Source organism: Mytilus edulis, chromosome 2 (genome assembly GCF_963676685.1).
Source record: "Mytilus edulis chromosome 2, xbMytEdul2.2, whole genome shotgun sequence".
Classification (NCBI taxonomy): domain Eukaryota; kingdom Metazoa; phylum Mollusca; class Bivalvia; order Mytilida; family Mytilidae; genus Mytilus; species Mytilus edulis.
In genome coordinates this window covers 55,128,943-55,189,890 of record NC_092345.1, presented here as the reverse complement: position 1 = coordinate 55,189,890, position 60,948 = coordinate 55,128,943, and the positions used below count along the sequence as shown (strand labels likewise).

Genomic DNA, 60,948 nt, shown 5'->3' with positions numbered 1-60,948 from the left:
TATTGTCAGGTTGTGGTCTCTTCTGACATCTGCCCTGTTTCCATTTTCTTATCTATTCGATTACATAATTCATTATCAAGCTAACAAAGCAATTTCCCATAAAAAGTTATATTTCATTGGAACCTAACTCTTAAAAATAATTAATAAGCATTGATTTTCAAACTCCTCCGAGACATTTCTGATATAAACCTATGATATAAGTTTCATAAAATCTGGCAAGAATTGTACATTTGAGAGCACTAACAATGCAATTTTCTATAAAATTTATATTTCAAAGGGGTACAACTCTTTTGAAACAATAACATGAATAGTGGGCACTGATTTTCAAACTCATCTGAGACATTGCTAATATAAACCTGTTATAAGTTTTCTAAAAGACTTGCTAAATTTTACAGGTGAGAGTGCTAACAAGACCAGAGAGAAAGACAGTCGAAAGCCCAGTATTTCTGTGTCCCCAAGCAATGTGCTGCACGGGGGAAATCCCCCTACCACTGCATACTATGATATTATGAATAATTGTAAACAGGACCTACTGTTCAACAATAAAAGACTCAAGTTACTATACAAAATTCAAATCTTGAAAAACAAAATTAACAAGCCTTAACGAAAGTTGTTTTCCTTTAATAGATCAATTATTACAATATTTCTGAAATATTCTCCATTCGATGTTATATTCCCCTATGGGAAAATGTCAAATTATCGTACAACACTCCACACAATATATTGATGAATCATGTTTACACATCCTCAATTGGTGGTTTGCCCTCTCCTTTGCTGTAGTCTCTTCCACTTTTCAAGTACTGTTAAAAATAAAACACAGGTATGTAAAAAATTAAGATTCTATGCCAATCAGTTTTTGCTGATACTTCGCTTACGATACATCTATAATACTAAAATAACGAGGTCCAATTTGTCAGCTGTCATGGGGTAAAAACGACAAATCAAAGAATTCAACTTTAAATATAGCTCATATAGGACAATGGTGTATTAAAAAATTACACCACTCCAGACCCTTTTGTTGTCCACATAATTAATATTGCCAATAATTAACAAGTTCTGGATCGAATCTGATATCGATACCAATAGTATATTCACCTGTTACCTATTACCTTATCTTATGTTCCACATCTGACAGGCGCACCACCAAACAGTGTATTTAGGATTTTGCTATATACACGGGTCATAACCACAGGGTTGACACTACTTAATTCAATCATTGTCAAATTGTTCCCTATTGTAGTATTTTAATCAGTAAGACTTTCTAAGATAACAATAAGATTACTAAAAATCTGGACTTAAAATAAGGTGTATAAATGTAGGTACAGTTTTCAATTTTTTAGCGGGCATGACGTAAAACAGCGAATCAAAGAATTCAACTTCATTTATAACTTATATAGGACAATGCTGTTGATTAAAATATACTCCATTCCAGGACCTTTTGTTTTCCAAATAATTAATATATCCAATAATTGATAAGTTCCAGGTCGACGGATTCAAACAGAAAGATTTGAAAGTAGAGAAAATTGTGAATCTTATAAACGGTATGACTTATAATAAGATACTAAAATAAGGCTTACACATAGTTATATACTTTAATTCAGTCACGGACCTGCGAAATCACGGGTGTGTTCTAGTATAGCTGGACAAAACCTGGGGTCAGTCATTTCTGTTCTTTATAACCTTGGTTAATAGACTATTTTCATTTTACTGACTTTAGACTCCGAAGTTTAGATTTTTTTCGACAGGTTACCTGGCATTGCCTAGGACCAACTGGTACCAAGTAAAGTTAGAGCAAAGTAAAGAAGTAAAATCAAGCTTTCTTGGGGAAAAATATACTGCTTCATATTTTCTTTACATGACAAACTCATTGGAAAATAGTAAAATTTCTCCTCAAATTACACGGATAAAATGTTTGATTTTACTTATTATGACTGCTCTTAATTGACAGAGTACCAGGATGTTGTAGGTAACCTGTCGAAAAATAACATAAACCGCAGTCAAAAGTCTGTGATATGAAAATAGTCTATTGGATCATATATATTTGTTTTATTGATAAATTTAAAACAAGGAATTTGACTTGTATCACCACCTTTGTAATTTGTAATTAAGGGAGTTGTCTGTTTGTCCAACTATTTTTTAAATACCTTATATAAAGTTGAATGAATGCACCAATTTTTAGATCAATATCAAAAGATCCTAGAACTTTTGTAGTTTTCGTTAAAGACAAGAGTCCTAGTGTAGTTTTTGACTCTCCCAAAAATAACCAAATACTTGTTAACGACAACGTTCCTAATCATAATGCATTACGGTACATGTAATTGAAAAAGATTTCTTCTTAAGAAAGATTTCAATAATTAGCAATATAACCTATCAAAACTGATTAAGGAATTATTAGAACTAATTTCCATTCAAATACAAAAGAAACTGAGAAAGAAACAATACGGGAAAAGTCATTTAAAAAACGTGCATATTTATCCTTTTCCACACACTATACTTTTCTTGAATCCTATTTGAATAATCAAAATACATGTACTTACAAGAAACTGTTTGAATCCCCATTGATTATTTGATGAAACCTTTTCTCCTGCAGGTGAGAAGCTGTGTAAAAGAATTTTCAAGAAGTTAGTGCAGATAGGTCAATCATAAGTTATCTCCCCTCCCCCATATTACAATAATTAATAGTGATTATACGTTGAGTGTTTATGATTTTTCTGTATGAAATCTATGGAGAAGAGCCACTGATATTACTACTGTAGATTCATGTATTTTCATGGGTTGAGGAAATATGCATTTTAGTGGATATCTGATTTCCTGGTTTTGCCAAAGTCTGCATACAGGCATAAATAAAATTTGTAGGGATGTCAAAATATCTGAAGATTAATACTTGGATACTCAGTCGTGATACTCGCAAGTACCGGAGTACTCGGATGAATCTTAAACGTCTATTGAAAAGTTTAGATTTTAGGTGGGATGCGTCGTTTTTGTTATTACTTTCATTAACACTTATAATTAAACAAAAGACAAACCTACTACAAAATTAACTTGATCCTCTGTTATGTGTATCGGTCCTCTTTTTTAGTGTCAATTAAACAATAAATTACCGACCACGTTTCTACAAATAACCTATAGCTATCATAATAGCAATTATTGTTTGTGATGGTGTTCATGAACCATAAATATTTGCATAAAAAAGTCTGACAAAATAGACAAGGCCGTACCTAGACCTATAATGGTTTAATTTTATAAATTGTAACTTGGATGTAGATTTGTCTCATTGGCACTCATACCACATCTTCTGTGGTTTAAATAATTACTTAGAAACATGGTAAAACAGTGGACTACTTTTTTTTTAATTTAATATAATTACTTTAAATACTTATACATTGTATCTTGATTTTTGTGTTCCGTATGGTTAATACTTACTTTGTTTCTGGGTTCATTATACAACTTCTCAATGTAAAATATGTTCCAAGAAAAGCTGCAAAGGCATAACTTGCATACAAAGGTTTCAACTGAAAAAATACAAAAAAACAGATTGCACTCACTTGAAAAAAAAATTATATCAAAGTAAACATATCTTAATGAGAAGTATCTGCTATCAAATGCGTGTTGGACGTATTAGACATACTGTACAAATATTTTAAATATGAGGACTAAGTCCTTTATTTTCAGTAGAAAAATCCAATAAAAAAAATCAATCTACTACAATGTAACATGTGTAATCTGACACACTCAGTGATCGGGAAGGACGTGCGTCCTGCGCCTATAGCGCATATTGACAATAAATGGCGCATACAGTGACAAATGTAAGCGCCCACGTGGCGCACAATATTTTTCACTTCGTTTCGAAACGTTTATATATCGTCAAATGAATTTCCGATCGTGTTCCGTGCGCCATGTGTATGTACACAGCTGTGTAATGTTCCTCCAATAATAGGAGCACCTATATATTGTTGGGACGTCTCGGGTGTTTCCCTATGATAATAGAACCATGCGATGTAACATCTCGGGTGTTTTCCTATTGTAATAATAGAACCATGCGGTCTAACTGATAACCCGAAAAACGTAATTAAGCATCATTCATGATATATATTTTTTTGTAAACAACTTTACATTTGTGAAATTTGGCTAGTACAGACGAGATCTAACTCTAATAATAATCTCATATAGTTTAGCTTGTTATTATTTCGATTAAAGAACCCCAAAGACTTTTTAGGAATATAGTTTTTGTCTCCATAAAAGACGCTTTATTGTCCTGGTAATTTTTTGGTCTTTGGCTCGTTTTGACATTTTGTAAACATGACTTCAGCGATTTGTTGTTTTGTTCAATGAATTCATGGTACTCTATACTGTTATTCTTGTCACCGTGATGACGTTTTAATAATACAAGAAGTGCAGAGGAAATGCCTGAAATGTCGTCTGATATGGAACGTCTGGAATAAGTATGGTATCGACGAAGACCCAAATTTAATATACAAAAAAAAACCATGAACATGAACAAGGCAACAGTACCAGTTTAAACATTGTAAATAAAGGTTAACTTAATTATTGTTGGGGTTGGAAGAAGTTATTGTATATTCATTGAAATTGAAATTACAAAATCACAGGAACAAAGTACCAACACCTCTTTGCCAAAATATACTGATACTTTTTTTTTTTTTTTTTTTTTACACAAGTCAATTCAAATGGCCCACTCATTTGACAACATGGCCCATTATTTTTTTAAATGGCCCATTGAATTCATTTTTGAGGGGCCCTGGGCCCATAGTAAAAAAAACCTTCCAGATCACTGCACACTGGGGGACCAGAAAAATATGTTGGATTAAGCAGATTGTTCCCAATATTATGATCAAGAGGTGTCATTTGTCTCAAATAGTATTCTTTAAAATCAATATGAGCTCTATCAACCAAATTTAAATAAGTCATTAAGTTGAGAGTTTTCCGGTAATATGAAATTATTTTGTTTTTTTTGTTTTTAACCAGTATTCGCAAGTTTTTAGATGTTTGGCATACCACATATTTATATACACCTTTGAGCGTTCCTGATGAAGGTAAATCCAGAAAAGAGCTTCGGACACGAGAAATTATCAAAAGTGTTGCTTTCAATTTTATATTTCTATTTGTCTGCAATAATACAAAATCATGAACGAACAATCGACTGCGTTTTTTTAGTTTATAATCATTGTGCTGGTTCACAGTAGTGTACTAAACTACCTACGTAGTATAAATACAAGCGGATACCAGTTAATAATATTGTTTTTGAAAAGAAATCTGTAAAAAAAATTGTATGGGGCATCACATATTGTCAGTAAATATAAGAAAATCAAAATTAATAGTGCATATCAATATGTATTAGGTAAATGATGAGTTGAAAACATGAAATGGCACCATCTACAATTTTCAATAACAAAGATGGCGGACAATAAGAAATCATAACAAAATCGAAATTTTTTTATTTTTCTAGCTTATAGTACACCCGGGCATGCAATTTTTATGTTGACGTATGATACTATTGCGGATAAATCAGTTCTGAATTTGGGGAAAACAAGCTTTGTATTTCAATACATATCTGTCGTTTACGTTTGAATAGAGAATTTCTCAAAAATCATGAGGCAACATTGGGGAATTTTACTGAAAATCGAGGGAGACATAAACTTCTCCCGGGAGCTTCTCTAGAGCAGACCTGCCAACTTTTGAAAATCTCCATGTGGGATTTAGCGCTCGACCAGATTTTTAAGGGTTACAATTTTAGCAACTTTTCTGTGTGCATTTTTTCTCTCCTAAAAGTCTTAAGTTCTCTTCTTTTTTCTTTTGGTATAATAATGATGAGCTTGAATGCCCTCATTTTTTTTTATTTGCATGATTCTTGTACTATTAAATTATAAAATTGACAAAATAACTGAAGAATAGAGAAAAATGGCATTAAAAATAAAGGATTCAAAGTAGAGACCCACCCCCCTTTTTCCCCCTCTAAAGACCTTCTTATCTATGAACCTTGAATCAAAAGACCTAAAACTACATGCCCTAAAGTTAGAAGGATGAAGACAGATTTTGATTTACTCTTTATACTTATAGTCTTATAGTCTTATCAGAGAAAATGGATAAAATTTGAGTTATCTTTCTTTGTATTCAGAGGTGCTCTTACTGGCAGAGGCTTATTCAGTAACACAGTAGAAGAGAATACAAAATGGCGTTGATTTTCAAACAGACATTCGTCGTCTGGTTTCAAAAATTAAACGGATTTCAAGATAAACGATGTTTTCTTGAGAGTTCATTACAGTTCTCAACTTTCAATTAATTATGATTTTGTTGTGGAACTACGGCAAAGTTGCAAATTGTGCTGGTATGATATAAAATTGATTAAAATTGAAAGGCTGTTTGACCAAATTTGTGTATACAAATTAATTTTGAGAACTATTACGACCCATTAGGTAATCTGATTACATACAACCAGTAATTATGACACCTGTTGTGACTGTTAATTAGCGTAGGGTCGTTAACTTGTCATAATATGTCCCCAGGTAAAATTATAGATTTTTCAAATTGATTAGAAAGACTTTAACGGTAAACAACAATTTTTTCGGGTAAAGTTGGTGAAAATCGGGATTTTGACTAATTTTACAATCCCGATATCGGGATTCGGGTTGAGGGATAAAAATCGGGATGATACCGCGAAAATCAGGATAGTTGGCAGGTCTGGCTTCTCTAGAGCGAAGTGGGGAGACCTAGAGCGACTTTGTCGCCCACTTCGCCTGGTGTGGTGACCCCTGCATAACTTAAATTACGTCACAAGTAAAATCCCTGACAACACAACCAAAATCGGAAATGACGTTATGTACGGTGTTTCCATTTCTTTTTGTAACAGATTTTGAAGTTACAAAAAAATAATTCATACAGACTTCATACCCTTTCACAGACAGGTAATGCCTGCCTCATATTACATTGCACCTACTGGTCTGATTTGAATCAACATTTGTCTGTCTATATTATGTACACTATCAAAAATGTATGGTTGCTTCCTACCTTGTGATTTTTAAGGGTTCGTATGGATAGTAAACTCAGCAAATTGTAACATACTCACAGGCACTTGTTTCTATCCATACGAAGGTTGACTATCCATATAAATAGAAGAAGGTGGCTAACGAAATTTTTTTTAGGTCACGACAATCTCCGCTTGGGACGCTTTTTCTACCCTTCAACTTAATGCTAAAAATCCCTACCTTATATGAATCGATTCAGTGAATATTTTCCTTTAACACTAAACTAATTTCATAATCCCCACAGTGTTCCTCTTCACGGTAATCTACTCTCAATTCACTAAACCATGTCCAAAAGTTCAACTACCATCTTTCCAATGTATCTACTTCCGGTTAACATCGCAGTAAATTTATTTTGTTTTCATTGACTCAGTTTCTTTCCCCTAATTCTGATACGTTTTTTACCTCCAAAATAAAAGATCGATGAAATTCTTTAGAGTTACCATATACATTCGGAATTCTCTAGTATTATCGAATTCATTCAAATTAGTTTCTGACTTTCTGATTTTTTTAATAACAACAATAAATGTACTTATTTCGGTGAAATTTCATCTTTAAAAATATATTGATAATGAAAATAATAAACTGGTAATTTGACAGAATCATTTCGTTTTTAAAAAGATAGCATTCTGCCCACAACCGGAAGTAGATACATTGGAAAGATGGTAGTTGAACTTTTGGACATGGTTTAGTGAATTGAGAGTAGATTACCGTGAAGAGGAACACTGTGGGGATTATGAAATTAGTTTAGTGTTAAAGGAAAATATTCACTGAATCGATTCATATAAGGTAGGGATTTTTAGCATTAAGTTGAAGGGTAGAAAAAGCGTCCCAAGCGGAGACTGTCGTGACCTAAAAAAAATTTCGTTAGCCACCTTCTTCTATTTATATGGATAGTCGACCTTCGTATGGATAGAAACAAGTGCCTGTGAACATACTCCTGTGTAGTATGTATAGTGTTTATTGTTTTCAGTTCTTTTTTATTTGTTTTAAAGCTTTTATGTTTGCAATTGTTTGTTTGTAGACTATAAATAAAGCTGTATGTCTGTAGTGTAAATACTAGTACAGAACTGAATTTATAGGTCATACCGAATAATGGTGAAGAACCTTCCTCTTGCTTAGGGAATGTATAAAGGTCCCTTTAGTGTAATTTCCCCAGTTTCCTTCTCCAGATACATGTGGATGTCTCGGACCACCACCTCCCATGTTGAGGGCAAAGTGGGATATATATATTCAGAGTTTCTTAAATCGTGAAGAACGACGAGCACCACTAGAGGACACAGGAAGTTGTTTTGAAATCTCTACTCAAGAAGAAAGTAAAGAAAGGTAAGAATATAGTTTTGTCAAAAAAGTGACAAATTTATGATTTCTTTATTGATTTTAAGGATAGGATTGTGATCAGTTTGCAATTTTAAGGTTTTCAGGTGTAAAAACATTTTATTCAAGACTATATCAGTACATTATTTCGGACCAATTACTGTTCGGCCTATCGAACAGAGGAACGAAACAAGAAAACATTTTAATGTTGATTTTGAAAAAATAAATTCCGTGTGTAAAATCTAAACAAACTTAGTCGCGAGTAAATTATGTTATATTATCTCTTGTCTTCATCGGCTGAAAAACGTTGGATTCATTGGTAGCAAGGTCACAGGTGGAAATATTGGAAGTGGGCCGGTACGCAATGAATATGGTACGAAATTGTCTTAGACTTTTCTAAGTCATTAATGTTCTTATTAAAACTGAAAACTGACTTTTGCAAATACAAACTTTAAATACACTGATCACAGTCAATCGAACAGAATTTCGATTGTTTACCGGTTTTCGTTATTTTAAACTTCTTATAGCAAAGTCAAAGAAAGCAAAGACATACAAAAGCAAGGAGCATGGAGGAGACATTATCAGAAGATGTTGACCCAAGTGTCGAATTTCTATACAAAACAATGTGTACGTGCATTGCAGTTGGTTCAAACTGAGACTACTACTACTGTTATAGTACTAGTCTCAGGTTCAAACAATTTGATATTTATGGGGCTAGCTAGGATGAATAAAGAAGGACAGTAGTTTTGAGTAAAAAAATGTCATGTTGAGACGCTTAGCAGCATGATAATTTGTGTATTATAATATGAGAATAAACTAACATAAAGGAAATTAGTCCGAGATTACTCTGACGTCCAACGGCTGTTTTGCCAGACAAGCTGGGGCCATGGGACGTCAGAGCTCGTCCCATATTAAAAAATGGATATTTGCACACCCAAAATAGATACGCTGCTTCGTCGCTTCAGGTGCCGATTGGGGGCCTTGGAATTATATGAATCGGCATCAATCTGTTCATTTTTCATTTATCTCTTCATTTATGTAAGTTTCACCTACCTGCCAACCTTTATTTTTCCATATTTTAACAGTTTTCACAGAGACCCATCGATTTCTGCATTCTGACTTTCACTTTCAAATGGACGTCAAAGTTACGAGAGAGTTCATGGTCTCGAGACTCAAATATGCAAATATTTATATTTTTCACCTCCTTCATAGGAGATCGATGTTTAACATTTAGGAGCCAACCACGATTTTTCACCTCCTTTACAGGAGATCGGTATTAAGCATTTAGTTCCGACCACGGTAACAGTTGGAAGCTCTCGGACACTTAGATAACTTGCATCGTAAATGAACGAGGTTTTACATTATGGTCATTTGCACTGTTTTCTCGTAGTCACGTGGTAATATTTGAAAATGAAAGTCAAAATGCAGAAATCGATGGGTCTCTGTGAAAACTGTTAAAATATGGAAAAATAAAGGTTGGCAGGTAGGTGAAACTTACATAAATGAAGAGATAAATGAAAAATGAACAGATTGATGCCCGATTTATATAATTCCAAGGCCCTCAATCTGCACCTGAAGCGATGAAGCAGCGCATCTATTTTGGGTGGGCAAATATCCACTTTTTGATATGGGACGAGCTCTGACGTCCCACGGCCCCAGCTTGTCTGTCAAAACAGCCGTTGGACGTCAGAGTAATCTCGGACTAAAAGGAAATTGGCAGGATAAAAAAATAAGAAATGCAACACATCAAAGTCATTCTAGGCATCCCTAACACAGGCACTTGTTTCTATCCATTGGAAGACCCACTATCAACGTATATTTACGAGAAGGCAGGGATCTCCATGGCCTGTTTAACGATGGCGCCCCACCATCGTTCAAATGTCTTGCGCCATCGTCAAATGACTCGCGCCATCGTTAAATTGTCTTGCACCATCGTTAAATTGTCTTCCACCATCGTTCAAACCTTCATCGTTTTTTGTAGCCCGACGCCATTTTTATACGACCTTTCGTCGTATATTGCTATCACGTTGGCGTCGGCGTCGTCGTCGTCGTCCGAATACTTTTAGTTTTCGCACTCTAACTTTAGTAAAAGTGAATGGAAATCTATGAAATTTTAACACAAGGTTTATGACCACAAAAGGAAGGTCGGTATTGATTTTGGGAGTTTTGGTCCCAACATTTTAGGAATTAGGGGCCAAAAAGGGCCCAAATAAGCATTTTCTTGGTTTTCGCACTATAACTTTAGTTTAAGTTAATAGAAATCTATGAAATTTTGACACAAGGTTTATGACCACAAAAGAACGGTTGGGATTGATTTTGGGAGTTTTGGTTTCAACAGTTTAGGAATTAGGGGCCAAAAAAAGGCCCAAATAAGCATTATTCTTGGTTTTCGCACAATTACTTTAGTTTAAGTAAATAGAAATCAATGAAATTTAAACACAATGTTAATGACTACAAAAGGAAGGTTGGTATTGATTTTGGGAGTTTAGGTCCCAACAGTTTAGGAATAAGGGGCCAAAAAGGGACCCAAATAAGCATTTTTCTTGGTTTTCGCACCATAACGTTAGTATAAGTAAATAGAAATCTATGAAATTTAAACACAAGGTTTATGACCATAAAAGGAAGGTTGGTATTGATTTTGGGAGTTTTGGTCCCAACAGAATAAGGGGCCACAGGGTCCAAAATTAAACTTTGTTTGATTTCATCAAAATTGAATAATTTGGGTTCTTTGATATGCCGAATCTAACTGTCATGACTGTGTATGTAGATTCTTAACTTTTGGTCCCGTTTTCAAATTGGTCTACATTAAGGTCCAAAGGGTCCAAAATTAAACTTAGTTTGATTTTGACAAAAAATGAATCAGTTAGGTTCTTTGATATGCTGAATCTAAAAATGTACTTAGATTCTTGATTATTGGCCCAGTTTTCAAGTTGGTCCAAATCGGGGTCCAAAATTATACTTTGTTTGATTTCATCAAAAATTGAATAAATGGGGTTCTTTGATATACCAAATCTAACTGTGTATGTAGATTCTTCATTTTTGGTCCTGTTTTCAAATTGGTCTACACTAAAGTCCAAAGGGTCCAAAATTAAACTTAGTCTGATTTTAACAAAAATTGAAATCTTGGGGTTCTTTTATATGCTGAATCCAAAAATGTACTTAGATTTTTTATTATGGGCCCAGTTTTCAAGTTGGTCCAAATCAGGATCTAAAATTATTATATTAAGTATTGTGCAATAGCAAGTCTTTTCAATTGCACAGTATTGCGCAATGGCAAGAAATATCTAATTGCACAATATTGTGAAATAGCAATTTTTTTTTTAATTAGAGTTATCTTTCTTTGTCCAGAATAGTAAGAAAGAAATATCTAATTGCAAAATATTGTGCAATAGCAAGATTTTTTTTTAATTGGAGTTATCTTTCTTTGTCCAGAATCAACTTAAATCTTTGTTATATACAATATACAATGTATATTCACTTTTTACTACCAACTGATAAATTAAAATAATCTTTACCATTCAGTGATAACAAGCAGTTTTTTTACATCTTAATATTTTATAATGTATTTAAATGAGTAGTTATTGTTGCAAACTCCATTAGAAATTTTAATTGAGATTAGTTTTGGAATAAGGGAAAGGGGGATGTGATTAAAAAAATTGGGTTCAATTTTTCTCATTTGAAATTTCATAAATAAAAAAGAAAATTTCTTCAAACATTTTTTTGAGAGGATTAATATTCAACAGCATAGTGAATTGCTCTAAGAGAAAACAAAAATTTTAAGTTCATTAGAACACATTCATTCTGTGTCAGAAACCTATGCTGTGTCAACTATTTAATCACAATCCAAATTTAGAGCTGAATCCAGCTTGAATGTTGTGTCCATACTTTCCCCAACCGTTCAGGGTTCAACCTCTGCGGTCGTATAAAGCTACGCCCTGCGGAGCATCTGGTTTAATAATCAAATGCATGTAATTGGGCTTTTTATGTTATAATCCAATACAGTTCTAACGCCTGAGAAATATCCAGATTAAGATCACTTATACATGAGCTTGTACAGGTAGATCAACAAACCATACAGGAGAATACTATCTGAGGATAGACGATCCATTTGTCGAATTAATCAACTAAGTTTCAGCAAATGATTATGATAATTTAGATTAAATAAATGAACTAATAATCCAGTTACAAAGAAAACAGTTTAACAAGTCGAACCCGTGCTTTATTTTGACTTACGCAATCAGCATCCCTAATTTTTAAGAAGTACAAAATAAGACGCAAAACAGTAAATATTACTTCATCGCAAATAACTCGAGTACTGCTGTAACGATATTTTAGAATTACTTTAAAAGTATAAAAGTAAAAACTTAAATATTTCCTGTAAAGAAATATCGTATCGTAATTCCGAATTCATTTCGTATATTACAATCAAATTGATACATCCGCGTTTCCGGTTTCTATTCAGACTCGAAAGATGCATGTTGTACAGCATCAATTTGCCAGATAAAGTCATTAAAAACCTTTTCATTTGTCAACGTTTGCTTTACAAATCTCTTAAACCTTTTACATAACCCGTACGAATCGTTTTGTTGTTGCTGCAAATCAGCCATACCGGTAATGGGTTCTGAATTTGACAGTGTCCATGAAAAATAAGCTCCACATCATATGATTTTTAACCCCCATAACAATTACCAAAAATACAAGAAATCTACATGGGGACCTTCATGACAGCTTTTGGTCATTCTCCACTGAGGGGGGACCATGAAGACTTGGCGTTTGAATGGTTAAAAACGGCAATAAATGAAAATATTGATACTTCTAATTCTATAATGAAAATTCAGATAAATATAATTTAGATAAGCAATGAATTAGCATGTTCACCATTCCTTGTATGGAGGGATAAAATACTTCCGATCGCGCTACACTGTACAGCGTAGACATGGTTTGTAATGGTGAAAGATCCTCCATCGTTCAATTTTCATCCATGGAGATCCCTGGAAGGTACCCAACTACTTTTTTCACCTCTCCGCTTAAAACCCTTATTTCTCTGTCAATTCAGTCTCAAATTTTTTGTTCCATACACCATTCGATTCATGAAAAGTTTTTCTTTCAGGTGATATGCATTGTATTTTCCCTTAGAGTACCCCTTACCCCCAGTACACAAGATTTGTCAATAAATTTTCATGTGATCGTTTTTAGTCCTTCTTGAAAGTTTAAAAAATGTCGTGTCCGTGCATTTACTCATGAAGCAGTAAACCAAACCTTTTAAAATTTTAATATGTTGTTACTGACAACAAAATGTAGGTCAAGTTCAATAATGACAATTTTGACTTTTACCGTTCAGGAGTTACGGTTCTTGAAAGTTTAAAAAATGTTGTGTCCGTGCATTTACTCCAGGCCTGGGGCCATTACATTGCAATGTAATGCATTACATTACAATTACTTTGCGATTCTTCCATTACAATTACAATTACAATTACATTTTTTCTCACATGTAATGCATTACATTACAATTACTTTGCCTGTGTAATGCATTATATTACACATTACTTTTTCAATATAAAAACAAAAAGCACTTCAAAAACAGAGGTATATGTACATATGTATACAGTGTTAGGGACACAGACTTCAAATACTGGTTAATTAATATGTCCATTGCACTTTATCATCATAAGTGGTTTAAATGTGATGCCATTAAGAGAACAGCGATCAGTTCTGTACACCTTTCCGGCAATACTTAAAAGCCTTTCTGCAGGAGCTTATGTGTGGGAAATGGCTAAATACTTGATAGCTGTATTAACCAAAGAAGAAAGGCACACTGAATTTGACTTTCATTATTCCAGTGCATTGATTGAAATTTCTTCACATGGCTCAGACAAGTAGATGTCAACATCATGTACTGGACCTTACCTGTGTCTATACCCTTTGATTGAGTAGTAGGAGGCATGAAACTGGAAAAAGTCACTTTTAAGTTTCTTAGGTGGTGGTAAAAAAATAAATAAATTATCATATAATTTGGTTTCTAACATTGATCACTTAATCATTAAGACATCATTAAGGATTTCAAAGGGATATAATAAATGTGTCATTAAAGGATTATCTTGTGAAATGCCTAAGGGTTCTGTGAGGACAAACATAAGTTGAGAAGATTTGATTGCAATAAAAACATTGTGATATTAATTAGGTGAAATAACAACACAGACAGGACCCAAACCCCAGTTTGTTTTAAAAATGTTGTTTGATATATTCAATATTTCATTGAAATACTTGTAAGGTGTGTATAGAATTATGAATCTTCATCTTCATATTTTTTTCATTGATCTATATAGTTTTGTTTGATAAATTTTTTGATAAGATTTTTCAAAGACCACCTAACACCAAAATATTCCCATATCATATTAAACAAATATCAGAAACTAAGATCAAAGACTTGATATTTTTATCATTTTATATTTCTTACCTTAATGTGTGTTTTAAAGATTGATGTAATTTATCTAATACAGTTATTAACTGTGACAAAAATTTTATTCCATACTTTCTTTTGTTTTTGTTAATATTTTATTTTTATATGTATCTATTTTACCAATTTGTAATGAAAAGTAATGTACTGTAATGGAGGCATTACATCAATTTTTAACTAAAGTAATCATTACATTACATGTAATTGTAATGCAGAAAATGTGCATTACAAATTACTTTGCATTACATCCCAAAAAAGTAATATTACAACGCATTACAATTACAAATTACCATTACCCCAGGCCTGATTTACTCATGAACCGTTCAACCAAACCTTTTAAAATTTCCTATTAGGTGTTTTGGTCCTTGTAATATTGATAAATGCCAGAACACAAATAAATGTTAAATAATCCGGTTTACTGTCATTTTGACAGCTCTTGTTTGGTAATTGTGTGCATGCTGAAATGTCAGAAATTGGTTGAATTGTCTTTGTAACTGGGTGCTGAAATGTCTTGGTGCCCAAATGATGTTTGACAGACCACCATGGAGGTCATTTGAGTTTCCCCATAAATGACCATATTGCATTTCTTCTAGATTTCAAATAGTTCAATGTAAACAATCACCACAATTACTTGTACACTTTAATTTAAACTGTAACTGTACTGCTTCTTGGGGCGTCTTGATTGACAAATAAAAATTGTTGTTGTTGTTGTCTAGACAATAAATGCAATGTCACAAAATCACACCGGCTGTATCTCATAAAGATTTCTTCAGTGTACAATGTACATACATGGTCTTGTTTAAGTATTACTAGTGGGACAAATAAGATCAAAGGAGTAGGTCTGGTAAGGGCCAATTTTGGCCTCAAATTTCAGGTTCATCTGATGAGAGATTTTGGACACTTTTTAAACACTTAAGTGTCTATTTCGGTTAATTTCATTAGTTTATGTGAAAGATTTTAACTGATTAAGTCATTAAAAATGATCTGATTGAAGCTTTATTATGAAAAATCTATCAAATATGCCAAAAAAACGTAACTTTTCAGATGTTTTTTTGTCAAAAATGAACTTGGCCGCATTCATGCTCATCCTCAACCTTTATATGTATATATATATATATTATGCATTATCATCAAATACAACTTCTATTTCAATAGTAAGAATGAACACAAATGCAGCCACTTTCATTTAAGACAGAAACTGTCTAAAATTTAACTAAAATGCTAAAATTGTGAAGATTTCAGTTATTTAGCATAATTAATGATGCTAGTACTCAATATATGTGCATTGTATTGTCAAAAAGAGCCCATATTTATGTAGCAGAAGCATTCTACTTTTAACTTTTAAGTTTACATTTTAACAATTTTGTAAAACTGCTATATTTTGGGGCCAAAAAGGGGTCTTACTGGACGTACTTCTTTTATTGAAACATTTATGAACTCTTTCTTAAAAAAAGGACTATTTTGATTTTGGGGGTCATTTATTCATTTTTATATTTTTTTTACTTCTATGTCATTTGGTATCTGGTTGAGAGTTGTTTTATTTGCAATCATACCACATCTTCTTTTTATGAATGATAAACTTACAATTTTATCTAAAAATGCATGACCCCAATTTTTTTACACATAGTTTCACCCCAGCTCTGTTTTTTTTATTGACATAAAAGTAGAAAATGTTTTTTTTTTATGTGCTCATACATTTGTACCACATCTTCTTACTTATATGTTTCATTTCCCTTTATATTGTAGTAGAAAGAGATCCAAAGAAGAGAAAAGTAAAACCAGTAGAAAAACATTTAATTCAAGTAGACTTTGGTTTAGATGATAGCGATGATGACAGTGATTTTGAAGTAGGAGACCATAAAGCAGGTAATTATTTAGGTGGTATTAAAGTTTAGCAAATAAGGTAGGTTACAGTACACACAATTCAATTCAAAATCATTCTTGAGTGTGATATTTCGCAGTAATTGATATTTGATGATTTATTCCAATTTTTCAATTGATATCATATGAAAGTGTTATTGTTTTAAATCACCAAGAATTGCCCTTTTTTTTGTGATAATTTGTTTGTCTTGATTTTTTTATGTATACATGTATACACTTGTTTGATGTAGTTTTTTTGCAATTTGACACAGCTAAATATTTTTTGTCATATTTGAATTAAAAATTTAAATGATTAAAAATTTAAATGAAGTGGATGCAAGCAATTATAGGCTAGCATATTACCTTTAACAATGAGAAAACCCTATACTGCCATGACTATATATATGTTCCGGACCATATGAGTATTTGGACCATACATGTATGGTCATGACCGTATGGGTATATACTCATATGGTCGGGGTAATTACTTGTAATACTTAACACTTCATATAAACCCTCCTCACGTCATTTAAAAAAACAAAGGTCATTTTATTACATGTATTATAGATCTATTAAAAGTTAATAACAAGATTAACTAAAATAAAATAAGCAGTTTAACATAGTAAATTTAATCACTAGTCAAAACGATAGGTGACAAATTTTATACCTATGGTCATTACCGATATGTTATTACGAATAATGACAAAATGTAGACCTGGGAAGATAACTTCTAAAAATATCTGTTACAAAATAAGTCAACTGTTTTAATTTAATATAAACTGACGTAAAAGTTGACATGCAGGATATAGAGTGTAATAGTCTGCTTACTTTTGGTACTTTATATAATTAGCATTAGCAGTTTAGAATTTTGTTACTTATACATGTTTTTGTTTTTAAAAAATGAATGACGTCACCGGCAAGGACCGTAGTTTATTTAAGTTATCTGGGGATATGATGTGCTTTGGTCATGTTACGGTATTGGAAATCTAGAGCTTTTAAAAAAAATGGTCGGACCACATGAGTATACGCATATGGTCATGACCATACGCGTATGGTCCAAATACTCCATTGTACTCATATGGTCCAGATCATATAATATACACAGATACAGGTATAGTCGGGTATTAAAAGTTCCTGACATAAAACATGTGAAACAATTCAATTGAGAAAACTTACAGCCTATTAATTAATTAAATAATAAAAAATTCAACCAAAACAAATATGACAGAATAGGTCATGTTTAATGACAATATAAAAAAGAAGATGTGGTATGATTGCCAATGAGACAACTGTCCACAAGAGACCAAAATGACACAGACATTAACAACTATAGGTCACTGTATGGCCTTCAACAATGAGCAAAGCCCATCCCACATAGTCAGCTATTAAAGGCCCCGATATGACAATGTAAAACAATTCAAACGAGAAAACTAACGGCCTAATTTATGTACAAAAAATGAACGAAAAACAAATGTGTAACACATAAACAAACGACAACCACTGAATAACAGCCTACAGGCTCCTGACTTGGGACAGGCACATACATAAATAATGTGGAGGGGTTACCGGTAAACATGTTAGCAGGATCCCAACTCTCCCCCTAACCTGGAACAGTGGTAATACAGTACAACATAAGAACGAACTATAAAAGGCAGTTGAAAAAGGCTTAACTCATCAGATGGACAAAAATGAATAGTTTGTTTGGAATTATCTTTTTCTTTAGCTTCTTGCTTGCAAATTTTGTAATTATGTAGTTGTTAATGATAAATGTCATCCTCTTGTAGCACCATATTTGTGCCCAAGTTGTAATAAATTGCCTTATCTTGTCTTATAAACCTTGATTATTTTTCTGCTTTTACTATTTGAACTTACTATATTTGAACTGATGTTTTCTATGCTAATCTATTTATAGATTCAGAAGAATCTGATGGAGAAGGTGGAGAAAATGATAAAGATTCAGAAGCTGATAAAGATGATTATTCATCATCTCAGTCATCAGACAGTGATAAAGACGAAGAATCTAAAATTGATGAAGAAGAGAATGAGGATGCAGGAGATAATTCCATAGATTCAGATTATGTAAGACTTCAAGAAAATGAATTCCCCTCCCCAATACAATCAAATCTGGAAAAGCCCTAAACATGATGCCTGACAATGTATGCAAGTCAGTAATTACAGACAAAAAAGTCTGATTTTAATATATCTTTTTTTGTTATAGATTTTAACATTATTATTGTAATTAATTTTTAAAGCGTTTAAAAAAAAAACCCAGCAATTGCAAAAAATATTGTAGACTACAGTAAGCTGTATCAATCTCCATGAACCGGATACATATCAATTGAACAAATAATAAAAGATAATGAACTTGCATTGGTGCAAATTTGCCTAAATTTGATTGGATTGTTTAGTTTTGATTTGATTTCATCTATCTTAATAGGAATAAAAATTATGAATTATCTTTTAAGTTCAATAATAGAAAATTGATGTATGGAGTCAAAGTTAAGTTGTTTGAACTCATATTGATCATATTTCTTATGTGTTTATTATCTGTAAAAGACAAATTCCAGACAATATCATTTTAATACTACACATATATATGAGAAAGACTGCAAGCCTCATCTTTCATTCTAGAGAATCAGTTAATAATTGAAGGAGGGCATTGATACCTTTGTATGTGTAAGACTAAAGTACTTTATCTTGTAGATACCAAATGCCAATTCAACAAGACCAAAGAATTTGAAACTGACCATATGCTGTGTTTGTCTAGGTGATGTAAGGTAAAGATTATTTTTATATTTTCATTTATTAACCATACATAAAGAAAGAAAAACATTCATTTTTTTTCCTTGAGGTAAAATAATTGAAGTTTAAAGGCTTAGAATATGCTTACACTTTCATGTCTACATTTATTGTAGGAATATTTAATTGATATATATATCAAATGTTTATATCAGCAACATCTCTTATGACATAGAAAATAAATGCCATTCAACCATCTTTACTGGAGTAATGTCCATATGAAATGAAAGTAATATGAAAATTTACATTTCCATATCAAACCTATAATACTCTTAGAATTTTTATGAAACATCAAAAGTTCATATCAGCAATGTTTTGGAAAAGTTTTAAGGACACAGCACATTGAATATTTTTATGGGAATTATGTTCCTTGCATATATACATGATATAGATTATATGAAAAATTCCATGGTAAGTGCTCTCAAGCCTGTGTTACTCATTAGATTTTAATGAAATTCATGTCAAAGGGTACTGTCAGCAATGTGTCAGATGAGTTTTAAAATCAATGCTGTTTTTTTTTACATAAAAATATAGTGTGTCCTTTTAACTGGTAAGGACTACTGACTTTATCTATAAATTGATATGAAAGGTTTATATGGGCAATACATTTTTTTGAAATAAAAAGAAAAGGAGTATGGATTTAAAATAATTGCCGGAGTTATTGTCCTTGCCCTTAGACAGATAAAATGTGTTGAAATGCTGATCTTTTATTAGAATAAAACAAAGTCATATATTTCCAGTGTAGAAGATGATGAAATTGTTGAGTGTGACAACTGTGGAGTATCTGTTCATGAAGGTAATATATAATAAAATGATTTTTTATGGCTGTTAATTTCCCAATTTAGAAAAGACTTATCTTTGAATCTTTGAAACTTTGTAAGTCATGTTTTAAAAAAGTATTACAACTTTAGTACAGTGATATCATGATTACTGTGGATTCATTATTATTCGGTGGATACCAATTTCCGTGGATTTGGTAGGTGGAGGTGAGCCACGAAATTAAATGTTCAATGAATAACAGATTTTCTATAGGCTTGTATTACCAATGTTATTCAACTGATCGGGCGGAGCTTACATTTTAATTTGCATAAGGACAGTCTATTTGAAGATGTGTGTGATAAGGATAACTACCGTTATAATTATAACTGATTTCTAATCACCTATCAGTGTCATCAAAGGAATTCACAAAAGACTGACTGGACACTTCAATGATGAGTTTATTCTAAAACACCTATCTATAGATGGACTGGTTTATTATGAGCGAAACGGTTAAACTACGCCCAGTCAAGTGAAATAAATTGAGTAATATGCAGGTTTCAGTAAAACCACGAAATCAAATACTGTAAACCAATTTATTTTCGCAGATACTTTATTTTGCGTTTGACCCTTTCTAGTCCACTTCGCAGCTATTTGATTCACGATTTTCCAGCTTACTTGGTGTGATTTAATAAGAAAACAACCGAGTTTTACATATTTGAGGTGATTTATTTCACTTTTTTTTTTCTATTCGTGAAAGTGGCAAAAATAAATCGCTCGCAAAAATAAGTTGGTTTACAGTATCCACAAACATGTAAGATTTCCTCAATCCACGAAAATTGTTACCCACGTAAATAAATAAATCAACAGTACCAATAATGACATTCTTGGGGACGACATCAAAAGTTCAATGAAGGATAAAAAACTTAATTCACATAGTTTTTTCACTGACCCCCCCCCCCCCCCTCCCACCCCCCTCTTAACTTAATTTGGGAAAAATTGATTGACCCATATGGATATATGTAAAAATTAATGTCGGATAATCAAATCTTGCAGCCGTTCAACCCCCCACCCCTAAACTATTTGAATTAAGTTTTTTTATCTTACATTGATCTTTTGATGTCGTCCCTTTATAGGAGATTGCTTCATCAACCATCTTTGTTGTAAAGTATTGTACTGGTAACAATGAAGCCTGCTTTATTATCAAACTTTTAACTTCATACAAATGTTTAAATGTTCACATTTCTTTGGATTTAGTATGATACATGTATTTTTACATTTAAAAAATCATGTAGGATGTTAAAATATGTAACTGAATTGTGTGTTTGGCTGTTGAAAGTTTTGATTCAAATTACAATACATAATTTTATTGTACATGCTAGGAATACTGATTGTGATTGCCTAACATAAGAAATGTTGAAATTTATAGAATTCCTTTCAGCAAAAATTTGAAATTGTTGCATGTTGATTAAATCATCTCATATCTAACATGATTATAATCATACATTTTAACAGGATGAAAGACAGTATTCATATACATGAAAAATATCTTTCATAAATTAATGCTTATTTCAAAATCTTTTTTGCAAATTGTTTGACCTAGATATGCGCTTTTGTTGCCATCCAATTTTAAAGGTTTACAAATATTTTTTTTTCTTTGCAATGTCATACAGTAGTAACCAAATGAATTGTTTCAGGGTGCTATGGTATCAGCGAGAATCAGTCAACATGTAGTACAGTGTCATCTGCTAGTACAGAACCATGGTTTTGTGATGCATGTAAAGCGGGATGTAATCCAGTTAGTATATAGAACATGTTTTTTTTTCAAGGCTAACAAGTTTGCTGCTTAAAATCTTATTATGATTCCCATACCAGCAACCCAAAGAGCACTATAGGCTTGCGTTCAACATGTCTTGTCACAAGTCAGTCTGTCTGAGAATTTTTTTAAAGATATAGTTTGCCATATATAAAAAGTTACAGATCAAATGTAGGTTTTATTTTGACTTAGAGATTTTTGATGAATTTCAGGATCTAGTACATAAAAAATTACTTGAAAATATTAGGTTTGTTCACATTTTTAATCCCTGAATAAATTGATATTTTAAATCTAGTTTAAAGTCATAATCTATAATGCCTGAATAAAGTAATATAGGTTTTTGAAGGTTAAGCACACTCAAGTTGAATTTTGATGATTTTCTTAAAGATTTTTACATGGCCATAAATTAAATCAGTTTTATAGGTTTTCATTCATAACTTTAGTTTTTATTTCTTTATTATGATATGATTGATATAGTTGAAATGTTAACATGGGCTTTAGAATACATTTTTGTTTGCAGACATGTGAACTCTGTCCAAACCTTGGAGGTATTTTCAAGGAAACAGATGCCGGAAAGTAAGTTTTATAGAAAAGCTGTTTACTTGTACAAATTGAAAAAAAAAGTATAAAAATATAGTATATATGCCAAAAACATAAATAACAGCGCCTGGTGATGTTTCATAGCCTGACCGGTTTCGGTCCAAAAAGGACCTTCTTCAGAGGCATAATGGTGGATTAATGATTGCACCCTATTTATATAGATATGGTAACCAGCGGTTCAGAGAAAAAAAAAGAATGACTAGATACTTTAACATAACATTCTTCATAGTAACACTTCATGATTATGAAAACTGATCATCTTCTGCTTAATAAGCATATGGCAAGCTTATTTTTATACAGGGCTTTATTAAATGTGCTTATTGATTGAAAAGGAAATATTTAGTTAGATAGGTAAGGCCAACAAAATACATGTTTATTAAGGGTTTTTGTGTGAAACAACTATGTAGTCAGTACTTATTAGCTGAGAAATCATAGCTCATAGGTCCTTATGATATTTTTTGACATAAAGATCTATGAGCTAGCTTATGGTTCCCCAGCTAAGTACTTATTGGTTGGATTTTTTACAATTTAAGCTTGAAGTCCTGTTCCAGTATTATACCTACTGTTTTACCAAATAGTTAGCTTTCTCTAATTGAACAAAGTAACCATGCATGCTTAACATGTTTTTTTACCGTTCTGTTTTATATAATTGATAAAACAATTAGCTGTTACAACAACTGATATGTTGATCAAAAGAGTGGGGAATATGACCTCATAAAATTAAAGGTGATTCTCCAAATTTTGGATCAGGGGCCTTGGTGGCTGAGTGGTCTAAGTAAGTAGTTACTACTGTAATCACTAGCCAGTCAACATTGAGGTTATGAGTTTGAAACCAGCTCGTGCAGGTGTACTTGACTCCAATCTTAATTGACTAGGATTGTCAGTTTTCCTATTAAAGGTTGGTGGTTTTCTCCTGGCACTCCGGCTTCTTCCACCAATAAAAACTGGCCGCTATGAAAGAGTCTAAATGAAGTCCTTAAAAGTGGCAATAAAACACCAAAAACAAATCAAATCAAAATTTGGGATCAGTCTGTAAACTCTCAACACATGACTTTTTTTTTTATCCTTATCTTTTCAAAAAAGACATTTTTTAAAAGTCAAATGTGTTGAAGAGTAAACAAAGCTCAAAGTAAAAATATAAAGCATCAGTACATGTTATTATTCTTAACTTTCACAATTGTAAACATTACTCACTGTTATGTGATCTACAAAAAGAAAAATATAATTTTCAATATGTGAATGCTTGTGAAATTAAGAGGAGTTATGATATTATTTTGCCCTTGAAATTATCTAAAAAGTGCAACACTCCAAGCCTTTCAAAACTATGTCACTTGAGAATGAGAAATATGATAAGATCTGTACTCTAAGTTCAAAAATTTCACTTTTATGATATCACTTATGATGTCACTATGATGTGAAAATCTGCCATAACAGACAATTAGAAGACTAAGAAGAATTATTGTATTTCAGATGGGTCCACCTTGTATGTGCTTTATACTCTGGGCATGGCCTTTGGTGATGTTGATAAACTCAGTGTTATTTTATTTCAGATGGGTTCACCTTGTATGCGCTTTATATACTCCTGGCGTTGCCTTTGGTGATGTGGATAAACTCAGTCCTGTAACTTTGTTTGAGATGTCCTATTCCAGATGGGGTGCAAGGGTATTTATCAAAGGAAAATCAGTTTTAAAAAAAAAAATCTTAAAAAATCTTAAATGGTTATGTTCCTGATCAAAAGCATGCTTTTTCTATCAGAAAAAATGAACAGATACATTAAATTCATTTTTTTTTGTGGGTACTGATTTTGTTGATTGATGAAAAAATGTATCTCCATGAATATATGATTTACTTGATTTGCCAAAGATTTAAATTTTATACAAGGCTATATAGAAAATTTATACTCTTTTGAAGTTCAAAATTAATTGTTTTCCTTTACCCATGAAATCCACGAAAATTAGTTTCTCATGAATAGTAAAGAATCGTCAGTAATAAAATTCTTTTTTTTCTTCCTTAAAAGGACTGCACCCTTTGTGAAGACCCAAGATTCAGTAGAACAGGTGTTTGTATAAGCTGTGATGCAGGAATGTGTAGGACATATTTTCATGTCACATGGTAAGTGATGCAGGAATGTGTAGGACATATTTTCATGTCACATGGTAAGTGATGTAGGAATGTGTAGGACATATTTTCATGTCACATTTTAAGTGATGCAGAAATGTGTAGGACATATTTTCATGTCACATGGTAAGTGATGCAGGAATGTGTAGGACATATTTTTATGTCACATGGTAAGTGATGTAGGAATGTGTAGGACATATTTTCATGTCACATTTTAAGTGATGCAGGAATGTGTAGGACATATTTCCATGTCACATGGTAAGTGATGCAGGAATGTGTAGGACATATTTTCATGTCACATGGTAAGTGATGCAGGAATGTGTAGGACATATTTTCATGTCACATGGTAAGTGATGTAGGAATGTGTAGGACATATTTTCATGTCACATGGTAAGTGATGCAGGAATGTGTAGGACATATTTTCATGTCACATGGTAAGTGATGCAGGAATGTGTAGGACATATTTTCATGTCTCATGGTAAGTGATGCAGGAATGTGTAGGACATATTTTCATATCACATAGTAAGACAGAAAATATTTTATAGAAAAGAAAGGATAAGGAGTATCCATGCATGACACAAATTCAGTACATGTACAGCAAAAACCCATAAAAGAAAAAACAGTGCTTTTATTGCTGATCTTCATCTCAAAGTCATAGTGAGGCCTTCAACACAGATCAACACCTCCTATCACCTCACTGCAAGTTTGAGACAGCCCTATCATAGGTTGAAGGCTATCTTTTAAAGTACAGCCTATTTCCAAATTTTATAATTTCAGAATAGATATATACATGTTGATTTGTGTTATTTTCTATTTATTGAAATCATGCAAATCATTTTCTTGCCAACCAACTGCAAATAGTACAAATGTAAATCTATTCTTATTGTCTTTTTTTCAGTGCTCAGAAAGAAGGATTATTGTCAGAGGCTGCACCAGATGAATGTATGGTAAGTAACAATTTTTGTATACATAGTCTTTAAGGTGGAACATTATACAACACAGGGAGATAACTCAGTAAAAATCAGCTGACCCTTTTAATGTTTTTTTTAAGAAAATATTAAGCTTCTCAATTATCAAAATTGGTGTTATTCAAACTGCTATTTGTCCAAAAACATATCGCTATAATAAATTCAATGAAATTTAATCCTTAATTTCATGTTTCAAAAAATCTAGAAAACTGTATACCCTAGTAACTTGTATTAATTTGTTTGCATTAGAATTTTTTTTTTTTTTCCTCATAAAAAAACTGGCAAGCTTAAACCTTGCTTTCATGTAGTTTTCTAGTCTATGTATTTTTATGAATTTATATATGCCTCTAGGATATAGCAGACCCTTTCTTTGCTTACTGTAAAATGCATGCAGAAAAACACATGGCACGAGCTAAGAGAAGAAACTGGTTGGCAATACAGTCACATATAAAGAAACATGCTACAGTAAACAAAATTGAAGATGAAAAAGAAAAGGTTAGGATTTAATATAGAAAATAAATAATAACTAGCAGTATGTTATCAATTACATTGCATTGCATTTCTTTGTCAACAATTACCTTCCACAGTATAAATATAAAGAAAAAGAGTTAAACAGAAACTGAACAGAGCAAGATGAACAATATGGAAGTTCTCAGTCCTTTTTTCAGTAATCAATCAAATTGTTGCTATGGGGTATGAGGTCTCTTTCAACCTCCTGGATGAGACAAGGTCCCTTTACCTGCTTTTTTGTTTTTTCTTTTATGCCCCATTTATTGGCATTATGTTTTCTGGTCTGTGCATCTGTCCATCCGTTCATTCGTTCGTTTGTTCGTTTGTCTGTCTGTCCCACTTCAGGTTAACGTTTTTGGTTATGGTAGCTTTTGATGAAGTTGAAGTCCAATCAACTTAAAACTTAGTACACATGTTCCATATGATATGTTCTTATTATTGTAATGCCAAATTAGAGTTTTTACCAAATTTTCATGGTCCACTGAACTTTGAAAATGATAGTGCGGATGGGGCATCTGTGTACTAGGGACACATTTTTGTTTTAAATGTTATTGAATTCATTTGAATGTAAAACCAGAGAAGAAAAAAGAAAGCAAGTCATAGAAATCTCAGATACCCTTGGGTTATTTTTACCTTGGCTGACTGGTGCATACCTTGTCAAAAATTGGACATTTTGTCCTTTGATGTCTTGAGATATCCTGGTCTTGCACTCTTTCCAGTTTTAAATTATTAATTCTAATTAATTAATCACCATACAATCTTCCATTGTTAAAAGTGCATGCACCTCTTGGTGACAAACTGAAATTGCATATGTACAGTGTAAGCAATTAATGGAGGATTTCACACAAGGACAAATGAAAACATATGAAGTTAATAATAGTTAGTAATAGTACAACATTTATAAATAATCCATCAAAATACTTCAGTAACAACTAACAAATATATATGAAGATTAATAATTTAGTTTTAGTTTATTTTATATTTTTGTCAAATGAAAAAAAGACATTAACATCATATTCAGTCTCTGTAGTAAGTCTATCTATTAACATATTATGCATTAACTTTCGTCTGTTTTAGTCGAGTCTTCTAAATATTTAGTTTGATATCATGATTATACTTCAGGCTAGATTTGAGAGAAAATTAAACAGACATAGACAGAAGTTTCACTTAGCAATGGGAAAGAGACCTCCAGCATGGGGTAAATATTATGTTACAAAATAACATTGTCACACACATAATGAGAATTACTTTTGGAGTGATGGAGAATAACTAGAAATATTCTTTTCCATTTAGATAAAAAAAAAAAAATGATCAAAATATCAAATATTGTGGATTTTTTTTTTTTTGTGGGTAACAATTTTTTGTGGATTTAGGAGAACTTGCAATTTTTTTGTGGATATTTAAATTCGTAGTTATAGAAAAGTTTGCAAAAATTCCTTAAGAAAATTTTAATTGTTGAACATTTAAATTTGTGATTCCACTGTTCCCATGAAATCCATGAAAGTTGGTATCCAAGAACATTAGGGGCCAGCTGAAGGACGCCTCCGGGTGCGAAAATTTCTTGTTGCATTGAAGACCTGTTGGCGACCTTCTGCTGTTGTCTGCTCTATGGTCGGGTTATTGTCTCTTTGGCACATTCCCCATTAATCCACATTATATCGACATAGAAAGTACAAATTTGAATATACAGTTTAAGAGCCTGATGCAGTGTTGATGATATTAACTATTTTACCAAATTAACCAGCTTAATACATTCTCAATGGTGAACTGTCTTATTTAATATAAAATAAAGGACTTTGTAGGTAAAAATTCCCTTATCATTTAGGAACTATGTATCAAATTTCTACCTAGAAAAAGATATTAGAGGAAATATCTTATTTAAGTCTGATTTTAATACATAGACAGACACTTATTGAATATAAACTAGGCAAAAATTACATTGATGTTTTTAATTTCAGTACCTACCCAAAAGTTAGTAAGATATTTGACATCAAGTCCTTCGTGTGTGAGGAAAATGTTAAAGAAAGCAGAATTAATGGGTGTTATTACACAGGTTTGTTTTTATTTTTTTATGAGACAGAAATGCAAGAATGAATCTCCAATAATTATCTTATATTTCGTCTGAAATCTGTCGTAGCAATTTTACGTAAAAAGAAATTCAGACATTTGTCTTACTGTTGTTAGTCATTTGTTTAAAAACTTTAGACTCAAAGCTTATATTGTTGTTTTTTCAATAGTACCTCAGAATCAATAGATAAAGTATTTGGCATATAGTCATATCATAAGATGGTGCAGATAAGTTTTGAGTTTCTTTCAAGGTGATATAGTTTTTTGCAGCATCGGGGTCCTTAGACATAGAAAATTGCTGGAGAATATAAGTTCTGTGCTATTTGTCAAAATATGAGTTTTGAGTTATATTTCAATTGAGAATATTTTGCAGGAATCAAAGTTGTATTCCTTTGACATAGAAAATTTGTCGTAGATGCAAGCATTTGAAATATTATATTCTTTTGAAATATTTGTTGTTGTTGTTAAACTTATAGATGACTTTATTTTATTTACAGACCACACATGTATCTGACGAGAAGCAGGAAGTAAGAAAGAAATCCCATGTACCAGCAGCATTATCTGTAGAATTTGTCAGCTACTTCTTAGGTATATAATTGTAATAAAACTGTACTGGATCTGAAGAATAATAGGATTACAGCTTTTCTATAAAAGCATGCAAAACAATACTTTGATCAACTTACTTGCTATGTTTGCTTGAATGTTTGCAAACAATAGGTAGGTGAAGTTTCAATCTGTTTTTATATATACTGGAATTTGATTGGACAATTAAAATTGACATGAAATGAATTAATGTTTATTGTCCAATCAAATTCCAGTATATAGTAAACATACTGAAACTAACTACATACCTGTTGTTTACAAACATCCAAACAAACATATCAAGCATGTTGATCACAGGTTTGCTTTGCATGCTTTTATAAAAGAACTAACTATTTATTTTATTGTCATATAATTGATATACCAATGTTTAATAAGGAAAAAGTGTTATCAGAAGACTATTTTAGCATTATTCATCGTTATCCGAATAGGGTAAATATTTATTCTTGTAACTAGCTGGGTGTGTTCTTGCTTGACATTAAATCAGATACAGAAATAAAGTTTTTGTAGAAATTTGGTTTAAAAAAAAATTAAATCCATCAAATTAGTTTTATAAGCAGGCAAACACATATATCACTAGGTCAGTAATTCATTATTGCAATTGAAAATCCTAAACTTGATAACACTTTGTTTTATAGAAAGAAATAACAAAATAGACAGCATGAAAGCCAGTATAAAAGATACAATATTACAGAACAAAAAACTACAAGAACAAGAAAAGATACTGAGGAGACAGTATGATCAGGTATATGACAAGAAGGGAGGAAAGAATCAAAAATCGAATGCAACATTGTTTGTAACGTTTATTGTATCCACCTCAGGGACTCAACCAAAACGATTCGTAAGGCGTTGGTTCACCACACGGAGTTTAGTTTATTTTATTTGAATAACATCCCTTATTTTCATGGCATCTATAAACAATTGATGCTATGAAAACGTACGAGCAAGCACAAATGACGTATGACAGATTTTGAATGTATGATTTGACGTTGTTTTCTGACAGTTTCATAAGAATGGAGATAACAATATTGTATTTTTAAGCTCCCACAGCATCAAATGGTGATTTGATGGTAGCAAAAACTGATTAAATGTCTCCGCTTATGCGTCACTAGTTAACTTTATTTGTGACCATCAAATCACCAATTGATGCCATTGGATCTTAAAGTACAATACAATTATCTCTGTATTAAACCAATACATTCTGATGTAACAACTGGTAGAATATCTTGATATACTATATAGATAAGAAGATGTGGTATGAGTGACAATGAGAAAACTCTTCATCCAAGCTACAATTATATGAATAGGGGTACAGGATAAATAAAAAAGACCAGAAGTTGTAACATTGAATAATGATCACATTTTCGGACTAAGAAATAATAGGCAAAGCAGTTAAAGAACTCTGCACATTTTATACCCCACTTATTGTGCACCACTTAGGGGCATTATGTTTTTTGGTCTGACCGTCTGTTTGTTCATCTGTTCATTCCTTTGTCTGTCTGTCCCGTTTATGGTTAAAGTTTTTGGTCAAGGTAGTACACAAGTTCCCTATCAAAGAATCTTTCTAATTCAAATCCCAAAAAAAGAGATTTGACTCCAATTTCACGATCCCCTGAATGTAGAAAATAATAGTGTGAGTTGAGCAACCTTTTACTATGACTATGAACACATTCTTGTCTTTAACTAGTTAAGGGTAGAAATTCATTATTGAAGGTCATACAGTGGCCTATAGTTGTTTTCATTCTTGTCTTTTGATCACTGGTGAATACTTTTTGAATTTGTAATCATACCCACATCTCTCTCTCTCTATTTATATTAAAAAAAGTTTTGGTTTTAGTTATTTGAAGATGCAGAAGAGTTGAGAGAATCAGGAAGGAAAATGAGGAAGGAAGGAGAAAGCTTATGGAATATTCTCAATGATATTGGTAAAAAGGTGAGATTTTTCAATATTATCTAGCTTGAATAGAATTTTTTAAATGTATCTGATATGTTAAATAAGTTCATATGATATATTACGAAAATGTAATCAGTTCCTACTGAATTGGAACTCTGAAAGAATTTCTCTTTTTGCTTATCTGAATTTTTTTTTTATTGATCCTCGTATAGTATTATGGAAAAAGTTTTATTTTCATTAAACCTAACCAATATCAGCTCTCATGCCTTTAGCTATGTAAAATTGAGAAAGGAAATGGGGAATGTGTCAAAGCGACAACAACCCGACCATAGAGCTAAGTGCCACCAATGGGTCTTCAATGTAGCGAGAAAATCCCGCACCCGTAGGTGTCCTTCAGTAGTTGACTTTGGTAAATCAAGTTGATACTGAACATGATGCTTATGCTTTAATGTACCCTCTATTGTTCTTTATTGGAAATTGAACATGTTCAGAATTTCAACTTCTTTTTACTCTTTCTAGAATTTACCACTACCAGATGTGTTCAAAGTAAAGAAGTCACCAGTAAAGTTGATAATGACCACCAGAAGAGAAAATACAAGTAACATGGGGAGTAAATTGTTACACTCACCTAATCTGTTAATACACCAGTAAGTTGTTACACTCACCTAACCTGTTAATACACCAGTAAGTTGTTACACTCACCTAATCTGTTAATACACCAGTAAGTTGTTACACTCACCTAACCTGTTAATACACTAGTAACTTGTTACACACCAAACCTGTTAATACACCAGTAAGTTGTTACACTCACCTAACCTGTTAATACACCAGGAAGTTGTTACACACACACCTAACCTGTTAATACACCAGGAAGTTGTTACACACACACACCTAACATGTTAATACACCAGTAAGTTGTTACACACACATAACCTGTTAATACACCAGTAAGTTGTTACACTCACCTAACCTGTCAATACACCAGTAAGTTTGTTACACTCACCTAACCTGTTAATACACCAGTAAGTTGTTACACTCACACCTAACCTGTTAATACACCAGTAAGTTGTTACACTCACACCTAACCTGTTAATACACCAGTAAGTTGTTACACTCACACCTAACCTGTTAATACATCAGTAAGTTGTTACACTCACCTAACCTGTTAATACACCAGTAAGTTGTTACACTCACCTAATCTGTTAATACACCAGGAAGTCGTTACACTCACACCTAACCTGTTAATACACCAGTAATCTGTTAATTCATTTGTAAATAATAACATTTAACTAATCTTTTTGTACACAAGTTACTTGTTAATCACCTTACTTGTTAGTGCACTAGGTATTTGTTACCCACTTTACCTGTTAAGAGGGTGGTAATTGGGGTACTTTTATGATGAATAACGGTAAAAATTCATGCCAAATAATGTTAACAGTAATTTTTGGTGCATGACCGTAAAATGTACACTTTCTTTTAGACGATAAAAAAATCGACTGATTTTGACGAATCACATTAAATTATTACCTATAATGGTGGTAACGATAATTATTTGAGACCTCTGACGAATCATGATAAGGATATTTTGACGATTCACTGTAAAATTTTAACCAATTTGAAGCTAATGGTAGCTGAATATGACCAATTGACACCTGAGGGCATTACCACCCTCTGCTAAGACACCAGAAGTAAGTTCATTTTGTAAGGCCTGGAGATCTTGATCTGATATTTTATACATTAGTGTATAATGATGAATTTTCTGAATACGTTTGGATTTTGTTACGGTTGACTTTCTTTTGGCAGAATATCAGCTCACTATTGCAATAAGTCTGCATGCAGGGGCAATTATGGTGTACAGACACATCTAGTTTTATAAAGTTCTGGAACAGATAAAACTATGATTACATATTTGGATGTTTTAATCTTGAATAGTTGAATTAAATTAGATTGAACAAACATATAGAATTGTTCTATGATTTATAACCTTTTTGTACTGTGTTTGTAGCTGTGCTGTATGTAAGAAGTCAACAGATACCCACATGATGGTGAAGTGTGATAGCTGTAAACTGTATTACCATTTGGAATGTTTAGATCCACCACTCACAAGGATGCCAAAGAAAACAAAACTTATGGGATGGTAATACTTTGTAAAATTTAATACTGTTTCTTCATGGATATTTTTTTTTATTGACTTGGAAAATGGATGTCAATGAAGCAAATAACTGTATTATAAAGAAATTTTGATAAATAAATATGTAACACAAATATTTTCATCTTCGCTAGCCAAGGGTTCCGATCCACTCCCATTCTCTTCACCCTTCGCAGATTGAGATAATATTTCGGAGACACAAGGTAAGGATTTTTATTGGTTGCAGTAGAAACTCGCTGCATCCAATCAAAAAGCGCATATAACATGATCACGTGTAGATTTAGAAAGTGTTTGTAAACAATTGCCACGTGTTTATCGTGCAACAAGTCTGTAAATTACTAAACAAACGACTATATTTAGTGAAAACTTGAATGTTTTTAATCAACTAATAGAAGTTCCTGTGTATGTTTCATGCACAAATACATTAATGTTGACATATATTTTCGTTTCCGGTTTTACCAAATGTGTAGAATCTAGACGCTATCGTGTTTTTACTTCCAAATTGAAGAGTTCAAGTGCTATCATTGGTCAAGAATAATGTATTCAGAATGAGTGTGACTTTAATCTTCCGATAGATGGCGTAACATTGATAACACAAATGTTAGCTCAATCTGCCAAGGGTGAAGAGAACAGGAGTTGATCGTAACCCTTGGCTAGCGAAGATGCAATATTTTAAATCTTTTAATAAGAGAATCACCCATAATACAAGAATGCCAAAGAAAACAGAACTCATGTGATGGTAATACTTTTTTGATTTTTTTTTTTGGCTTACAATGGGGAAATAAAAGTTACTGAATCGAATGACTATTTTAAAGAAACCTTAATGAACAATATGTAACGCCATTATTCATTATTGGAAATCCCCTAAAAAGGGAAATATAATGACCCGTAAAGAGTAACTTGGCAAGATACTTTCTGTTTCCAGGCCAATAAGTATAAAAAAAAAAAATATATGGTAACTTTTATGCCAATTTCTCTCTTACAGAATTAATTTGAAATTAAATGCACCCGATTTCGTATTCTTTAAATTCAATCTGAAGCTCCGGAAAATATGGTAATCAAACATACAACTCTCGAGATACAACCATTTTTACAGAAAACTGGCCATTCCCGATAGTTTGATGAACGATACATAGTTCAAATTCAACATATAGACTAGCGATATTTATACTTTGTCCTTTACTCTCGGCGACCGAAACATTTTACAGCATTCCTGACGCGATTGGAAGCAGTACCTCTGGCCAAGGGAAGCCAGTCGAAATGGTACGGAATTGCTGATAAAATGTCGTCTATTTTGGGGAAGAAAGTTAAATGAACATTCAGACCACACAACCTATACAGTCTATACACAGCCTGACAACTTATTGTATTATTCTTTCCACGATGCAAGAGGACAAACACATGTTGGCAGAATAATTTTAACAAACATTTTCACAACAAAAACATTTTATTTTAATTTCTTTTTATAGTTTACTTCCATACTTACAATGAACTTTCACTTTCACTTTCAGTTGCTATTAATAACGTTACTTACCATTGTGACGTTTAAATTTTAACAACCTGATTTTGTTCTTCAGCATGATATTATGTATTGTTTTTATCCTGATGACGGTGCCCTAGGCACCGAAACATGTCCATCAATAAATTTTCTGCAGCAGTCCCTAAAGTGTTGTTGTTATAAGACTCTCTACATTTTATGCCAATTGTAACAATTGGTCATGAAAACGAAGTATTATCCAATTTATTCAGTATTATTTTTACTGTCAAATAAATGGTTGTTATGAAAGTTCAAAATAAACGACATTTACATTAGAGCTAGAATTTCATTGTGGTCATTCTGTGCTTTGTTAAGGTATACCGGTTGTTGAATTACCATTAAAACAAATAACGTTGAACAATATAGAGATGAGAACAAGCAATGCATTGGTTACCAAAATTAAACAAATGCCAAGATAAAGTACAAACTAGCAAAGACCTAGAGAAAATAAAATCTTTAGAAAGCTTATTTTATGGATTAATCTGATAACAAATTATTTTATGAATATTAAGGCAATGTTCAGAATGTGACAAGTCCAGTAGTGATGAACAGGATGTCCCTGCTGAAGAATTAGAAGCCCCTAGAAAACTTAGAGAAAAAATAAAAGAACCAAACAAATGGGGAAATGATTTACAGTTTGAATTTGCTAAGGTATGTGTTAAATATGAGAAATGTATTGTGAAAAGAAACCTTTGTCAAGAAGAAATTCTGTAGGACACAATCCTCTAGTCAATGTCTTATATTTAAATAAAACCATTAGATTCTGACTTATGTGGATTAACAAACAACTGTTTTATTTTATTTTTTTATTTTAGATTTATGGATGAATATGAAATGTTGTCAACTTGTAGTAAAAAATACAAAGTTTTGAAATATGTATTTTGATCAAATAATTTTTTTTTATTCAAAAACATTCAGACAAATTTGTTTTGTCTAGTTTATAATTTTACCTGATTTTTAGCAGGTAAATACGGCAAGATAAAGTAGGCTTTTGTTGTTTTCAAATTAGAAATTACCATCCTAGATTTTGCCAAAATGATAACAAAGAATAAGATTTGTCATATAGTTGATCAATGATGAAGTAAACTGATACAAAGGATATGGAGTGGATGTACAAGAGATGACCAATCCATAAAATACTAGAAATCAATCGTTTTTAAAGGGACAGTTTTTTCATAACTGTTCTAATCAGCACACTATGGATTATAATACAGTCAGGAGATGACTTCCCTCTATGGTCTATGGACCTTATTTAATTTTTCTACGAAAACATTTAAGAAAATTACTATTTTATGGACTTAAGTGATGAATGCTATATGTACATGACCCTATAAATCAAATCAAATCAAAAATGTTTATTTCCTAATCAAAGTGCCCTTATAGGCATATCAATTACAAACAAATAAATCATAATAGACAAAACATAAATACATGTTTAGAAACAATATGAAATTAAACATTATAATATGATTCATATAAAAACAAAAGAACAGTATATATATATATACGACATTGTCAGTTCGGCAAAAGAAAGATAACTCTTCACCAAATATTACATGACCCTATAGTATGATTGTTCTAAAGACTGTCCTGTATCTACAAATGGTTAATGAGGTGCTCAAAATCTAATCATATGAATACTACTGGTCTCTTACACCACAGATGTAAAATAATTTATTTAAAATTCTTTGATGAAATCTTATATCATCTTTAAATGGTTATGATACTGTGGATTCATTTATTTTTGTGGGTACCAATTTCATTGATTGAGGAATATTTTAATATTCGTGACTATTTAATTTCATGGATTTGCAAAAAGACTGCATTCATTCCCAAAGAAAATTAGTAATTCATTGAACACTTGAATTCATTGTTTCCTAGTGACCATGAAATGCATAAAAATTGGTATCCAACAAATAATAATGAGTCCACAGTAGATATAATAATCCTATATCCTGTAACAAATGTATAAATGATGCAAATATTTTCAGTTAACAAAATATAAAATGAAGAAGAAAAAAACAAAGAAGATAAAGAAGGAGAAAGTTGAGGTTGAAAGTACAGATAGCCAGGATAAAATCATTAATAGTCCAGAAAAAATGATAGTTGATATGACTAAAAACTTAAAGGTAAACTTGTAGTAGCTAATTACTGTAAATTCAGAAATTATTGTGATGTTTTATTATTGGAGAAATGTGACAGGGTTATAGTTGCAATAATTTGTACTCGCATTTTGAAATTTTTATATGAATGAAACAGGGGTTTTCTCAATATTCCAAAAATTAAAATTGCATTTTAATCTAAAAGGACAAAATCGTGATAATAATATGCACGCAATACTTTCTGAATTTTCAGTATCTTGTTACAAAGTACATGTAATGGTTTTTACATGTCTAATAACAAATAATGACTTGAAGACAAGATATGGATGTTTTATATGCAGGGTAATATTACTGAAATGGAGGCTTACCTTACTTTTCTCTAGGGAAAGAACATACCTTGACAAGGTTGAATTGTCATATTCCTCTTTCACACACATATATATATATATATATATATATACTGACTCAGACGTACTTATGAATATAATTATTTTCTGTGACTGTATCTTACATTAATTTGTAGGATCCTTTACTATAGATAATTTAGCTGATCTGTAACAATAACATCTTCATGCCTTATATATCATGTACTGTAGTACGCCGCTAGATTAAAACTGACGTGGAAAGGTAACACATGCCCACCGAAAGCTCTTTTTTTAGAGAGCCCAGGTGGTCGTGTGGTCTAGCGGGACGGCTGCATTGCAGGCGATTTGGTGTCACGATATCACAGTAGCATGGGTTCGAATCCCGGCGAGGGAAGAACCAAAAATTTGCGAAAGCAAATTTACAGATCTAACATTGTTGGGTTGATGTTTAGACGAGTTGTATATATATATATATATATATATATATATATATATAAAGATCACTATAATAAATGTTCTTGTGTATAGAAATATATATAGATTACTAAAAAATCCAACATTTCCGGTATGAATAGTTTTAATTCACTAGTACTTTCATGTTTAAATAACAATCTTCAGGTGAAACTATACATGATTAACGTAACTATGTAACAGTAGGTATGTAACGTCATAGTTGTCGTTGAGTATATAAAGGGAGATAAATCGTATTACACTTAGTCTATATATAGAAGTATGGAGCGTCATTATTACACAATAGAAAATGCATAGTTTGCATTCAATCGTGATTTAAATTTTGAAATAAAATGTTTTTCCTTTACTTCTCGTGTAATGTCACAACCCATATTCATTTTATAAGATGGGAATATTTTAAAAAATCCCCCTCCACATTCGTCTAAATGTTTGCTTAGGGGGATTTTTCTGTATTGTGGCTGCCTTATATGTTGTCTATGAATGCGCACTCTTTCTGTTACACTGTTCCCTGTTTGGCGGATATAAATTTCCTGGCAACCATTACATTTAATGCAATAAATTAAGTTCTCGGATTTACAGGTAATGTCTTCGTTGGTAAAAAGTGATAGACCATTAGGTCTATATATATATATATATATATATATATCATGAACTGGCATTAAATATTAAGTTATGTATTTATTTATCTTTTTTTCTAATTTGGCTGAAGTGTTTTATTTTGGTTAAAAAATCAATTAGGGAATAAAGAAGAATCCTTTTCTTCACATACCTAAAACTAAGATTTTTTAATTCAGCATCATATTGTCTTATTCATACTTTCTTTATTTTATATGGATCTTTTTGTTTTAAGAAAAAGAGACCAATAGAACACATTAGACCATCAAAGAAATTAAAGGAAGAAACAATAGAACTAGAATGTGTGGTTTGTTGTAAACCTGGTACTGCTTCTGATACTGTCAGGTATGTTACAGATAAAACCATATATAGTATGTACAAATATACTATTACATAGTTCTATAGTTGGCACAGTAAAATAAGCACAAATTCTTATTACTGTAAATGCATTGCAAAGTTTTTATTATTACGAAAAATGTGACAGGGTTATAATCGCAATAATTAAAACTCCTAATTTTAATTTTTTTATTTGAAGTAAAGGATTTTCCCCAATATTGCAAAAATTGAAATCACATTTTAGTCTATAACGACAAAATCACAATAAAAAAAGCGCACAATAATTTCTAAATTTATGGATGTACTTAGGTGAGGTAAGGTGAAAATTAATAAATTCAAAATTCAAAATTGATACTATAAGCTGCTAGAGAATTTGCTGAGGATAAAAATAAGCTAAAAATATTGATAGGTCATGGACCTCCTTTTCGAGATATTTGAGATTTAAAATATGGCAGGAAGAGGCTGTCTTGGACTTTTACCTTATATTTGTACAAGTATTATATGGGTTTTAAAACAAAAGAAAGAAAATCAAGAATCTTCTAAAATTTTGGTAAATGACCTTTCATGAGTTATTAAGTCTTATATGAAAAAAGAAATGGGTGTTAACGGGCAAAATATTTTACCCTGTATTGTATGGAAAAACACAAAGAAGTCCGAACATTTGACATGAATTCCAAAACCTCACCTAAGTACATCCTTATGGTAGCTTGGATTTACAATTAACTGTTTTGTTTATTCCTGTTATATTTTTATGCCCTGCACCATAGGCAACTGATGCATTTAGTGTTACCTTTTAACTGTCCGTCCATTCTTCCCATTTTCAATACTACAATTTAGCTTTAGTTTGCCTCATGCAAATTTTTATGAAACTTAAACACAATGCTAAGAACCATACATAACACGCAAACAGAGTTCAAATTTGGGTTGTGAGTCATTTACCATTCTATACTATTTATACTCATTTTAACCCTGAAAATTGCAAAGTTTGAGTGGGGGCATTTGTGTCCTAATACACATTCTTCTTTTACTTGTGATAAAAAGTTCATCTAGTTTGTCTATAACCATGTTGGTTGTATTGGTTGAATAAAGCATGAGTTGTCTTTGCTATAAATAATGAAATAGCCAGACAGAATTCAAAGATATCTGTAATGGGGTCTTGTTGGTAGTGACTCTGCAGCTTTCGCTAATCTAACAAAAGATGATTATTAGTGTACACCAATTTGAAGCATACTTATTACCTGGTAAAAAAATGACATTATATACGGCAGATTTTTTTAAGGACATTATCTCCCCCTTTGGCACATTTTCTTCTCTGGAGGAATCTGCTCTTTTCAGTCCTATGGCAATAAGACTAATTAATTGGCATATTGCCCCTTTAATATACCTAAGTAATTTCTAATACATATAATGAATCACTGTTGAATAATTATTAGATTGTTTCAGGACAGTAAAGAGCGTAAACAAGTTTGTGGCAGTAAAAATCATCATTCTTTAGAAAACACTACCAATACTCACAGAAACAATATGATGCAAACATGTTTTTCCATTGACAAAGAATGAATAATTCAGGGATAGGCTATAAATATTCATAGCTTTATGAGCAAGATTTTGTATTGATAAATTTTGTATTAATAAATCCATTATTAGGTGTGATGAGTGCAGATTATCGTATCACTTTGGATGTTTGGATCCTCCTATGAAGAAGACACCTAAACAGAGAGGATACTCGTGGCATTGTGAAGCATGTGATCCTACAGATGACTCTGTAAGTGAAATATTGTAATAAAAGTAATTAAACAGAGAGGATACTCGTGGCATTGTGAAGCATGTGCTCCTACAGAGGATTCTGTAAGTGAAATATTGGTAATAAAAGTAATTAAACAGAGAGGATACTCGTGGCATTGTGAAGCATGTGCTCCTACAGATGATTCTGTAAGTGAAATATTAGTAATAAAAGTAATTAAACAGAGAGGATACTCATGGCATTGTGAAGCATGTGATCCTACTGATGACTGTAAGTGAAATATTGTAATAAAAGTAATTAAACAGAAAGGATACTCATGGCATTGTGAAGCATGTGATCCTACTGATGACTGTAAGTGAAATATTGTAATAAAAGTAATTAAACAGAGAGGATACTCGTGGCATTGTGAAGCATGTGATCCTACAGATGACTCTGTAAGTGAAATATTGGTAATAAAAGTAATTAAACAGAGAGGATACTCGTGGCATTGTGAAGCATGTGCTCCTACAGAGGATTCTGTAAGTGAAATATTGGTAATAAAAGTAATTAAACAGAGAGGATACTCGTGGCATTGTGAAGCATGTGATCCTACTGATGACTGTAAGTGAAATATTGTAATAAAAGTAATTAAACAGAGAGGATACTCATGGCATTGTGAAGCATGTGATCCTACTGATGACTGTAAGTGAAATATTGTAATAAAAGTAATTAAACAGAGAGGATACTCATGGCATTGTGAAGCATGTGATCCTACTGATGACTGTAAGTGAAATATTGTAATAAAAGTAATTAAACAGAGAGGATACTCATGGCATTGTGAAGCATGTGATCCTACTGATGACTGTAAGTGAAATATTGTAATAAAAGTAATTAAACAGAGAGGATACTCATGGCATTGTGAAGCAGGTAATCCTACTGATGACTGTAAGTGAAATATTGTAATAAAAGTAATTAAACAGAGAGGATACTCGTGGCATTGTGAAGCATGTGATCCTACTGATGACTGTAAGTGAAATATTGTAATAAAAGTAATTAAACAGAGAGGATACTCATGGCATTGTGAAGCATGTGATCCTACTGATGACTGTAAGTGAAATATTGTAATAAAAGTAATTAAACAGAGAGGATACTCATGGCATTGTGAAGCAGGTAATCCTACAGATGACTCTGTAAGTGAAATATGCTAATAAAAGTAATTAAACAGAGAGGATACTCATGGCATTGTGAAGCATGTGATCCTACAGATGAATCTGTAAGTGAAATTTGATAATAAAAGTAATTATTACATTGCTTTTAAATAAATTACTGTGATTTCCTAGTGAAACATAAAAAGACAATTTCACTCCCCTGATGTCATATAACAGTTGGTGTTGTCAAGACGTATGATGATGATGCATTAAATCATCTGTGAATGCGTAGAAAAAGATATAGTTCCTTACATTTTCTAGTTTAATTCCATTAAAAGCCCACTGTCAGTGTAATATTATAAAAAGAATAACTAGTCAAAGAATTCAAATATCAAAAAAATATTCAACTTGGTGACCAAACAACACTGATAATTAATTAATGTACTCTGTCCATTTGTAAATTAATCTGTTGTTCAGTCACTCTAATATTTTTTTCTATTGAATCCTTCTATTAGTTATTCTATGATTAACCACTGTATTGATGAATGTCACTATTTGCCATTGATATGGTTCCATTATTTAACCCATAATTCTATTTCCTTTGTTTGATTGTTCAATTATTCTTCTCCTCCAAGACAAGAAAATTTTGAACAAATAAAAAACATCATCTTGTATATTTTGACCCAAATAATCTGATGTCTTTAATTTCTTGCTCAAGTTATTAGTCATCCTGTTGGTAGCTACACAGTGCACTGCATCATTTTATATATTTGATTTAGATTGGCAATAAGGAAGATTGTGAACGTGAATAACTGTTTCTACTAAACCATATTTTGTGTAATATTATAAAAAGAATAACTAGTCAAAGAATTCAAATATCAAAAAAATATTCAACTTGGTGACCAAACAACACTGATAATTAATTAATGTACTCTGTCCATTTGTAAATTAATCTGTTGTTCAGTCACTCTAATATTTTTTTCTATTGAATCCTTCTATTAGTTATTCTATGATTAACCACTGTATTGATGAATGTCACTATTTGCCATTGATATGGTTCCATTATTTAACCCATAATTCTATTTCCTTTGTTTGATTGTTCAATTATTCTTCTCCTCCAAGACAAGAAAATTTTGAACAAATAAAAAACATCATCTTGTATATTTTGACCCAAATAATCTGATGTCTTTAATTTCTTGCTCAAGTTATTAGTCATCCTGTTGGTAGCTACACAGTGCACTGCATCATTTTATATATTTGATTTAGATTGGCAATAAGGAAGATTGTGAACGTGAATAACTGTTTCTACTAAACCATATTTTGTGCCCGTTCACAGTCAGATTATCAGGACCATGTGTTGTTCTTTGATTTCATCTTTGTATTATCTCTCATATTTCCTGTTTTTAACTTTTTGTTTTTTTTTTACGCATATAAGCATAAAAAGCAACATCATGTCCACTTTTAAAACTGCATTAATTTATCCTTCAAAATTGACACAAGAATGTATTCCTTTACCTGAAATGATATTAGCATGTTTTTTCTCACTCTTAAAAACCTGTTAGTGTTATTGCATTAATTTCAGGGAGGGGTGTACAGGCGCGGATCCAGAGGGGGGGGGGGGGGTTCCGGGGTTGGAACCCCCCCTTTTTTTTGGACGATCAATGCATTTGAATGGGGACATGTAATTGGAACCCCCCCTTTGTCCTGGGTTAGGAACCCCCCCCCCCCTTTTTAAAATGGCTGGATCCGCCCCTGGGTGTATCAAAATTTATCTGGTGAGGGTGGGAAGCACCCACATACTTCACATGCTTTTAATTCTGAAACAGCCTGGAGTTACCTCCCATGTTATAAATTGCAAAAATGGCATAATTTTATTTCTTGAATCTTACAATTAATAAATAGATTGTTAAGATTTTCCCCCTATTTTTTATATTTATATTATTATATTTTTTTTAACAGGATGAAGATGAGGCTGAAGCTGAAGAAGGCAATGAGTAATGGTCATAATATTAATATCCATAAACTTTACACACATTATACAGGAGTATATCATGTAATTGAAATACAAAAATTAAAATGCCTATCAAGAATGCTTTATATTTAATTGTCAGCATCATATTGATAAGGCAATATGCCATTAAACTTGGTACCCAATACCTGTAAACTGACCCAATTTTTTCGTGTACAATCAAGAATTTACCAAATCAACTGAGTTTTGTTAATGACCTGGAATTTCAGAATTTCTAACCTGTTTTCTACCTCAATGAAACAGTTGATGTCTCATTAGAAAAAGTTACCACTGAATAACTGCCAAATTTGATGTTCTATAAGAGTCAATTTGAACCTAATGCAGACTTTAAGATTGTTTAAAAAAAAAATAGATGGAAAATTAAGCTGAAAAGGAATGAATGATTTATGACCTGATATTTTCCACCCAATGCAGAACATGCATATTCACTCTCAGAAGTGAGCAGGAAAGGTAAACATTATTATTTGACGTTTTAAATATTATTGCCTTTTTACAGTCTGAAAAATGGTAAAAAAGGAGACATATGGCTGGATTGGTAATGCACCTCTATAGTTGTAGCCTTTATAAACAACTAAATCTGGACCTCTTTTTAATGTTATGAATTGACTGTATGTAGAAGAGACACTATTGATCAATATTGCATACAAAACTGGAGTTGATCATGTATCAAAGGGGCAGATCTTAGACTATTCGATGGCTTTCACAGTCAAGCAATACCTTCCTTCCCTTCCTCCTCATGTGGCCAAATTTTACAAGACTTATAATAAAATAAAACATGTGCTTGGGAAACCAATTTTCATGGATTTTATGGAGATAAGTAAACCAATAAAAAAAAATCCTCAATCCAGGAATGTAAATTAATCCACAGTTAACATACAAAAATATAAAAAGCTTATTATCTTTATTTATACAAGATCTTATATAAAAATAATCATAATTATATACATGATAAAACTTGTCAAGATTACATAATACATGTATGATTAAAATGGCACAAGATGATTTATTTCTTACATATAAGTTTTGTAGAAGACTTTGCAAAACGGTTTGAATAAAAATTAACAAAATAATATCAATGATTAGTGTGAACAAGAGGCAATTAAGTTATTTTTTTTCTGACAAAAGTACATTTGAAAAAAGTTTGAAATTAAACCTTATATTTTCATTTTAGATAAAGTACACAGTCACCAAACAATAACAGAGGATATTTTTAAAAAATTGGTTTTAATATTTTATCCCCCTTACTTAATGGTCTTGTATTATATATTTTCGGATACAATCAATGTGGTTAAAGTGTCTTTATATGAACATGTATGTCAGAATGCTTCCAATTAACTAATGGAAATGATATGAAATTTATACACATGAATATATACAATGTCCTGATATCAATATTTGAATTTTTTAAAATGTTTATGATGAAATTGTGAAAATGATGCCGGTTGCTATTGATAACAATCCACCAATCAAACTGAAGGCAAAGCTCCATGATAAGTTGACAGAAGCTGCTTGCATTCTTCTTGGTTTCTGTACATCTTTTAGTGATCCAAATACAATGCAGGCAACAATGATAAGTACACCTGAAAATACATGTCAGGTTACAATGTAAATAAAACATTAATTAATCATTTTGCCACGTAAATGAGATAGCATCTTCTAAAGCTGCAATGGACATGTCCCATTAATATACAGGTGACATGTATTTTGTCAAACTTTTTACAATGTATTGGACTGCAAAAAAAGCCTGCAGTAGCTCATATTACACTTTATGACTTATTAAATGATAAATCAGTGTTTCTAGTGTTAAGTTTATAAGTGAAAAATAGTTTACACATCAATTAGCGCAGTCAAATTTACATTTATATAGAATAAAATAGATGTGCTGCTTCGTCGCTTCTATAATTTGCTAACTAACGGCTTTGGAATTATATAAATCTGGTATCAATTTGTTCTCATGTTCACATGATAATCTTTGAAAATAAAAGTAACAATGTCTGAATCCATGGGTCACTGTGAAAACTGCCTAATTATGAGAAATTAAAGGGTGACAGGTAGGTGAAGCTTACATAAATTTAGAGATAAATGACAAAATGAACAAATTGATACCCGATTTATATAATTCCAAGGCTGTAAGTTGGAACCAGAAGCGACGAAGCAGTGCATCTATTTTGGAAGGGCAAATATCCACTTCTTAATATGGGACAAGCTCTGACGTCCCACGGCCTCAGCCTGTCTGGCAAAACAGCCGTTGGACATCAGAGAAATTTCGGACTAGGTGATGCCATGAAACATGTTTATACATTACATACTTTTTGTTTGCCAGAACTCACCATTGAAATAAGACTTAAACTATACTTTTGGCATTGGCTTTATAATGATAATACCATATAGCGGATTATTTTCGCAGGTGTAAAATTTCATAATTTTCATCAAATAAGGTATACATGAACGAAATATTTTGCGGTCATTATTTTGGCAAATTCAAAACTTTTATACCTTTGCATGTAAAATTGAGAATGGAAATGGGGAATGTGTCAAAGAGACAACAACCCGACCATAGAACAGACAACAGCAGAAGGTCGCCAACAGGTCTTCAATGGACTTTTGTGTGCACTTTTAAATTGGTAATTTTGTTCTATCCATGAAAATTTACACCCCGTGAAAATAACCCGCTATAAGGTATTGCCTACATTGATTATTAGCATGTAGAGAACATTTACAAGCAAGTTATTAAAGCTCATCCAAAGTTCCAAACACATTTAAAGGAGAAAAGTAGTGACGAGTTTAACAGTTCAACAGACAGAGTACCAGGCTTATCTTAAATAGTTTATAATGATGATAAAAGGAAAGTGTTGTACATTGTGTATGTGTTTTCAAAAATTTGTAAGACCACTGAAAATGTTGTTAAGACTGCCAAAAAGATTTTTGGTATATGAGTCGTACATGTATATGTTTTGGTATATGATTATTGTTTATTACCTAATGTAAAGGGGACAAAACTAACACCCATGACCCCAAGTTCTTATTCACATGTATCTCTTAATGTCTGTATTACATGTACTTCCATTTCACTTAAATTGTCCTTACTGAACAAGCACAGTACTAATAGTCATTTGTGCAATAGTGTTTGACAGGGGTTATACATTTGTATATCTTTGCTTGAGGCAAGTTTTAATTTTTGTGTAGAACACTAAAAGAATTCATTTTACTTACCACTGAGGAAACCTAAAACAAGGGCCAGAACTCTTAGATTCTTTTTATGATCTTCATTGATGAATTTAGCAAACAGGTACAATAAAGCAAATGCAATCATTATCATCATTGCACAGAAAGCCAGCACTTCTGTTGTCTGTACATAACGAAACCAATCTGAAATTTTTTAAATATGTAACTTAAAAGCTAGCAATGTTTACATTATAAATAATATATTATATAATAGGTGGGCAAATTTATAAATAATATATTATATAATAGGTGGGCAAGTTAACAGAGTCTGAAACCATAAAGATATCATAAAATGTAGCACCCTTATAAAGAAAAAAATATAGAGAGAGACAACCAATAAGTTTGTATCCCTTTGTTGTATTTAAAATTCATGTACAGAGTGAGACTTTTTACATGTTTCACTCCAAAAGTTGCCTTTTCTTTTCCAAAAAGAGCTGATTTTTTTTCATCTTCGCTAGCCAAGGGTTACAATCCACTCCCGCTCTCTTCACCCTTGGCGGATTGAGATAAAATTTTGAAGACACAAGGTAAGTATTTTTATTGGTTGCAGTATAAACTCGCTGCATCCAATCAAAAAGCGCCTATACCATGATCATGTGTAGATGAAGAAATTGTTTGTAAACAATTGCCACGTGTTTATTGTGCAACAAGTCTTTACATCACTAAACATACGACTAAATTTAGTGATAACTTGAATGTTTTTAATCAACTAATAGAAGTCCCTGTGTATGATTCATGCACAAATGCATGAATGTTGACGCATATTTTCATTTCCGGCTTTACCAAGTGTGTAGAATCGAGACGCTACCGTGTTTTTACCTCCAAATTGAAAAATTCAAGTGCTATCATTGGTCAAGAATAATGTATTTGAAATGGGCTTGACTTTTATTTTCCGATAGATGGCGCAACATTGATATCACAAATGTTAGCTCTATCTGCCAAGGGTGAAGAGAGCAGGAATGGATCGTAACCCTTGGCTAGCGAAGATGATTTTTTTTATGTCCGATGTAAGAATACGTTTCCTTGACAGACTTCAATTCAATTTTTCTTGTAACTACATGTACATGTATTGTTTGAATTCAAAAGTCCTTCCAGTTCTTGTAAATTCCAAATTGAAAATAATTCGAACTGTTGAATTGTTTTTTCTAAGTTATTTTTTACCAAGGCAGTTGCCCCTTGTTTATACCTTTAAAGGAGTAATTTGAAACATTTCATTAATGTTATGATAGTGACAATCATTTAAAACTTTAAAGCTTCCCACAGCCTGACGTTAAGGGAGAGGTACATGTACTAATTAAGGAATATAGATTTCTAATTAAAAAAAGATTATGCAGTCTTTTTTCTAAATGGAACATATGTTGTAATTCAGTTGTTGTCATTTGTTGCTGCATGTGCTGTATTACATATTTGTTTCATTAATTTTTTTTATCATTATTAAATGAGGCCGATCGTTTTCTTGTTTGAATTGTTTTACATCCGTCATTTCAAGGCACTTATATCTGACTATGCTGTATAAGCTTTGCTCAATGTTGAAGCCGTACAGTGACCTATAGTTGTTAATTTATGTGTCGTTTGGTCTATTGTGAAGAGTTGCCTCATTGGCAATCATGCCATCGTCTTCTTTATATATAACTTTAATACAACAAGTTACTTTTATTGGATAGTCTTTGAGTTTAAACTCAATTATCAGATTATACAACATGTACTGATCTGTACTTCACATGACCAGTAAATTTAAGCACAAAAAACAAGTCTTCATGTTCAGTAAACATGCATATATATACTACAGCCCTTCTTACTGAGAGAAATACTTACGACTGACTTGTGGATCTGACCAGATAAAACCTTGGCATTCAAAATCTCCTTTCCCTAATCTAACATCGGCACACTTCTCCCACAAACCATTATACTGAATGGTGCCATGAGCATCTGTTACTGATACAGCCCAGTGGTTGGTTGCCATGCCTATCGTGTGGAAAAGGAAGGCTGCTATCAGAACAACACATCCCGCTTTAAACAGAGTAGAAATGTCCTCCAATTTCAAGGTATCAAGTTCTTCTTTAGAACCCATTATGAATTTACACTTCCGGACTTTTTGTTTACTAACTGCAATGAAGAAATTTGTATAAATAAGGAGTACAGGTAAATAGTAAAACAAAATAATTAGAAAAATATTGATTATGCATTTGTTTCGTACAACAAAATGATACCTTTATGTGTGTAATCTGTCAATTTTTTCAAACTGATATTATACCGTCGCCATTTTTGAAATACCTGTATTTACAACATTAGCAATTCACCTGTGCGTTTGATTACTCACCTGGACACACCTGATTGCATTGCAATAAGGGAGACTACTCAAATTCAATTTCTGTGAAATAATGTTTAAAGACTGGATTTGAATAAAATTATGTATACTGTACATGTTTGTCAAATATTTATTTTATTTTCTTGTTTGTAATTGATATGCAATAAAGGGCCCTATAAAATGAGATTATTTGATTCGTATATATCTTATCTGATCTTATTAATATACATGTACCCGACTGATATAGATAAAACTGAAGAAAAAAATAAAAGAACTTATTTGTAATTTTGTACATTCAAATCCTTGGTAGATCTTACTTTGCAGAACATAATTGCTATATATACAGTTTATTTCTATCTATATATATATTCAAGGTAATAACCAAAAACTGCAAAATTTCCTTAAAATTACCAATTCATGGTCAGCAGCCCAACAAAAGGTTGTCTCATTCTTCAGAAAACTTCAGGGCAAATAGATCTCAACCTGATAAAATATATATATTAGATGTCAGATTTGCTCTAAATGCTTTAGTTTCAGAGGTAGAATCAAAAAACTGTATTTTACCCCTATGTTCTATTTTTAGACATGTCGGCCATCTTGATTGGCCATCAGATACATTTTTTTTTTAAACTAGATACCTTAATAATGATCGGGCCAAGTTTGGTTAAATTTGGCCCAGTAGTTTCAGAGGAGAATATTTTTGTAAAAAAACGATGACGGATGCCAAGCGAAGTGATGAGACAAGCTCAAAGAATATCATCTTTATAGCGGAAAGTAGAGTTAAAGGATACTGTTAACTTCTTATCTTTCTTCCTAAGAAGTTCCTACATGAAGTCAGCCTCTCACTTAACATTGCTAAACAAGGGTCCAGTTCCCAGCAAGAATAAGAGGGTGGCATACATATATCTATGTAGACTGTCCTATGGATAAGAGTTAAGCACACATTAGATTAGTCAACTTCAAAATTAAAACACCTCTGAAAAGGAGAAAATAAGGGGTTCCATACACAAACAAGAATACAACTTCAGATTGATATTTGTTTTATCTTAGCTCGTGGACTATATCCATGTTATAGCATCATATCTCTACAATGAATATCAGTGTCTTGACTGCAGGGGTGTTTAACATCAAAAATGCAAATGTAAGCAAAATAAAAAAATAAAAAATTCTAAACAAACAGATTCTCGATTTATCTTAATCACAAGTAGATGTGAACAAATTGTCAAATCAATATTTTCTTAATTTTTCTCATTCAATCGGAAGTTGTTTAAAAGCGAAATGTAAGAAAATACACCACACAGGCCTCAAAACTATATTATGAAAACTAAAGATTTAAGTATATGAACCCCACTTTGGACTAATGGTCTGCATATTTATCGTCTTTACTTTGAAATCCTTATATTGAAGTTAAAAACCCAATTTCATGGGCATATTAAGTTTATTCTTACACGTACTAAATGTTAACCGACAAATACTTCTAATTAATGATTTTTCTTGTGAATCGTTCGAGATGATTTTACTGATAATACGGCATAAGTTTTGAAAGAACTGTTATTTTTAAAGACATCTCAACAAAATTTTAGATATGACACACCGTGAATAAGCGTTGCATCGCTAAAATCTCCCTCTGGGTACGTGCATGCCTACGTGGTATATTTTTAATGAATCAACTCTTATACCATGTATTTACTGGATATAAATTTCTATTGTCCTAAAATTTAACACTCATATCGATTTAACTGCTGGATAGACGTCCCACCTTTTTACCTGTTTGATACATACACAGCTTAAACAAACATTGATTTGCCATGAAGTATAAAAAAATTCACAGTTTTGACAATAACTTCACTGGTATTCTAGGGGTAAGTTGGTTTTATCTATTACATTGAATTTAGCTAACTTTTTTTTAAAGTTAACTATAAAACAAATAACTTTTTTGAACTTATTTTGACTGCTGATTTCTTACATTGAAAATTTTATGCAATTGTTTATTTTTGCTAATTATAAAAGAAAAGGGAGTCGGATATATTATTTAGCATACCCGTTAGTTATTTGCATATTTCATTCTATAAAATTGCTACAGATAGGAACAAAGCAATGGACAAGTCCACTAGTTTTGTATCAGAGGCGGATTTAGGGGGGGGGGGGGACAGGGGGTCAGGGCCCCCCTTTTGTGGAAAAAAAATGGTTGCTTATATAGGGAATCACTGAAGCGTGACGGGAGCGGGCACCCTCTTAGGCAGTCAGTGGGCCTCCACTTACGTAAATTTCTGGATCCGCCACTGTGTATATAGATATAAGAAGATGCGGTATGAGACGTAACTCTCCATCCAAGTCTCAATTTATAAAAGTAACCCGTTATAGGTCAAGGTACGGTCTTCAACACGGAGCCTTGGCTCACACCGAACAGCAAGCTATACTGAAAGGGCCCCTCAAAATTACTAGTGTTAAACCATTCAACCAACGGTCTAATCTATAACAAAAATATCCAGAAACGAGTAACACTTATGAACCACATCAACAACAAACAATGGCAGCGGGTTTTAACGTTTTAATGGTACCAAACCTTTACCCTTATCTGAAACAATAGATAAGCCATTCCAATTGGTATGTTAGTGTGTTTTTCTATGATGTGATGTTACACTGTTGTTTCTGATAAGGGACTAACCGATGCATCTAGGCACGTTTCAAGCCGGCATCAATAGCTAAGTTGTATTTTGATCTGCATGCATTTTTCCTTTCCAGTCTGCAGGAAATAGCACAATAAACAAACATACGAGTCCACTCGGTTAAGCAATTCAAACCCTCTATTTTTATTCAGATATCTATTGTCCCTCCATTGTCCATGACCATCAATCAGTTCACAACATCTATTGTATAAGGGGGTCCTCTTAAACCTTTTCCAACGTAGTTTATTAGTACCTTTTACGGGAAAGAAAAAAAAAATTAATATCACAATCAAGTTAAGTTTTTAATATTTTGAAACTTGATATGCAGTTAACTTTTTTTCTCTCTAGGTCCAGTTATGCTTAAGAATATCATATAGTTATAACTCTGATTAAAACAATATATGGCTACCAGTACTATAATATACTTTGAATGAAATAAGGTAAGATGATAAGTTTAATTTGTTATAATCAAGAAACAAACATTTTTAACCCTTTATATACACCCCGTATAACCCCGATACAAATGAATCCGGACGTTGACGCGTTCGAAGCGATAATCAGGACAATATTTGGGATGACAACAATTCAGAATGCCTCTCTAGAACTTATTTGAGTATATATAAATATGTCAATGTGCATGTTAGTTTATCTATTCAATTATACAATTGTTGTAAATTTTAGATATTGCATAGAACGTTTGATAAAACTGCTAGATGCAAAACGCACAGACATGGTGCAATTTCATACGTTTTATGAGATAAACAATGCTGAATATCTTTTTGTGCATACACATTTGCGTATAAATACCTTAAGCAATAATAAATAACTATACGTTGAATTACTTCGTGCCTTCAACTGTTCCCTAGAAATTAGAATAAACGCAATATCCAGTGGCGGATCCAAGGGGGGGGGGGGGGGGGGGGGGGGTTCCGGGGGTGCGCACCCCCCCTTTATTTTTGCCGATCAATGCATTTGTATCGGGACATATGTTTTGCACCCCCCCCTTTGCCCTGGGTGCCCTGGGTTAGCACCCCCCCTTTCGAAAATTCCTGCATCCGCCCCTGATATCATACTAAATAAGTTTTCTCTTACTGTATTGTTCGTTCCACCAAATGTGTCGCGTTCGTTGTGCGTTTTTTAATAATCACTGTACAGTTCGTTGACAAAAACCGTCACAAATCACTTTCTTGTCAAGGTATTTGAGATGGTGTAGGCGACTCTTTTTCTGTAGTTTATTGTAAATGTTTATCTGTTTACTTAGTCAAATTAGTTGAACATAAAATATCAGTTATACAAAGTCAAAATTTCAATGTTTAACCAGCGTACATCAGATAGGAATGTTTCTATTGAAAATTGGGACTTTCAACGTTATTCTAGATGAAATGGACAGATATATTCCAGAGGAAATAAAGTTTCAAAAAGTATAGTGCAGTCAATAAAACTTTAATGACTTACTTCCAAATGCCGATGTTGGTCCGAATTCGCCTAGACGAAAGCAGATATAGGAGCTCGTTGAACTTACTGTACCGAATGACTTCATGACATGGCATTGCAATTTGTTTTGTTTTTGTTTTTGTTTTTGTTTTTGTTCTTTTTTTTACATTTAAAGCTTTGTAGATGTAGTGTGATGGCCAGTGAAACAACTTTCCACCTACGTTTAAATGAAGTGGGTGTATTTTTAAAACAATTATTATAGTCCATTGTACAACATTTCACAATGAGGAAAACCTATACCATATATTCTGCTAAAAAAGGACCCGGTATAAAAAAAAAAAGTAAAATAATTAAAACGAGGAAACTAACGGTTATATATTGATAACTTAAGAATTATGTATTAAAGAAGAAAAAAACTATGACAATTTTATATAACCAATGTTCTACAGGCTCCTGACATTTGACCGACACAAAAAAATGCGGCGGAATTAAACAAGTGAGCCCCAACCCTCTCCTTAACATGAGACACTCGTGTAACAGCACAACATGATAAAAAAATCTATAATCCATTGATTGTTTTCGATTGCTGTATATATAGATTGTATCATTTGTATCGGGGTTATACGGGGTGAACATATCCCAGATTTAGTCTTATTCTTTCACAAATTGTTAAATCTTTGAATACGTTTCCATACTTCCTCCATTCTTTAGATCCAAATCATATTAAAAATAAATATTTTTTTAATGAAGTTTGAAATACATCAATTTCGAGATATGAACACAAATGTAAGAAAAACAATATTCATAAGAGAAAGATATCAAATATTATGTACATTGTATGTCTCAAAGACACGGAAAACATATGTATAGTCTTTTTATCAAACATGGCATTTTGTTAGGGTCATACATATTTAGATTTTGTCATCACAGTAGAAAGACTGTAATGTTCGAGGAAGTTCAGCACAATCTTTATACCTTAAAAATTAAACAAACAAAAAAACTAATTGAAGAAAGCAAACCAGTTGAATATCAAAAATTATCTCTTAATATTTACATCTTCACATTAAAGAAAATGTATTACTATTGGTGGCTATAAGTTACATGGTCATTGTATACACATATTCGGTAGCCTTTATGTAACTCTATTGTAATTTATGACCCCCTAGGACTCGCCTCTGAGATTCAGACCAAAAGCCTATAATCCATTGATTGTTTTTAATTGCTGTATATATCAAAAAGAAGATGTGGTATTGAAGCAACTCTTCACAAAATACCAATCGACACAAAATGAACAACTAAAGGTCAGCGTACGGCCTTCAACAATGACCAAAGCCCATATCGCATAGTCAGCTATAAAACACACCGAAATGACAAATATAAAACAATTCCCAATGCATACGAGAAAACTAACGGCCTAATTTATGAACAAAATAGTGAATAAAACATATAACTACTGAATTACACGCTCCTGGTTTTAGACAGACACATACAGAATATGGCGGGATTAAACATGTTAGCGGGCACCCAACCCAACCCCTAACCGTACATTGGCTGTTACGTAAACACTTTCAGAAATTGTATCGAATTAGAAATCGGACGTATGTATCTGTCTACTTAAGCCCCGGTCACAACAGATCGTTCGATTTTTTTTGTCGTGGAAGATCTATAAAATAGTTGTCGTGGCACTGTCATGCAAAATGTCCAAAAAATATTTCGAGTGGTCACATCAGCAACGACATGTCCACGATGGTGCAACGATGGGTACAAGATAGAAAAAAAGAATTGTAATTGAATGTCGTGGGTTTTTCGCAAGTTTGAGCCATATATGCATCTGCCGAATTAATTGTATTTTCAATTTTGAATGTGTTTTTAATTTGATAGATGCTTTTGTGTTCTGTTAAACTGTTTCTTTTGAATTTTAACATGATGATGACTGATGTACCCATATTTTGGGCTATTTTATTTATTTAGTCTGTTTAGTTCACGCATCATTGTAAATATAACGGAATTTGATGAGACTGTCGTACAAAGTGATAGGTTTAGCGCTTTAAAACCAGGTTTAATCCACCATTTTTTACATTTGAAAATGCCTGTACCAAGTCAGGAAGATGACAGTTGTTGTCCATTCGTTTTTGATGTGTTTTGTCATTTGATTTTGCCATGTGATTAGGGACTTTCCGATTTGATTTTCCTCTGAGTTCAGTAATTTTGTGATTTTACTTTTTTCTTACCAATTTACACTTTCGTATACATAAGGATTTATTTACATGTACAAAATACCTCTAAGTGTGTTCCAACAATACAACGGATATTATGGGTTGCTGTCTCATGTAATATTGGTAAAATATTTTTTTCTAACATGCATATTGGTTATAATCATAGTCAAAGCATAATTTAATACATGCAAAATTCATTGACAAACGCAATATTGTGTCAACGAATCGTACAGTATAAAAAGGTGTAATGACAACGAAGCGTACACAACATGAAAATAAATTTAAGACACTTTAAAACGTGTATTTTTCTGATCCTAGACACAACATACAGATACGATCTTAATAAGTTTGTTAATTTTAAACTATGAAATTTGCAAAAATGTATGTTTTGAAAGCTATGATGTTCGTGAAACATTAATTTTTTAATATTTAAAAATACCAAGCACATTTTATCATTGATATCGTCGTGCGTTTTTTAAGGTTTGTATATAAAAATGGTACATATTTGAAAAACCTTTTAGTAACTAATGAGTATTATGGCAAAGAATATATTGGAGCAACATATCCGAAGACTAGATATTGAATTTTCGTTAAAAGTATTATTTCTTTACTGTCTGAACTCAGTGTTACACGGTGTGTTCGCTTCGAACGCGTCAACGTCCGGTTTCATCTGTATCGGGGTTATACAGGGTGATATAATTCAATGTATTCTAATAAATTTCACACCTGTATAAAATTTTTGACGTTGAACATCTTCACTAGCCATGGGTAACGATTTGTGTAGAGGAGGTGCGTGGATCGTAACCCTTGGCTAGCGAAAATGGAAATACAATTATTTTTGTTTTGTTTTTTTCTTTTTCAATTCCCTCTGTGTTTAGTCTTTCATTTTACTTGTAGATGCATTGAAGAATTCCAGTAAAAGCTAAAATGTCTGGGTTCAGTTATAAATTAAATGTTCTTGTCACTTGTGTGAAGACTGTCAGTTTTTGGATATTGTTATTGGTTCTTGGATGGCTACCTGGTATAGGAACAATCGTGAAACGACGATTCGCAGACAAATCAAAGGAAATGTACGGCGTAGGGTTAGAATCAGTCATAACTCTTAAAACTTTCACATCAGTAGTGAAAAAACATTTATGGGAAATAATATACAGGGAAGCAGAAGTTGGAAAAGCAGCTATCAACACAACAGTATGTAATATAGAAACAAAAACATTTAGTAAACTTCTAGACTTTGAAAAATCCCACCGCCCGTTAATTGTTAATTTTGGCAGCTGCACCTGACCTCCATTTATTGCAAACCTGGAACATTTCAAGGAAATGATCCGTGAGTTTGCCTCTTTAGCAGACTTTGTAATTATGTATGTTAGAGAAGCACACCCTTTAGATGGCTGGAACGTGCGTGGTCCTAAATTTGAAGATATGTTACAGCATAAATCATTGGAGGAAAGAATCGAAGCGGCGAAACTTCTCAGACAAGAAGGTGTGGACTGTCCAATATTGGTAGATACCATGGATGATAAAACATGTCTGGCATATGGTGCGTTCCCCGAACGATATTACATCATCCATAACGGAAAGATAGTCTTGGCAAACGGACTCGGTCCACAATTATATAGTCCACAAGAAGTAAAGTCATGGTTAGAAGTATATCAGAAATCAATGTAAAATGTAAAGGAAAAAGTCTTGAGTATCAGGGTTAAGACCAATATTAAACATTTGCATATTATCAAATTAACTAACAAACATGATTGTTATCATGATTTTCTAAACATTTTGATCTAAGAATAATAAGAAAATTAGTATACGATATAATTTAGATTATGTAAAATTTATTTGTGAATGTTTTTCTTATAACAAATACTAGTTTATATGTAAATCTTTTTGTACGTTTTATTTTAAAGAATGACATCGTAAATGAAGGAGTCATATTCAAAGGAGAAGAAATGACTTTGGATGATATAAGATGTTTCTGAATAAAATTTACAAATCATGATTTGAAGTGTATTAAAAACTAACGGCATATATTTGGGTTATTATCAAAGTAATATGAAACGAGTGACTGGTGAAAAATAATGTGTATCAAATTCTTGAACAAATACATAGTCTGCCTCATATGACTTAAAAAAACAAGTCGACAAATAAAGAAGCAAAGTTTGTTCCCATAGGAATACCGATTGTTTGTTGAACGTAACAACTATTTTGTAAATAAATAAATCAACCATCTTCATGATCTCAATATCAAACATATATTTAACTTGATGATGTCAGTATCAAACATATATTTACCTTGACGATGTCAGTATCAAACATATATTTATCTTGACGATGTCAGTATCAAACATATATTTATCTTGATGATGTCAGAATCAAACATATATTTATCTTGATGATGTCAGTATCAAAGATTATTTTTAATATTTTTTACAAATAAAATTGTGAATGGAGATAGGGAATATGTCAAAGAGACAACAACCCGACCAAAGAGCAGAAAGCAGCCGAAGGCAACTAAGGAATCTTAAACGCAGCGAGCAAATCCTGCATCCGAGGCGGACCTCAGCTAGACCTTAATGAGTACTACTTCAGTGAAAATGGACGTCATACTTAACTCCTAAACATACAAATGAACTAAAATTAGAAAAATATACAAGACTAACAAACACTATACCTCTAGCCAATGTGGAATAATGAAACACACAGCAATACGCACATTAAAACTCAGTTCAAAAGAAGTCCGAGTCCTGTTACAACAGGCAACAAAAGGAACTAATCAAAACGACAATGATACATACATTAACAAATGACTACTAGCAGTTACTGACATCCAGCTGCAGACCTCAATTAAACTGATTGAAGATTAAGTCTTCTTCATATGAAAATCCAGCACAATCCCGCCCGTTAGGGGCATCATAAAATATTTGAGAAGAACATAACCCGTATCATGCCAACAACTGGTTTTAGAAAAAAATGAGTTTATTTCCGATGCATTAATCAATATTAATACCAAAATATGCCACCCTTAATGACCTGACAACAGTATCTTAACTATATTCTTTCTAAATAACAAGAAAAGTACGAATTATCCCTTCATAAAACAATGTATTTCGATCTACAGTGTCTACTCTTCTTATGAAACGGAAAACATCTAACTCTAAGTTCATATACTTTGGAATACTAGTGTTAAGGGAAGGCGGTCAAATGATGTTTACTTATACTGTTGCAGAAGGACACTTAAGAAAGATACTTGGATCATGTGGATTGCACGTACTCTTAACAAATATTTAGAATATTTAAGTATCGAAATATAATTTGCACTCCCTTGAGGATATATTTTTACAGTAACGCTGAAACTCGGGCATTTATTGCTGCATGATAAAGTTTATCTTTACCGATGAAGAAAGGCTTGGGAGCAGGTTAAGAAAAATGTGCCTTCCTTTAAGCCTCGGTCACACCTTACCGGATAGCACGAACGGACGCCTAACGGATGGAAATAAAAGTTGTCCGTGGACAAAATTTTTATCCGTTGGGAGTGTATGATGCACTGACCGAATAAAACGGACGTGTAACGAATGCCTAACGGACACACACCGGGATATGCAACGTACGAGAAACGGAAACGTACCGGACAGAACAGATGTCGAACGTACACCCAACGGACGAGTACCGCATAAAACGGACATCTAACGGAAGCGTATCGGATAAAATGGATGAACAAGATATACGGAAAAATTAAAGGCGACAATAATAGTACATGTAAATCGCATAAATATTCAAAATGTTTCTGTGTAACTGGTTTTGGTTTGTTCTTCAAAATGCCGCCAAAGGGCAGTGTCTGGTCTGAATAAGAGCTGCATGATTGTGAAGACGTGCCCTTACTCTAAAATCGATTATGAATAATAAGAATTCATGAACTTAAAAAATCTAATTGGCATTTCTGACGCGAAATTTGTTATTGGCATTTGTCCGTTTCAGATCCGTTCATCATCCGTTTTATCCGTTATACGTCCGGTAGAAGTCCGTTTCATATTCGTTCAACATCCGTTTTATCCGTTAGACGTCCGTTAGAAGTCCGTTGGTGAATTTATCTGCCAGACCTCCAACGGATGTATAACGGACACGTAACGGATACAAAACGGAAACGAAACGGACGAGTACCGTACAAAACGGACGACTACCGGACGTTCAACGGACATTTCATCCGTTGGACGTCCGTTCAAAGTTTTGAACATGCTCAAAATTTTCAACCGGACAGAACGGACGTCGACGGATAAAACGTACGCTAAACGGACATGCAACGAATTTGGATCGACGTCTAACGGATAAGGTAACAATAAACAATCTGCACTTATTTGCTATAAAATATTGCAAAAAGGGGGGAAAAGATGTCACATATTTCCCCAAAATTTGGCTAAAAGTAGAATTTCAATCGCTTGAAGTAATACCTTTTCTGAAACTGTGTACATATATCATTCAGTAGATCCAATGAAAATCATATGTCTTTCGTCTCATTTTTTGGTAAAATTGCGTCAAAAACTTCGTGTAGAAAAAAAGTGATTGTAAACATTACATTAATTTCTGGACCGATGGCCGGTCAAGCTATGAAAATACGGATTGTCAAACAGAAAATAGCCCATAAAACAATCTTGATGCTCTTATAAACCATCTTTGAAGGCTAAATTAGTACTCAGCTGTCTAAAAATGAATTTTATTACACAATAACTTTCCTATTTGAAAAATCCACAGGGGCCAAAATGCGAAACTAAACTCCTAACTGTGTATTGCTACCTAAGAACGGACGTCTAACGGACATGAACGGATTAAAAAAAAGTTATCCGTTAGACGTCCGTTCTTGTCCGTTCATATCCGTTTCATGTCCGTTTAGCGTACGTTTTATCCGTTCTGTCCGGTGGAAAATTTTGAGCATGTTCAAAACTTTGAACGGACGTCCAACGGATGAAGTGTCCGTTGAACGCCCGGTAGCCATCCGTTTTGTACGTGACGTTACGCACGATATTGCGTCTCAAACGGTTACGTAATTTTTTACGGCGATTAATGATTATTGGGGATATTTTTTTTTATTTCGCTTTCGATTTTTGTTTTGCACATCAATATGAATACTTCTTAATGTTTGGTTGTACTGAATATGCATGAAATATTTCCCAATGAAGGTAACGTAATCAACACACAACAAAATAGATCGTATTTTGGTAATGCAAAAATCTATATGAAATTAGAAGGTATATACAGTATGATGAGTTCCAATGAGACAACTCTCTACCAGAGATCAATTGACATAAAACGTAAGAAAATGTAAAGTTTCCCCATTTAGATATGAAAAGGAAAAAGATATTATATTTTGCATTAATTTAAAAGGTTTGTCGGGAATTACAAGTTAAACAGTTCTCGCTTATAAAATTCACTCTACTTTCTTTAATAACGGAACAATTAATTAGATTAAAAAATGAAACGATTGTCAGAAAAAAAAAAGAATTAATTATATTCATCTCATATGTTTACAAGCTTTGTATGATATGGTGTATATAGCCACGCTTCAGGCCCAATTTTATTTTCACGTTCAAGTTTTATATATATGAATCTTATTGCAGAGAAATAAAAAAAAAAAATCACAGTTTTTCGCTTCCCAAATGTGAAAATTTGAAAAAGATGATGTTTTATCCTATCGTAATACACAACCTTTTCACAACGTACATTAAGAACCTCATCTAAACGAACAACCCCAATCAACGGATTTTTTTTATATATTGTGATCTTGTTGATAGTATCTGACTATCAAGAAAATTCTATCTCAGGAAATATGTACA

The 60,948-nt window shown here is 32.4% G+C and overlaps 3 protein-coding genes and 1 pseudogene across 3 annotated transcripts; 2 read left to right on the top strand and 2 right to left on the bottom strand.

Annotated features, from left to right (window-relative positions):
* Positions 1-605: 605 nt before the first annotated feature.
* Positions 606-8,349, bottom strand: LOC139510270 (uncharacterized). The gene is made up of 4 exons (XM_071296763.1): positions 8,127-8,349; positions 3,424-3,512; positions 2,538-2,598; positions 606-800 (listed from the first exon to the last, which is right to left on the bottom strand). Exons 1-4 carry the CDS (start codon positions 8,241-8,243, stop codon positions 738-740), a joined length of 330 nt encoding a protein of 109 aa, XP_071152864.1. The 5' UTR covers positions 8,244-8,349; the 3' UTR covers positions 606-737.
* Positions 8,350-8,814: 465 nt separating this feature from the next.
* On the top strand, positions 8,815-43,335 carry LOC139510266 (PHD finger protein 14-like). The gene is made up of 23 exons (XM_071296755.1): positions 8,815-8,981; positions 16,558-16,677; positions 18,584-18,750; positions 19,375-19,448; positions 20,211-20,266; positions 21,924-22,024; positions 22,563-22,618; positions 24,193-24,304; positions 24,660-24,754; positions 25,659-25,707; positions 26,080-26,223; positions 27,361-27,436; positions 28,197-28,291; positions 28,803-28,893; positions 29,544-29,650; positions 30,743-30,838; positions 31,319-31,446; positions 32,805-32,936; positions 34,998-35,136; positions 36,477-36,614; positions 38,274-38,383; positions 40,022-40,139; positions 43,205-43,335. The coding sequence occupies exons 1-23, from the start codon at positions 8,921-8,923 to the stop codon at positions 43,241-43,243; spliced, it is 2,304 nt and encodes a 767-aa protein (XP_071152856.1). The 5' UTR covers positions 8,815-8,920; the 3' UTR covers positions 43,244-43,335.
* Positions 43,336-44,158: 823 nt separating this feature from the next.
* Positions 44,159-48,822, bottom strand: LOC139510269 (uncharacterized). The gene is made up of 4 exons (XM_071296761.1): positions 48,710-48,822; positions 48,315-48,605; positions 46,488-46,643; positions 44,159-44,854 (listed from the first exon to the last, which is right to left on the bottom strand). Exons 2-4 carry the CDS (start codon positions 48,568-48,570, stop codon positions 44,688-44,690), a joined length of 579 nt encoding a protein of 192 aa, XP_071152862.1. The 5' UTR covers positions 48,571-48,605; positions 48,710-48,822; the 3' UTR covers positions 44,159-44,687.
* Positions 48,823-50,547: 1,725 nt separating this feature from the next.
* On the top strand, positions 50,548-56,809 carry LOC139510268 (thyroxine 5-deiodinase-like; annotated as a pseudogene).
* Positions 56,810-60,948: the final 4,139 nt, after the last annotated feature.

Bases quoted from the DNA above. Each gene is read 5' to 3' on its own strand.
- LOC139510270 (XM_071296763.1), bottom strand. From the start codon at position 8,243: ATGGGAGGTGGTGGTCCGAGACATCCACATGTATCTGGAGAAGGAAAC. The intron at 2,599-3,423 runs GTAAGTATTAAC...TCTTTTACACAG, and splicing joins ATAATGAACCCAGAAACAAA to CTTCTCACCTGCAGGAGAAA. The intron at 801-2,537 runs GTAAGTACATGT...TATTTTTAACAG, and splicing joins GGGGATTCAAACAGTTTCTT to TACTTGAAAAGTGGAAGAGA.
- LOC139510269 (XM_071296761.1), bottom strand. From the start codon at position 48,570: ATGGGTTCTAAAGAAGAACTTGATACCTTGAAATTGGAGGACATTTCT. The intron at 46,644-48,314 runs GTAAGTATTTCT...AAAAAATTTCAG, and splicing joins GTCAGATCCACAAGTCAGTC to ATTGGTTTCGTTATGTACAG. The intron at 44,855-46,487 runs GTAAGTAAAATG...ATGTATTTTCAG, and splicing joins TGTTTTAGGTTTCCTCAGTG to GTGTACTTATCATTGTTGCC.
- LOC139510266 (XM_071296755.1), top strand. From the start codon at position 8,921: ATGGAGGAGACATTATCAGAAGATGTTGACCCAAGTGTCGAATTTCTA. The intron at 36,615-38,273 runs GTAAACTTGTAG...TTTTGTTTTAAG, and splicing joins ATATGACTAAAAACTTAAAG to AAAAAGAGACCAATAGAACA. The intron at 38,384-40,021 runs GTATGTTACAGA...ATCCATTATTAG, and splicing joins ACTGCTTCTGATACTGTCAG to GTGTGATGAGTGCAGATTAT.